Here is a 65660-nt window from a genome sequence, read left to right on the forward strand (position 1 = left end):
AAAAAAACTCTTATATCTCTATTAAATCTTGGATGAATTGATAGGGATGGTTTGAAGCTGGTATTTTTTTGGGAATAAATGTCTTCGGACTTCCTACAATACCTTGTCTGTACTTGTAAAGAAAAACTCAAAATAGCGTGTTTGCTCTGATCAGAACCTTTCATGTGCAGACCTGTGGCCATGTGTGAAATGTGTATAAATATTAAAACATGTGTTGTGACGGTTGATTAAAAAGAAGATGATGGAGATGACGGTTGATTTGATATAAAGCTCTTTGCAGTGGTACACACGGTCCCAGCTTCCAGGTTTGGGAAGTGTTGGCGCGCCCTTAAATAAGTTAAACCCCGCCACATTCTGTAGGTGTCTGTTTCAAGTCATGAGACGGTAATGCAGTGTGTTTCGTTTGATTCTATATACTATAATATTTGTTTCTTTCTTATTTATTTTGTACATTAATGAGGCCGTTAAATTTTTCGTTTGTTTTACATTATTCATTTCGGGAAATGAAGACTATGCAGTATAACTTTTACTCATTGTTGAAGCCCGTACGGGACCTATAATTGTTAATTTATGTCTCATTTGGTCTCATTTGAAGAGTTACATGTAATTGTCTCATTTGCAATCATATAACATCTTCCTTTTTTTATATGGAATACTTTAAAAGTTTGTGTTACGTTGCATGAAAAAAAGGGGGTATAGGTACAAGTCCTATAATATAATAGATATTTACCAGAGTAAAATACACAACAACAGATAATACTATGGGAGCAGTAATAATTGTGACCAAATACAAAAGCAACGAGTAGTCTATAAAAAAAACCTGAAGAATCCGCAAATTCAATTTGAGGTCATATTTGACTGAAGATCTATATTGCTTTAATTTGATACCTCAACCAATATGATAGTTTAAAAAATAATTTTAAAGTATTGTCCTGCATGACACTTGATTTTTTAACCGAAATTAAAAATTTTCATAAGGTTAAGGTGCTTAAGGATGTTTGCTTGTCATGTTTTGGACTTTTTGTCAGATTTTCAAAATCCTCTGATTTGATCCATCTGAATGCCTTAAAAAAATTTGCCCATGAACCCCTTTTTTTCTTTTTATTAATCTTTGATATGTTTAAATGTATGTATAGCATCATAGATATGAGTAACTGTAACAAAAACATGCAGTAGAATATAAAATATACGTGTGCATCACACCAACTTCATAGCAAAAAGTGAAATCGATTGACAATTTTGCTCTCGTAGTACAAAGCAAATAATCTTTTATTGTAAATATTTGCATCAGTTTACAGATAAATATATACTGTTTCAATATTCCTACCGTATTTAAGTTGAATATTCGTATTTCTAATAAAAAATATGCTTTCCTTGAGGATCCCAAAATAAATAACTGTACGATCAGTCCAAAACTGACTGTATTCTAGAAGCGATTTCAGATGTTTTGTCTGTATGACCAGTCGTGATTTTGAAGAAAAAAACCAACAACAAATGGAAGTTTTTAACGACATTGAATGAAAAACAACGGCAATTTGAAGGTATATACGTGTCTATGTGATATTATGATTGTGTCCATGGAACTATAACGTGTAATTTCTTTCATCAGACAATATAAATAAATTTCTGACGATTTTTGTAGACGGCAAAATAATTATATTTTTGTTCCGTCGGTGTTACTAAAAATCAAATGCCTAAAAGGCAATACATGATTCGCTTGTGGACTTTGTATTAGTGTGTCGTTGCAGTTATCTGTTTAACTATTACATTTTTAAAGACTATTTACATCGTCTGCCGTTGACAAATTGGTGATAACATACATCAAGCCTGTCTCTTTTAAAATGACAAAGAAATAGATAGAGAAAGCTTTATTAAAAAAATTAGGTATTGAGGAAAGAATTAACGAAATTATACCCCGCCACTTCTATAGTCTATGTTTTGGAAAAAAAATAAACCACCAGAAAACTAAATTATAGGTGCACAAGGGCATCATTTAATAACGAATATGAGGAGTTTTATTAATATATGGTAAGTTTTTGAAAGTTGCGTATAGTAAACGGGTACCACTCAATAAGGTAGTGAAAAAGTCCTTATCATGGGAAAAGAAAACCGATGATTTTTCGAAAATTCAAAATAAGACCACTTTCGAGTTCATCCGTCACCGGAAAAAAACTCGTCAATTATACGCACCTTTGTGACGTCATTTACCAGATAGAGGGGGTCGCCTGTATCCCTGCACTATTTACGTTTATCAAGCGTCTTAGTGATCGTCATTGTGAAGGATAAACTAGAAATAATGGTTGTTCTGTAGGTACTTAGTGACAATAACCTTATGACAGCAGTGCTGGTTGTCAATTTTGAGAATTCAATTTGCCGAATAATTCGTACAATATTGAATTATAGTTTTCCAACCACTCGCTCAACATTGGAATGAAAGTGACGACGCCCCTAAACGCACAAATGACGGTGATAAAGGCGCGTATAATTGACGATTTTTTTCCGGTGACGGATAAACTCGAAAGCAATCGGAACTACTCGGCCTTTCTGGTTGCACGAGAAATTGTACTGCATAGCGAGAATGGCCGAGTAGTTACGATTGACTCGAAAGTGGTCTAATGGTTTTGGAGGTCACGGTTGGAAATACCTGATGGGTGCCCCCATATAATGCAATGTTCAAGTCCGTATCTTATATAATAAAACCCCATACAAGATTTTTAATAAAATTCGAAATACATTCCATTTTTAATATATAAATAAGGCCGTTAATTTTCTCGTTTTACATTGTCATTTCGGGGCCTTTTATAGCTGACTTTGTGGTATTGGCTTTGCTCATTGTTGAAGGCCATACGGTGATCTATATTTGTTTATGTCTGTGTCAAGATTCAAGACGGATTCAAGAAAAATGGGATCCGGCGGTTTGAAACTCTTTTTTTAATTCAATGCATTTGTATGGGGACATATATTTGGAATCCTCTTTTCTCCTGGATTGGACCCCCTCTTCATTCAAAAATGTCTGGAAACCCCAATGTATATTAAGTGGTTTATGAGGAGATGCCCTTACAAAACACGCGAAACATGTTGTTCCGGTCCAACGGACGAACTGAAAGACGGACTTCATTATCACTTTAAACCACCGCTTTACCAAGTGGTGTACAATTGAGTGTTAAAGAGACAGATCTACATTCAAAACAAAGTGAAGGAACTGTGATCAAGTATAGGCTACAGTACGGCCTCGAATGTTTGTAAATACATGCATTTTTATAAAACAATTACATCTGTGTGTTTGTACAATTTTAAGTATAAAGGAGGACATTTCTGAAACTTAAATAAACAAACAAACCTTCCTCTTATTTCAGCAACATTCAAATATCCTTATACTTAATGTAGTAAGTCGAGTACACCCTATCAAGCTAAATCATGTTTGATAAGTTTTCAGGAAGTGAATTTATTAAAATATATCTGTGTTATTTAGAAAAATGCAATCTTCTAATGTATCGTAAATAACTTTGAAATCACTACTAGAATACAGTGAAATAAAGACTGATCATACAGTTTCAAAATATACAAGCGAGACTGATCGTACAGTGAGAAATTCAAACAAGTGTAATTTTCTTATTTCTGGCTTCAAAGATCTGGCTGAAACTTTTATCACCACTTAAAATATACTTTAATTAGTGAATTAAGTCTGGTTTTTACGGTAATTTGTACAGTAAGGGTGCAAAAAGATTGTTTTCAGGTTCACCGACTGATTTACCGTAGTAATGCACTTGAAAATGTCTTGATTAAGGCAAAGATACGAATAATGAATGTGCTAATTATAAACCATTTGTGAATATCGATGTCAGCTGAATTAATCATTAAGCAATGTACAGATGAACAGCTTACCGTTTAATATAGTATATCCAACAAATTTAAAATGCGATTCAAAAAGTTCTCGCTTCGAAAATCGGGACTTCCGGATAGCGTACAGAATAGTATCTACACTGTGATAATTATATGCCATTTGTAAAAGTTTTATAAAATTTTATTTATTTTTTAATGATTTTTGATAACTGTAACTGGTCAATGATAAAGCTATGAAAAAACAAGAGAGAACATTTTCCGCCAAAATTTCAATGGCTAATATCTCGAAAATAAGCACATTGACCCCTATATTTGTTTTGCTTTTTTGATTCTCCATCTAATCCCCTATCAATATATACTAGTTTTATGAAAAGTTATTTATTTTGAAACTGAGCAGCAAACTTGATTTTTGAAGTTTTGTTTATAAAACGTCGTTTTTGGATTTTTTTTTGTAAAAAAATCTCAATAATTAAGGTTTATGTATAATAACAAACATTACTAAAGCCAAAACAGTATCATTTGTATTTAGGTAGAGTTTAGAAAAAAATCTCAAAATTGAAACCCTCCCAAATTTTCAAAGATTTTTATATATGACCTTTGACCTCAATTTGAAAAAAATGTGACCATATTAAGTCATGACGACAGGCATATTATTATAGTTCACGATTTCCTCTTTCCAATGATATATTATATAGGTGTGTGTTCGGTGGGGAGATTAAATTTTAAAAAATCTGCCTTCAGTCACCGCACTATAGCTCTCATTGGCAATCGTACCAAATATTTCTATAAACAAGTATCTCAACCGATTACTTAAAATCACCGTCATGGACTCTGTTGCTTAGTTCTCATTGCCAATCGTACCACATATTTCTATAAACAAGTTGTTGCTTAGTTCTCATTGGCAATCGTACCATATATTTTTATAAACAAGTTGTTGCTCAGCTCTCATTGGCAATCGTACCATATATTTCTATAAACAAGTTGTTGCTTAGCTCTCATTGGCAATCGTACCACATATTTCTATAAACAAGTTGTTGCTTAGCTCTCATTGGCAATCGTACCACATATTTCTTTAAACAAGTATCTCAACCGATTACTTAAATCACCGTCATGGACTCTGTTGCTTAGTTCTCATTGCCAATCGTACCACATATTTCTATAAACAAGTTGTTGCTTAGTTCTCATTGGCAATCGTACCACATATTTCAATAAACAAGTTGTTGCTTAGCTCTCATTGGCAATCGTACCATATATTTCTATAAACAAGTTGTTCCTTAGCTCTCATTGGCAATCGTACCATATATTTCTATAAACAAGTTGTTGCTTAGCTCTCATTGACAATCGTACCATATATTTCAATAAACAAGTGAAAACACAAACCTCGATCGACTGACTGTCAGCGACTATACGGCATGGATTTCGCTCATTGTTGAATCAGTGTTGTGAACTTTTTTTGCTTACATCTACAAAATGTAGGTCATTTGGACTCTGGCGGGTAGATGTCTCTTTGGCAATAATATCACATCTCTTTATATATCTTTGACCGACTCTCAATAATGTTAGAAACGAAACCAAGAATCATAACCACCGAACAAATATTGTTCGACGCTTATTTCAATCAAGGATTTGTATAGTTGTGTAACTTTACAAATCCTTGTTTCAATGTATAAGGAAATGTTAAAAAAAAAAAAAAAAAAAGAATTGGCAAAAAATTTACACAGGCAAATATTGTACACAAGCCTAATTTTATGAATTAATTTTCAAAACTATATAAGGAGAAGTTTAAAAAAAAAATAGATAATGGTATTGTAAACTAGTGGATATTGTCTCATTGGCGATCATAACTCAGCTCCCTATTTTCATATCCTACACAGAAATAAGATGGGGTATGAGTGCCAATTAGTCAATTCTCCATCCAAGTAACGTTGTGTAAAAAGTAAACCATTATAGGTCAAAGAACAACCATCAACAGTGAGTGGCTCACATTGAACAGCAAGCTATAAAAGTGCCCCAAACTGAATAGTATTAAACAGTTCAAACAGGAAAACCCGGTCTTATAATTCAATAAAAAACGAGAAATGGTCCCTTTTCAGTAAATTCACATGGCGCAACGCATATCAAAACATACCTGGTCATTTCAAAACTAATGGACATGGTTATAACAAACAATAAATTGAATTCTATTTTTTTATTTGATCAGGGAGTGACAATACCACTTTGTGAGTTCAACCTAAAATCGTTCAACCCCACATCATGAGATGAAAATATCTTCTTTGGACGAATTTTGCTCTTCTGGTGTGGTAATGAAAATGAGCATTATTCGAATTTCTTACGACACTAAAAAATGAGGAACCGCTTCTACTTATGGAATTAAAAATTTCTTCTGCAGATTTAAGTACAGTTTTACATTTCCAATAACCACAAACTCTTTTCGTCTCGACTAGACTATTCATATTATTCTCAGCTTGTGTTTTACCCATGACTGCACGGCTGTTGTCCACACTACCAACTACAATGTTTCTACCATTTTTTCTAAATTTTATGTGTCCTCCACTAACCCCTACATAATGAAGGCTACCACCACTTATGGGGTTATAGGCGAGAACAATCCAGTCCCTCCAGTAGTATTTCCCGGAAAGGAGACTAAATAGTCCAGCGGCAAATTGACTACTTGTCTGACCACTATTAGAAGCAGCGTATGCGTCGATATCCTTTCCGCATTGGGAGTGATATGCATCTGTGCACTGGTTGTCAATTTGATCGAACTTTACTTTCACTTCTTTTATCTTATTTTCCCAATCAGTCGTCATATAATTTGCATTGTATGTAAATTGTTTTACTAGAAGATAGCCCAATTCAACTTTTACAGCTTGCAAGAGAAGTTGCATTACACCGAGTAGAAATATTTGCGTCTTCGCTCGGTCATTTTCGGTATAACTCAAAACTTGAGTACCCAATTGTTTTTGGATTTTATGCTGTGCGACGATGGCTTGATATAATTTTAAGCCACTATTCTGATAATCACTATCATAATTATCAATAAATATTAGCTTCCTGTTTGGCACAGCAGCCGACGGAACAGAATAAACAATTTCTAACTGGTGCGAAACTGCCTTGATCCTTTGTTCTAGTTGCCCAAAGTTTATTTCAACAGTATTCCACTGAATCAATCGTTCGACGTCGTCAAATCGAGTATCAAATTGATCCAAACGATTGTCGATATTACTCATCATAGTTTTCATGTAAGCCAACTCATCAGACTCTGATGGAATGAACGCCATGACGACCCCTATAAATGGACCCAATGCGCCAAGGTAGGGACCAATATTTTTTGCGATCTTTGTTAAAGAATTTCTGAATTCCTTCTTTTCAAGCATTTCCGCTATCCCTTTTCCGAGTTCAAGGCCAACAGTAACTTGTTGTTTTTGATCCGGAGAAAGGCTGTGACTAGGCGAGGAAAATAACATCAATAGAGTTACCAAGAAAGACCATTTGGATACCAACTCTGAAATGATATAAGTAAAATGAATTTGATTAAATGAATAAATGATTTAGGAATTAAAAAAAACTAGAGGCTCCAAGTAGCCTGTGTCGCTCAAATGATATTTGTATTTACAATTGATGCATGAAATATGCTTTAGTTTCATAGACATCCCCCCACCCCAAGTTGGTTGGCATGTAGGGTCATCAGACATTTTTTTAATCTCGATACCCTTATTGTGACCAAGTTTGATTAAATTTGTCTCAGTTGTTTTAGAAGACTTTTGTTAAAGATAACAAAGATTTATGAAAAATTGATACATTTTGACTTTAAAAGCGCAATTACTCTTTATGGGGTCAATTGACCATTTTGGTTATTTTGGCTTATCTGTAGATCTTACTTTGCTGAACATAGAGATCAACCATCTATAATAATATTCAAGATAATAGCCAAAAACTGCAAAATTTCCGTAAAATTTCTAATTCAGGGCCAGCAACCCAACAAGGCTTGCCCGATTTGTCTGAAAATTTCAGGACGATAGATTTTTTCCTGATGTACATTTTTAACAAGTGTCTATTTTGCTTTATTTTCAAAGATATATAAGCCAAAAACTGCATTCACCCCCATGTTCTATGTTTATAGCTATGGTGGCCATGATGGTTGGCCGGCGGGGTCATCGGAGACATTTTTTATACTATCTACCCTAAAAATGATTGTGACTAAGTTCGGTTAAATTTGTCTTGGTAGTTTCAGGAGAAGATTTTTGTAAGATTACGAAAATTTGTTTAAAAATTTACTATAAAAGGATAATAAATCCTTAAAGGGGCACTAGCTGTCAAATTCATGTTCAGCGATTTATCAAATTCACATATTCTATTTATAACAATGAAAAACATTCATCCAATCTATCAAAAGTCTAAAATAAATAATTAACAGGGCACGGGCATGAAAAGACGTAGCTTCGTTTCGTGTGTAATTAATTCAAGACGCCATCTAATTTTTTATCGAGTTGACCTCTAAAATCATCCGATGGCCAAATAAGCGATGTAAACATAAACAAAGATATAAATAGATCAAGCAAACTCGTGCTGTTGGATTATTTTTTTATGTCTTTTTAATTTCATATTCTAGATGAAAAATAAATATTTATCATAGTTTTATCCGTAAAAGCATGATGGTTTACCTTTGTTTCACTTTCAATGGCGACATCCTTTTTATTTAAATAACTATACACATACAATTCATGTGTTATCCATCTCAAGCTAAGGGGTTCAGTCGGAAACCAGGTTGAAATAGAACAAAAGAATCGAAGCTCTTTATTAGAGAAGGCGATAAATGTTTACTGTATTGTTAACTTTAGTGACAAAATTTTTAAAAGTTAACAGAAACAAACAAAACTGCAATTTTCTTCTCAATAACGAGGTGTTTTATTTTAAAAACACCATTTGCATAAGTTTTCAATTTTTCTAGTACATAATTAAGCAGAACAATTAGATATCAAGTCGACGACATGGGTATCTTTCAAGTTGGATGACGAAAATGCATAATTTCCGAATTACCACGGACGGAAAACATATCAATTTATTAGTTCAGTAATTTTCGTGTCTGCCCTTCCATTATGTGACTGAAGAAAAAATTCCAAAAAATAGGTAACAAGTGTATCAAAAAGAGAAAATCGAGTGCACCTTTTTATGTTAGGGCGTGTTTGAGTTTAGTATTTTGTCTTGGTATCGTACACAGGATATTTCATGCATTGTCTCGCTTCAGATTCTATCATTTTTATATATTAAAGCTACAGGTTGACTTTATAACACAAAAAAATAACAGTACTAAAAGATGAAATATATGGGTCAAGTGAAATACCTATCTAATGAATCACAAAAACAGAGTAGGTGTGTTTGAATAGCTATTTTTTTTACTGAAAGTACTTGACGACAGTCTTACAAGTTGGATGATGGAAATGTATATCTTCGAAAAATTCTAATTTTTTGGGTGTGATAACTATGGTTTATAGTCTTCAACCACTATAAAATCAAGTCTGGAGTGCCCTTCCACGAAATATTGAATTAGATTTTTTTTTAAATGTTTATGATTTTTCGAAAATTCCACCCGACAACCGATCAGACAATAGTTTTAAGTTGAATCAATGCAGACAAGATCATTAACTGGTGCTCATTAGCTAGCTGATACATTTGTCTTTTTAAATATAACTGACATATTAGGGTCGTATTGGTGCAATGTGGATAAATTTATCGGTTTCCAAGAGCAAAATTGGTAGCGCGTCATCCCTACAATGGCTTCCATTTCTACGATTGTGAAAATGAACTGGCGTAATGGGGTAATAATTTTGACGAAGTAGGATCCTGACTGGGTTAAATTGAAGTTCACATGAATACGGATTCAATAAGGTAGAATTATTCACTTTTAAGTGAATAATTCAAAATCAATGTTTTTTTGCCTATTGACAAAATTGAACCATACTGGCTGCTAAAAGCTAAATATTATTTCACTATTTGCATTTCAATACTGATTGGGCAAATAAAAAAAGACATTAGATTTTTTATACATCTCGTAAGGGGTCAATTGACCATTTTGGTCTTTATGACTTTTGTAGAATTTACTCTGCTGAACATTATTAATGTTCACAGTTTATCTCTATCTATAATTATATTAAAGATAACCAAAAAACGGCTAAATTCCTTAAAATGGCCAATTCAGGGGCAGTAACCCACCAACGGATTGTCCGATTTGTATGAATTTCAGAACCGATTGATCGTGACCTGATAAACACGTTTACCCCATGTCAGATTTGCTCTAAATGCTCTGGTTTTAAAGATATATACAAGCCAAAATCTACATTTTACCCTACCCCTAGTTTCTATTTTTAGCCATCTTGCTTGGTTGGTTCATCGGACACACTTTTTAATCAAGATACCCCAATGATGATTCTGGTCAAGTTTGCTTAAATTTGGCATAGTAGTGTTTCAGAGAAGATGTTTTTAAAAGTTTACGACGGACGACGACGTACGCCACGACGGACGACGACGTACGCCAAGTGATTAGAAAAGCTTAATTGACCAGGTCAGTTAAAAATTAAAGAACCTTAGTGAGCACGCTCACATACCCCACGTCCCCACATTGTCATTGGAGAAATTAAATGTGAAAGAAAAGAAAAAAAAATTGTATAAGAAAAATTAATTTCCTGCCAATATGCACATCTAAATAGTATGATCTTATTATCTACAAAATTTCATGAAATTCTGTTGTGTGGTTTCAGAGGAGTTGAGATGACAAACTGTTGCAGAAGTACATTGAAGCAAATAAGTTTAAAGGGATGTAACTCCTAGAAACAAAATTGAATCGCTATTTCCCGTCGATATGCACAACTACATAGTATGTACTCATTATCTGAAAAGGTTTCATGAAATTCTGTTATGTGGTTTGAGAGGAGTTGCGATGACAAACTGTTGCAGTAGTTCATTATAGTAAATAAGTTCAAAGGGGCGTAACTCCTAGAAAAAAAATTGAATCACAATTTCCCGTCGATATGCACAACTACATAGTATGTCCTTACTATCTGAAAAGGTTTCGTGAAATTCTGTTGTGTGGTTTGAGAGGAGTTGCGATGACAAACTATTGCAGTAGTTCATTAAAGTAAATAAGTTCAAAGGGGCGTAAGCCGCGTAACTCCTAGAAAAAAAATTGAATCGCAATTTCCCGTCGATATGCACAACTACATAGTATGTCCTTATTATCTGAAAAGGTTTCGTGAAATTCTGTTGTGTGGTTTGAGAGGAGTTGCGATGACAAGAAACAGGACTGACGGACGGACGGACGGACGAACTGACGGACGGGTCAAAAACATTATACCCTCCGCAACTCGTTGCGTGGGGTATAATAAGCTTTTATCCTGCAATCAGCCAACTAATTTCAAATTAGTAGTTACTTGCAGTATATTGATGAAATGGTTATGTGCATATTTCTTTTCTTTTTGTGCGACAGTTTATAATTTGGGGTAACGCGTAGTCCGCGATAAACAGGAATATATAATCATTGATTTTACGGGGGCAATAGGTTTGCCCTTTACGACAAATATTTTACCCTGAGCGATAGCAGTTTTAAAGCCTGGCAGCCCCTCGATATATACAAATTTCATTTTGTGTTCTGATAAGATAAGAAACAACTTGTGGATTTAGCTACTAAATATTTTCTTTCCTTGCAGCGGGTGGCGAAATCAACATACGGTCTTCAACAATGAACAAATCACATACCACAGTCCGATATAGAAGGCTCCGAAATCACAAATGTTAAACAATTTAAAGGGGAAAACTAACGATATAATTGAGGTTAATGACCGGCCTCTTCTGTAGCCATGTGTATAACGAAATCTACAAAATGCAATAGTATAAGATAATAATAGAGATGGGCCTTTTTATACATACATAGCCTATTGTTTCGTAAAGCTTGATTTTTTTTCTATAAAAATCTTTATTTTATTTGCCACAAAACTCATTTCTGTTGAATACAATCACATAAGAAAAAAAAAAGGTTTGCACGAAGTTTCCTCTTGGTATAAGTATAAAATTCACAAAAGAAAAAAAAAAAGGTTTGCACGAAGTTTCCTCTTGGTATAAGTATAAAATGGTTCATCTCTATGTATTTATAAACTATCGATAGCACATGGGTTTGTTGTTATATTGGGAACATGTGTTCATGTTTACAATAATATTTAAATTAGTTTAGCATCACAATAAGGCACCTTAAGGCTTAACAAAGTTAAGAGTTTAAAGTTATTTATACTGGTCATTCGCGGTAAAAGTTTACATTGAAAATACATTTTCATAGCTTGACCATTAGAAGCAGCCTTAGTGCAGTAAAGTCCCCCCCCCCAAATGGGTGAACATGTTTTGTATAAGTTTGTTTAAAATGCATTACGTTTTTTTTCTGCAGATCTTAAAAAAATCGTCATGTATAAATATTGTTCTGTGATATGAAAAATTCTATTTCATTATTTTTCATTGTAGATATGTTTGTAAGACATGTATGCTGCAGTGTGCTGGCAATGTGATTTGAGGACAGTTGTAATAAAACTTAACTGCACTCGTCTAGGCGAGCTGTTTCCCATGAATATGCGTTTGAGTTTTTGTTTATAAATTCTTTATTTGGATTTGAGGTCACGAATAAAAAAAATACTATTCAGTATCTTCGATGTTTTGATACTATTGCAGCTTGAAAATTTTGTTATCCATATGGCTATACAGAAAGGAGAAGCAGGAGATTTTGAGTCAAATAAAATGATTTTGGTAGACAATCAAGACTTTAATACAGAGATTTTTAAAATCGATTACACACTTGTTTTATCGAAGATGTGCTAGCGCTTATTGTTTTCAAAAAGTGTTAACTACTTTTAAATTACTACTTGAAGAAACTAATATTTTAGAGGCCTCAGATATTTTCAAAATGGTTTATAGCCTAAACAGTTTCTTTAACCGTTGCGTTTTTGTTCTCACTTTTAACATGTTTATGGTTTAAGCTATAACATGTTAATTCAGGTTGATTTTATTAAACCAGTAACTAGTTTGAGCATAAAAAACAGGCCCCGAGTTTGTAAACTTGTTCCAAGGAAATTATTGCTAGCGCTGCATGTAATAATCCTCTACCTGTCAAGCACCGAATAGCCAAATATGGAGGCACAAAGGGAAAAGCAGTAGATTTTCTATAAATTTTTCATATATAACTGCTGAATATACACAATGGTACATAAATCTTAAATGTACAAAAATGAACAAAAATAAATATGGAACACAGCAACAAACGGCAACCACTAAATTACAGGCTCCTAACTTGGGACAGGCACAGTCAAACAGAATATTGCGGGTTAAACTTGTAAGCGGGATTCCAACCCTCCCCTAAACAGCTAATAACCATAGTGTAAAAGAACAATATAAGAACGAACTATTAAAATGACTTTTAAAAAGCTAAAACTATCAGATGGATACAAATAAAAGTCTATTTTAGTACTTACCCATTCTAATCTTCACCATCCTGTTTTCTGTTTGCCAAGACCACGTTAAATTTCAAACGTTCGTTGGTTCGTTTGCAAATAAAGCGTCTCTCCCGAATCAAATGATTTTCAAATGTGAGATTCAATGTTATATATATACAGAATTAAACAAAAAGAAATATTTTCCCGCGTTTAAAAATCGTGCAGCAGAAGTTTTAACTTTAAACCTGTTATACCGGTATAACAAAAGTAGGGTTTAATTCGGGACGATGGTATATGTTTTGTTAAAAGACATCATGGACCATGTGATTCATGTATTTTAAGCACGTGCACGTGTATTTGTTGATAGATATATACAGTTATCGTTTGTTGATGTGGTTCATAAGTATTTTTCGATTTTCGATTTTGTCAAAAACAGAAAAAACAAGATTAAGTTCTGATAATAGTTAACACAAACTTTGATTTAATAACACTGAGATATCAGTGTTGTAAAACTTAAATAGCACTTAACAATCATATTGAAAAATAAAAAAAACAACATGACGTTAACTGGTACTTGATTGTTCTATCTGACAACGCTTACCTTTTAAATGCACTCGAGCTCACTCCAGTTTTTGTTCATGTGTTTTATGTACTTTTAGCATCGAAATGACAAATGCAAAACAATTCAAACGAGAAAATAAACGGTATTATTTATATATGTTGTGTACAAGATGTAAGTGTACAAATTATAATTTGTACAGGGTTTTTGTACAAGTTGTAAGTTTTTTTGACACATACCTTCTTGCACCAGGTGATACAGGTTTATCTTCTAAAAGGTATCAGCTTACTGTCTTTAGTTCCAATTTATATACTTCAACCTAACATTTTAGGAATGACTATAATTTTTTTCCCTTTCTAGTGAAGAAATTACACACAAAAATTGGTGCACACTGATTAACGCGCGTATCGGGTTATTTAACAGTGTGCACCACATTATTTTTAATGTTATTTCGAATAGACAGAAAAAATATAAGTCATTTCTTATAATTTAATACTAAATTCCATTTTAAACCGTAGAAAACCATGAAAAAACGTTGATGACGTCACGGTCACATGACTAAATTATGTCTGGGTTCATAACAAAATAACGTAATCCAATGAGAAGACACGTTACATCCAAAATTAAATTATTAAGTATCATTCTCATTGTCTTCAAACTGGAATCAAGGCTACCTGAATGGTTTAAACTTTAGTTTTATTTTTCTCATGTAGTCATTGAAATATGACATAAATATGCGAAACAAAAGACTGTGTATGCATCATCCATTTTTGTTAAGCACTTCATAAAACACTGATAATTTGTACAACTTGTACACAACATATACAAAATAATGAACGGAAAACAAATGTAACACAACAAACATTCCGCATCACCACTAAATTATAAGTTCCTGATAATATTTGGCTTAATAATCAAATAATCATTAAAAAAACGGCCAAGTAATCACATAATCAAAAACCCCATGAGGGCCCTCATCAGTGGCAAAATGTATCAATAAAATACACGCAAAAACAACCACACGTGATTTGTTCATAATTTATCATCAAGATTACCGCATTACAAGCTTTTGAAACTGATTTGTGAAAACGGTTAATGTTTGCTGTAAATTTAAAAAAAATCAATTGATGCATGAAATATTGCGTAATTCTTTTGCCTTAGGTTTAGAGATAGAAATGAAAAAACTGCATTTTTCCCTCTGAGTTTTATTTTTTAGCCATGTCTGCCATATTGATTGGCAGCCAGGGTCATCTGACACATTTTTAAAACTAGACATCATAGCGTTATTGTGGCAAAGTTTGCTTTGCTTTCACAGGTATGAACCAAAAACTGCATTTTACCCTATGTACTTTTTTTTTTAGCCATGTCAAACATCTTGGTTCATGGGCAGAGTCATTGGACACATTTTTAAAACTAGATACCCCAATGACAGTGGCAAAGTTTGATTAAAATTGACCCTGTAGTTTCTGAGGAAAAGATTTTTTTAAAAGATAACTAAAATTCATTTAGAAAAATTGTTAAAAGTTGACTATAAAGGGCAATAACTCCTTAAGGTGTCAACTAACAATTTTTGTCATTTGACTTATTTGAAGATTCTACTTTGCTGAACATTATTGATGTTTACAGTTTATATCTATCTATAATAATATTCAAGATAATAACTAAAACTGCAAAATGTCCTTAAAATACCAATTTAGAGGCAGCAACCCAACAACAACTTTTCTGATTTATTTGGAAATTACAAGACGGATAGATCTTAACCTGATGAACATTTTGACCCATGTCTGATTTGCTCTAAATGCTTTAGTTTCAGAGATGTAAGCCAAAAATCTGCATTTTACCATATGTTCTATTTTCAGCCATATTGGCCATTGTGGTTGGCACCCGGGATCATTAATATATATTTTAAAACTATATACCCTAGTGATTGTTGTGACCAAGTATGGTTAAGTTTGGTTTAGTAGTTTCAGTGGAGGAGATTTTGTAAAAGATTGAAAACCAATAACAACCTCCGCAGTGCGCAGCTTTATACGACAGCAGAGGTCGAACCATGAACAGTTGGGGCAAGTATGGACACAACATTCAAGATTGATACAGCTCTGAATTTGGATTATGATTAAATAGTTGACACAGAAAAGGTTTCTGACACAGAATGAATGTGGTCTAATAAATTTAAAAAAAAATGCGCTTTCGAGCAATACACTTTGCTATTGAATATTAATCTCTCCCAAAAAAAATATTTGAAGAAAATTCTTTTTTAATTTCTGAAATCTAAAATGAGAAATATTTTACCCCCACCCCCAATTTTTTTCCACCTCCCCCTTTCCCTTATTCCCAAAATAATCTCAATTCAAATTTTTAATTGGAGATGTCAACAATAACTACTCATCACCAGCCCAGTAGTCAGCACTTCGGTTTTGACATGAATATCAATTATATGGTCATTTATTATAAATTTTCTGTAATACAGCTTTGAATTTTTCGATAAACTAAGGATTTTCCTTTCCCAGGAATAGACTACCTTAGCTGTATTTGGCACAACTTTTTGGAACTTTTGGTCCTCAGTGATCTTCAACTTTGTACTTGTTTGAGTTCACATTTATTTTGATCTGAGCGTCTCTGATGAGTCTTACAAATATATGTAGACGAAACGCGCGTCTGGCGTACTAAATTATAATCCTGATACCTTTGATAACTATTTACACCACTGGGTCGATGCCACCGTTGGTGGACGTTTCGTCCCCGAGGGTATCATCAGCCCAGTAGTCAGCACTTCGGTGTTATCAATTATATGGTCATTTTTGTAAATTTTCTGTTACACAACTTTGATTTTTTTCGAAAAACTAAGGATTTTCTTATCCCAGGATTTATAGATTACCTTAGCCGTATTTGGCACAACGTTTGAGAATTTATGGTTCTCAGTGCTCTCCAACTTTGTACTTGTTTGGCTTTACAACTATTTTGATCTGAGCGTCACTGATGAGTCTTATGTAAACGAAACACGCGTCTGGCGTTTTAAATTATAATCCTGATACCTTGTATAACTGCTAATTGAATACATCATAACATATTAAGATATAAAATGACATACAGTCATGGTTAAAATTAATATCAATTAATAGTAACCTCTAAAAATAAATTTACAGCTACACATCTCAAGACAATCAGCATTTCTCAATACATAATGAAACATATATAACAGATTATTCAAATTGTAATGGGATTACCTCCCTTAGACTGGTTTTAAATTGTCTAAATTGTCCTTTAACCAGAAAAAACCTTCTTTCCCCCTTTTTTGCCCCTAATTGCAAAAAAATTGAGCCATAACCCCCATAACCCTCATAACCATGCCTTTGTAGTATGGACACTTGCGGTATAATTTTAGAGAGATTTATAAACTTTAACACAAGTTATTGACTCAAAACTACAAAAATGCTTATGTTGGCCCTCATTCCTAAACCTGTCCCTTGGTTTTAAACAAATATATCTGGAATCGACAAACTCGGTTGACCTACGGGATGGCCTAGATCTGAGGAGTGTTGCCCTGAAAAATCTCCCAACATAATACGAAACATTGAATAAAATACATGTAATACAAAACACAATGTAAGGTAAAAGTTGCAATCTTTACCGTAAATGGGAGGGGTAGGGGTATGAGCATTTAAAAAAAGTATGTGCATACATTTGTATATAGAAAAAGTATAAAGAAAAGTATGTACGTATAAAGAAATAGTATGTGCATATAAAGACAAAGTATGTGCATATATAGAAAAATTATGTGCATATATAGAAAAAAGTATGTGCATATATAGACAAAGCATGTGTATATATAGACCAGTATGTGCATATATAGAAAAAAGTATGTGCATATATAGACAAGCATGTGTATATATAGACAAGTAAGTGCATATATAGACAAAAATATGTGCATATATAGACAAAGCATGTGTATATATAGACCAGTATGTGCATATATAGAAAAAAGTATGTGCATATATAGACAGGTATGTGTATATATAGACAAGTATGTGCATATATGGACAAGTATGTGCATATATAGAAAAAGTATGTGCATCAGAACTAAACAAATTTATTATTAATAAACCAGTTGTTGGCCTTACACGGGTTATGTTCTTCTCATATATGTTATGATGGTATGTTAATAAACCCTTCACGGGGAGGATTGTGACTGATATTCATATGATGAAGAGATAATTTTTCAATCATTTAAATTGAAGTCTGGAGCTGGCATGTCAGTTAACTGCTAGTAGTCTGATGTTATTTATGTAATATTGTCATTTTGTTTATTTTCTTTGGTTACATGTTCTGACATCAGACTCAGACTTCACTTGAACTGAATTTTAATGTGCGTATTGGTATGCCTTTACTTTTCTGCATTGGCTAGAGGTATATGGGGAGGGTTGATATCTCACAAACATGTTTAACCCCGCCGCATTTTTGCGCCTGTTCCAGGTCAGGAGCCTCTTGCCTTTGTTAGTCTTGTATTATTTTAATTTTTAGTTTCTTGTGTACAATTTGGAGTTCAGTATGGCGTTCATTATCGCTGAACTAGTATATATTTGTTTAGGGGCCAGCTGAAGGACACCTCCAGGTTTGGAAATTTCTTGTTGCATTGAAGACCTGTTGGTGACCTGCTGTTGTCTGCTCTATGGTCGGAATTTTGTCTCTTTGGCACATTCCTCATTTACATTCTCAATTTTAGAATGTATGTATAAAAAGTATGTGCATATTAAGCAAGGACGTATATTTGATGTTAGTTATACGTCCTTGATATAAAGCCAAGTATGTGCATATATATATAGAAAAAGTATGCAAAAAGTATGCATATATAGACAAGTATGTGAAATAAGTACATATAAGGCAGCAGCTATGGCGTTCCATACTAGTTCGTGTTAATTCTGTCTTGATGTCTATGTCATTATGTTTGGTGGTGTTTTACTTTTAAACGAGATTACCCGAAACATCGATGCTTATGCAAGTTGCAATGGATGAGAGGTACTTTAACATCTTCTACATCAAGGTTTCCTTTGTGTTTCTACGTTTTGTTTTTGAGTTAAGCCATTCCAGTTCATATTTTATCATGCGTGGTTCTTTCTATGTTGTGATGTTACACTATTGTTTCAAATAAGTGAGAAGGTTTGGTACTATTAAAATGTTTAATCCCACTGCAATTGTTTGCACCTGTCCCAAGATAGGAATCTGATGTTCAGTAGTTGTCGTTTGTTTTTATATAGATTGAACTGTAGGTTTTCCCGTTTAAATGTTTTACACTAGTATTTTTTGGGGGCCCTTTACAGTTGATGTTAATTGAATTGATGTGTTACATCTTTTGATTTTGCCATTTGATTAGGGACTCTCCGTTTTGAATTTTCCTTGGTGTTCATTATTTTTGTGATTTTACTTTTTGGACAAATTATATCAGAAATGCCTCTTGAAAATATAGAATTTACTGCCATTGGGTGAAATCAGATAACCGTATGACAACAATTCTATACCCTGATTAACTGTTGGTCTTCTGCAAACTGCTATTCATGTTTTAAAGCTATTACCTAAATGTTTGTTGCCAAATATATTTTTCCATTATATCAGGATGTCCAAGCGTTAATTCAAATGTTGTGCATTTTTTCACAAAATATTCAATATTAATTGAACTTTGTCAATTCTAGTTCCTTCTTTAAATATATATATTGCATGGCATGTCCATTAAGGTTCTTCTTTAAAATCCTTGACATGGTTTGTCCTTATAGTTCCTCTATAAATTTTCAACATAATCCTTCTTTGTCAAAACTAAAGGCTCTAAAGATCATGTGTCCCTCATCTTGGTCCATAGGCATATTTAAAATACAGGTTTATTAACATTGTAGACAAGAATAGAATCCATTACAAAAATCTCTGTAGATTTTGAATAGCTAATCTTTAGTTGGTTTATTTTTTTCTCTATCTCCTTTATTTTTTGCTTGAAACATAACAGGTTGATGGCAATCAGTCTTATACAGAGTGAGTCTACTAAGATCTACTAATAATACATGTATATAAGCTAAATTTGACTAAATATATCTGCCTTGCTGATCATTTGTCTATAGCTTTTTATCTATTATAACATAGGGGTAAAATGCAAGTTTTGTCTTTTATTTGAAAACAAAATTTATCATATTAGGCAAAGGTGATAAAACAATTGTCATTAAAGGGCAATAACTCCAATAAGGAGTAGTTCAGTTATTTCCTCCATATTGTCTTAATGTGTAGATCTTGGTTTGTTGATATTTTTTTCTTTTTTAAATTTGAACTATCTGCTTTAATTTTTAATATAAGGAAAAAGCACATAAAAAACGATAAAAATTGTCATCAAAGGGCAATAACTCTATCAAGGAGTCAACTGCTGATTTCGATCTTGTTTGACTTATGTGAACAACTTGTCTTGAATATTTTTGAATTTGAAGTCTTTCTCTGTCTATTATACAGCTTTTAAGATAAAAGGCAAACATGAAAAATGGTTCAATTTGTCATTAAATAAAAATAACTTCTATAAGAAGTCAGCTGAGATTTTTGTGGACAATTGGAAAAGCTAAACATTCTGAACATTCTTGTTCTATCAGATTTTCTGTTTTTATAATAGTTTTCAAATTAGAGACACAACTTGCAGTTTATCCCTATGTTCTATTTTTAGCAATGTTGGCCATCTCAGTGGTTGGCAGGTGAGATCAACAGTCACATTTTCAAAACTAGATACCTAAATTTAATGATGTTTGTGGCGAAGTTTGGTTAAATTTGGCCCAGTAGTTTTAAGATTTTCATAAAAGATAACAGAAGACAACGTCAGACGCCAAGTGATGAGGCCAGGGGAGCTAAAATGTTAATATACTTAATGAGTGAAGGATACATTTTTATATTATGCCATATCTTGGATCCGATAAGGGGGTTTTGTGTGTTTTTTTTGTTTGTTTTTTTTTTTTGGGGGGGGGGGGGGGGGGGTGCTTACATGTCTATTACAGACACATAATATAATACTTTTCTTGTAAATGTATCTAGCATTTGTCAAAATAATTATTGCCATAGAAATCTTAGGCATTGTAGATTTATAAAGATTGCTTTAATAATGACATCATTTAACATGTGATATGACTAGCTTCAATTAACAGAACAGGTATTTTGGGGGTGGGGTAGCATCTTAAAAGAGAATGGAAAAGATTTTTTTAATTTATCAGTGGCAAGTAAAATTAATATATATTGCGTTGAATAATGAATGGTTGTAGTTGATTCAACTTCAATTCAGGACAATGGGCCATAACTCCAATTTTTAAGGATGGTTTTAATAATGACTTCATTTATATTCTTAGAACAGATATTAGATTCCTGCACCTTGCAAAAGTACTGTCATTCTCTTGACAGGTGTGACATCATTTTGTGACTTGAATATCTGAGCAAATATATATATAATGGGTACATTGATAAATTACTGGAAATGTTCAAGGATAGGATACATAGAATGTTTTGATCAATGCACTTTTTTGTGTATCAAAAAGGTAGTGATAAGCCTTGGAAGATTTAAATATCAAGTCAGTAACAGAGGATTTTGGTTGCATTTCATGCAATCTTAACCCAAACATAACTGAACAGCCTTTAATTAATTAATACTATCAATGTTATCATGAAATAGTACAAATTTCTTATTCTTGAGCACAAAATATAGGTAGTTGCATACCTGCCTTCATAAAAGATATATTTCTGTCTTGAACAACAAGACATGTGTGTTTACTAATTATGATTATTTTTATTTATAAAATCATATTTTTAGTACAAATATTAGTCATTGATGACAGTTTAAAACTGCATTTTTATTGCATCATTATATTCTGGCCAGGATTTTGATATACATTTTGTAGTTTGTGTTTAACACTGTCTTGATAATAATATTATTATCTTCAAGAATTAAGAGCGCGATCTATAATCACTATAATCTACTATTATTTTGTTTGTTCCACCAAGCTTCCATCTTCTCTACCAAAATATGCTTTCTTGGCCATGTTAATAAATAATCCTGTATCTAATACACCTGAAAAATATCCAAAAATCAGCTACAAGACTAAAGTCAACAGGGCATTCATGAGGAAATTAACTAATGATAATTTACACATCATGAAACTATATTGAGGGTAGTAAAGGGTTATTTTCATGCAACATGTTTTGTCATTTCTATTTCACATGCAGCCGGGAAAAAGGTTCGTTATTCACCATGTTTCATGAAATTGATAAAAACATCAATGTGCAAGAAATTTTTATTGTTCAGTCATCATGAAATGGCAATTTATTTTCAAATTCTTCTGTGAAGATCCCCCCTTTTCAACCCTCTGGTTTGAGACATCATCTTGGAATCAGTCTGTTATGTAAAACATTTGCCAATTGCAACTGGAAAAATATAGGTACTGATATATCAGATTATCAATGGTACTAGCAATAATGGTAGCAACATGTAGGAGAGTAAGTTTTTTTTTTCGTGGGTACAATCTTTAGAGGATTGAGAAAAAAAATTATTTCAAGAATATTTTTTTTCATGGTTTTGCCTAAGTTTGCATACAAGCATGTAGATAATTCATGCCTCTTTGAACCTTTATAAAATTCATGGTCCACGTTTATCCACAAAGACCAGGAAAATTGGTATCCTTGAATAATAATTAATCCACAGTACCTTGACAGAACCAAGACTTTTGTCAGATGGGAAAATTGACAACTCAAATCAATATAAATAAAATTTTCCAAAGTAGATAAATGACGCAAATATAATTTGTTATGAAAAACTCTGATCTTCACTTATCAAACAGCATCAAGTAAATAAGAAAATCGTGAAGTTAAATAGCTGAGGAGTAGACTAGAAAGGGTTAAACCCGAAATAAAGTATCCTATAAAATCAGTTGGTTAACAATAAGTAAAACAACAAACCTGGTATTAGCACAATTTGTTGATTTATTTGATTCCAGTCCTGTGGTAATGATTGGAACTGCCAATCTATCACAAAGTTACCATTGTCTGTTACTACAGGACCCTGAAATATAACAGGTTCCAACATAATGTTAGTTTGAAACCAATTAATATGTAAAGTAAGTGATGAGCCTTGGTTCAGGGAGTTAAGTCTTTAAATCAGTTTTGCGTTTGTAAAAGTCAAGTTTTATCAATGTATTTTAAGCTTTGACCTAAAACAGATTGGAAATAAGAAGTTTAGAATATATTTTTGACAATGGTTGACACAAACGTACTGATGATTTTAAGAGTTATTTCCCTTAACCTAGGTCTACCTCGTATTTTAATTACTGCAACTAAATTAAATATACCTTTAGAAGTAATAAAATAAAAACAGTTTATTTTCTGTAAATATGAACATTAAAGTGTACTATGTAACACTACAGAGAGATAACTCTGTAAATAATCAGCTGGTTTTTTTAGTTACATTCTATTGTTAAGGAAATATTAAGCTTTTCAATGATCAAAATTAGTATTTGTCCAACTGCTATATATCCAATGAATTTTTTCCCATAAAGAGTGTGGCTCAATTCTTTTGATTTATTTATATTTTTGTCAAAAGGTCAAAGTTAAAAATACTTGAAAACTAGAGGCTCTAAAGAGCCGGTGTTGCTCACCTTGGTCTTTGTGCATATTAAACAAAGGACACATGACAAAATTGTGTTTTGGTGATGTGTTTGTAGATCTTATTTTACTGAACATTCTTGCTGCTTACAATTATCCCTAACAATAACTAATTTGGCCCAGAGGTGACAGTTGAAAATATTTTGTAAATATTTACAAAAATTTTGAAATCTTTTGAAAGTTGTTAAAAATTTACTATAAAGGGCAATAACTCCTTAAGGGGTCGATTAACCATTTTGGTCATGTGGACTTACTTAACCAAAAACTGCAAAATTTTCTTAAAATTATCAATTCAGGGGCATCAACCCAACAAATAGTTGTCCAATTGGTCTGAAAATTTAAGGGCAGATAAATCTTGACCCAATGAACAATTTAATTCACATCAGATTTGCTTTAGATGCTTTGCTTTCACAGATATGAACCAAAAACTGCATTTTACCCTATGTACTTTTTTTAGGCCATGTCAAACATCTTGGTTCATGGGCAGAGTCATTGGACACGTTTTTTAAACTAGATACCCCAATGATGACAGTGGCCAAGTTTGATTAAAATTGGCCCAGTAGTTTCAGAGGAAAAGATATTTTTAAAAGATAACTAAAATTTTAGAAAAATTGTTAAAAGTTGACTATAAAGGGCAATAACTCCTTAAGGGGTCAATTAGATACCCCAATGATGACTGTGGCCAAGTTTGATTAAAATTGGCCCAGTAGTTTCAGAGGAGAAGATTTTTTTAAAAAAGATAACTACAATTTTTGAAAATTGTTAAAAATTGACTATAAAGGGCAATAACTCCTTAAGGTGTCAACTAAAATTTTTTGTCATTTGACTTATTTGTAGATCTTACTTTGCTTAACATTATTGCTGTTTACAGTTTATCTCTATCTATAATAATATTCAAGATAACCAAAAACAGCAAAATTTCTTTAAAAATTACCAATTGGGGGGCAGCAACCCAACAACAGAATGTCTGATTTGTCTGAAAATTTGAGGGAAGATAGATCTTGACCTGATAAACACTTTAACATCATGTCAGATTTGCTCTAAATGCTTTGGTTTCAGAGATATAAGCCCAAATCTACATTTTACCCCTATGTTCTAGTTTTAGCAATGGTAGCCATCTTATTTGGTTGGCTGGGTCACCCCAAACATTTTTTAAACAAGACACCCTAATAATGATTGTGGTCAAGTTTGGTTAATTTTGGCCCAGTAAATTCAGAGAAAAAAGTTACGAAAAATTGGTAAAAATGACTATAAAGGGCAATATGTCCTTAAGGTAAATGAACAGTAAATTGGCTATGTCGCAGATTTTGCTGCAAACTTGCATACAACCTTGGCTGGTTGAACTACAACTGAAAATCGAAAAAATAATACATTTATCTCTTTTATTTGCTGAAAAGTTGCAGATTGATTTCTCTTATTATGGGTGAACATTTGTATAGAAAGCACACAAAATCGGCAAAAAACTTTCTAAAATTTGTCTTAAAATCGCCAAATCTCTAATTCTACTCCATAGATTTTTCTTAAAAAACTATCTATTGTTGACACATAAATTTCTGTTTTAATGATATGAAATAATCATAGGGTCACCGACTTCGTTTTTTATCTAATAATAAATTTGTTACCTTATTGGTAGTGAAAAACGTCAAAAATCAACGTTTTACGGCCTGCAACGTGATAACGTTACGATTATTTCCACGTTTTGTTGGATTTTTTCACAAAGAACGCAACTTTGAAGTGACCCTATCTTTATTTTGCATCATTATAAAGGAAATTTATGTATCAACAACATATAGTTTTTTAAGAAAAATCTATGGAGTAGAATTAGAGATTTGGCGATTTTAAGACAAATTTTAGAAGGGTTTTCGCCGATTTTATGTGCTTTCTATACAAATGTTCACCCATTTTGTAAGAATTCAATTAGTAATATTTCAAATGATAATTGAGATAAATGCATTATTATTTCGATTTTCAGTTGAAGTTCATCGAGCCAGAGCTGTATGCCAAATTTTACTGAAATCGAAGACATAGCCCATTTACTGTAACTTGACCTTAAGGGGTCAACTGACCATTTTGGTCATGTTGATTTATTTTTAGATCTTACTTTGCTGAACATTATTCCTGTTTACAGTTTATCTCTATGATAGTATTCAAGATAATAACAAAAACTACAATATTTCCTTAAAATTACCAATCCAGGAGTAGTTACCCACCAACCTGTTGTCTGATTTGCTCTAAATGCTTTGGTTTCAGTGTTATAAGCCAAAATCTTCATTCTACCTCTATGTTCTATTTTTAGCCATGGCAGCCATCTTGGTTGGTTAGCCTGGTCACAGGACACATTTTTTAGCTCCATAGATTTTACAACTTTATTCTGTGTTCCCCTACTTTCTAAATTAACTCAAATGGTTAACGCCGATTCCGGACGCTAAGTGATTAGAAAAGCTCACTTGGCCCTTTGGGCCAGGTGAGCTAAAAATGCATGAACTTCAAGGAAAATTCAAAACAGAAAGTTTGTAATCAAATGGAAAAATCAAAAGTTCATACACATAGAACAAACTGATAACGACTGTCAAATTCCTGACTTGGTACAGGCATTTTCTTATGTAGAAAATGGTTGATTTAACCTTTCACTTGTATGACAGTTGCATTAAACATTTTGGTATTCTATACTAATATATGTCCTTCACTCTTCTCAGAAGGCTAGTACTAAATACATACTGCTTTCTTGACTGCCATTCTAACAGAAGGCTAGTACTAAATACATACTGCTTTTTTGACTGCCATTCTATCAGAAGGCTAGTACTAAATACATACTGCTTTTTTGACTGCCATTCTATCAGAAGGCTAGTACTAAATACATACTGCTTTCTTGACTGCCATTCTATCAGAAGGCTAGTACTAAATACATACTGCTTTCTTGACTGCCATTCTATCAGAAGACTAGTACTAAATACATACTGCTTTCTTGACTGCCATTCTATCAGAAGGCCAGTACTAAATACATACTGCTTTCTTGACTGCCATTCTATCAGAAGGCTAGTACTAAATACATACTGCTTTCTTCACTGCCATTCTATCAGAAGGCTAGTACTAAATACATACTGCTTTCTTCACTGCCATTCTATCAGAAGGCCAGTACTAAATACATACTGCTTTCTTGACTACCATTCTATTAGAAGGCTAGTACTAAATACATACTGCTTTCTTGACTGCCATTCTAAGATTAGCTTGTCCTCCTAACTTTTCCTCTAGTGTTAACTGCACTGGTCTATAAGCTGATGGAATTACTTCTATTGGTATACCTTGTTTCCATGTTGTACCTAGTTCTTTTGATTGTTTACTGAAATTATATTATAAAACAAAATACACATAGGAAAATAGTGGTCTTATTTCTATCTTCCGTTCTTCAAAACAGGAATGTTATAAAATACAGATATGAAATTTTTTCACATTTTCTTCTGTAAATTCAGAAATTATTGTGTGATTATTATTGCGATTTTGTCATTTTATTTTAATTTTTGCGATATTCAGAAAAAAATAAATCCTGTTTGAGTCATATAAAAAAAATCAAAATGTGAGTTTTAATTATTGCGATCATAACCATGAAGCATTTTTAACAATAACTTCTGAATTTACAGTATTTATTTTTAGAAATGGAGGCTATATGGAATCCCTCCTTTTTTTTTTTTTACAATCATTGCTTTTGAAGTTTGACATATGGTTGGAACCCTCCCTTAATCCTGGGTTTGAACCTCCCCATTTAAAATTGGATGGATCCACCCCTGGTACATCCATCCAACGTATAACAGTATTCGGGAATTGAGTCACCACCAGATGAAAACATTGGATCTCTGCCTATCTGTTGTAGAAATGTTTGATTTTCCATAGTCAGTTGATAATCTTGTCATATCAGGCTCACTTATTTAACATCAAGATAAAGCAGCTATCAGACAACTATTACAAGAGTCCAAACAGATGTTGCTGTAAACAGCTATAGGTCACTGTTAGTCCATTGATGAAAAAAGCCCATACAGAATAGTAAAGCTAACGCAATAAAAGGCCTTGACATATTAATCTAATAATTGCCACCTATGACATTAAGCATTTTGCTTAACAGGTTCAACTGGATACTAGAAATAATCAAAGAGCTGATAGCTCTGAAGTGGAAGAAGGTGAATAAAAAGTAACTTGAATTACCATAAAAGCAGCCCCACTTACCCAGGCTGCTTTGTTCCATTATTGTTAAAATGTATTTTTTTCTTCAAACAAGAAAAGGTCATAAGTACATGGATTTCCCATCCGTACAATCATTTTCTATGTTCAGTTGACTATGAAAATTAGGTAAAATCTTTAATTTGGCAGTAAAATTAAGAAGATCATATCAAGAGGAACACATGTGTACTAAGTTTCAAGTTGATTGGATTTCAACTTCATCAAAAACTACCTCGACCATAAACTTTATAACCAGAAGCAGGACGGACGGACAGACTAGAAAACATATTGCCCATAAATGGAGCATAAAAATAGTAAGACTTGTTACATACCCGCCAACTTTTGAAAGTTCCCATATGGGTTTTTAAAGGTTACCATTTTTAGCGACATATTTTGCAAGATCTGGATTGTCTAGAAAAAGTGTCATATTTGTAAGATGAACTTACATGCCTTTTCCTTAAGTCTGTTTGCATGATTCTACTTACATATTAAATCGGTAGAAAAAATATACATGAAGCTAGGAGACCAGGGTTTATTTTCCAGATTAAGAATATTAGATGCTTGTTGAAATTTCCAATTTTGAATAATGCACAAAGATGGACCTTTAACAGGTTGGGAACAACACTCCAAATGAGGGTAACCTAACTGGAAGATCATCACAACCCACTGTAAAAAATGAGCACAAAAAAAGTCATTTATATTCATATTATTTGATGAAACTTTTCCCCAAGAACTATGCATCTTTTAAGTACTGAATGGTCAAAACATCATGTTTTTTATCGACATAAATTTTGTCGTAAATGTGACCAAATGATGTACAAATTGTGTTTTTTCTTCAAATTTCCATCAAATTGTAATGTTTATAGTTCCCTTATTGACTCTCTATTTGAATAAAATAAAATAATAAGAAGAATCTGTTTCTTGTTTTGTTTTGTTTTTTTTGATTGTTCACTGCTTGCAAATAAATCATTATATTTATATATCTTATCTGTATATATTTTTGTTCATGTCTCCATCTCCTTACCATTTGTAAATGTTTAGACAAATAAGAAAGAAATAAGCTCCACATGTATATTTGCAACATCGTAAATTAATTAAAAAAATAACACACAATAACACTAGTACTGCATGGATTTTAAGCATTATGAAAGTCATATTTGTAGAAAGCTTAAAAAGACTTAAAAGTCAATGTAAAATATCTTGCTATTTCTTAGCTTACACAATAAAATCTAATATATACTATCATTTACAAATTTAAATTTCAAGATTTTACTAGGAATTAATCTATTAATCTGACTACTAGATTTTTTTTTTATCATTAAATATGACTACTAGATCTTTTATAAGTCTAGTTGTACTTATTGTATCAACAAGAAACAAATTTATCATATAAACTTCAATGAAATCCTTGAAAGGAGGTCTAGATTGCTAAAATAATTTATAAATTTTATTTTTTTTATTTGTCCAAAATCATTTAAATTCATTTAATCAACATCATTTTATGATTATTTGATTAAAATATTAATCATTTATAGTCTTTTTACAATTTACACTTTTAAAAGCAAAATAACTGAAAACAGGCTAAAACAAAGGGAAGTAACAAAAAAGTATTTCAATATTCCCATTACACATCGTTTTGATAACACAACGGCAGTTAGCCGGAGGTAAACATCGTTGATTACCAGTATGTTTGACACCCAAGCTGTCAAGTGAAGCCATATAATTATACATCTTCTTTGATGTTCAGGTAAAATTTAACACAGGTGTCAATTACACCCGTACAGTAGTAAGAAATGATCAAATATGGCGTCTGAAAATTTTCATTCATGAAATATTTCATACACGGGAGTTTTTCTCCTAAACAGGAGGACGGGAGGAGACCCCTGAACACGGGAGTTTTGTCCTCCCGCCGGGAGGTTCACATGTATGTTACGAAGGGCATCTAATTCACATGACAAAGGAAAACCATGAATAAAGACAACACTTTATATATCCTTTTTATTTATATAAAAACAAAATCTTCTTGTCTGCAGGATTGCAAATTCGTAACTTCAAGGGCGAACTTGAGAACAGGGCGAGTTGTCCCAATACCAAATTCACGCATGCGTAATACAAATACCTACAGTTAAAACATCCTGTTACAAGTAAACAAATAACGTTCATGTGTATGAGATGAAATCTAATAATTTACATAAATAAAAGATTCATATTTACGATAGTGATTGTTTTACAATCATGATTTACAAATTAAATGATTCAGATGCCTAACCATGTGTAAAAATCGGTGTTAGGAATCTAAGTTGTTTTGAAATTGTAATACACGAAATGAATGCGGAATACAGAGACTCAATGCCAAGGGTCGGCCCCTTAAGTCTTCAGAAGACTTGACGTCTTCTTCCACTAAAAAATGATATGAGAAATGATTGCCTATGAATGCAGCTATCATGTCAATAAGACAACTATCCACCAGAATCCAAAGGACGTTATTATACAATGTACTGTGGATTCATTACTATTTGTCACATACCAATTTTCATAGATTTCTTAGATACCCGTGATTGACAAAGTTCAATTTTCAACAAATTACAAATGTTTTAAAGGTAATGTTATAATGTGTTGATTTCCAGCCTGATAATGAGGATATTAATAGCTACTTTGGAATATTCTTGGTCTATAATATACATACCAAATATCAGCTATAATATAGAATTCTTTGGCATTTGATGCTACAATTTTTTCCTGTGTTTGACAAGCCCCTCCTCCTTTTATACAATTTAAATCTTTGTCTACTTCATCTGCACCATCTATAGCTACGTCAATCTGTCAAAAAGAGATAAAGAAAAATGTCAGTAAAATCTTCACAAAATCCACCTTTGCAGTCCACTGTCATCCCATAAAATATTTCATCAACAGATTAATAAAACATTCAGAGTTTCTGTTAATAGTAATTAATAAGGAATTATTGAACCAATATCTACAAGTGACATTACAGAATGTGTTTGCTCCATTAGTTATTGAAGCATTATTCATGAGTTTGCTCCCTTAGTTGTTGAAGAATTATTCCGGAGTTTGTTCCCTTAGCTGTTGAAGAATTATTCCTGAGTTTGTTCCCTAAGTTGTTGAATCATTATGCACATGGATACTTTTTAACTGTGATTTACTTATGCAGTTTAAAAAAATGTTCCCTGAAATTGCTTTTAAGATATCTACCATTCTCTGCATATATCCATGTCATACCATTAAAAAATAGCACTCTAATCCCTACTTGTAATTTTATAGCATATAATTCAATACTTATAAGTTGTTTTTTTAAATGTTATAAAATCCTTGTTTTTATCCATAGTTATGAAAGTAAGAGCAGCCAAAGTTCAAATTATAATTAAATCTAGAAACATTATTTCCTATCAATTCCTCGCCAATTTATCCCTTTCTGCACCCATTGTATAAAAAAAAAATCAATAATGTTACATGTAGTTCCTTTCATCTCAGTTCTTCATTGGTTAAAATCCAATTATGACGTCAAATTTTCTTGCTTTCCTCACAATTTCCAATTGTGCCGGCATGAAAAAAGGTGACCATGTCTGATGACATCACATTGAACACTTTTTTTTGCACATTATTCCAAAAGAAGGAATAAGATTGCCTGGGTATTGTTTGAAAATCATTAAGAAACAGATTCCACAACCAAATCTTGTTTAATACGATATTTATCTACTCTCTATCTCACAGTTAAATTTAAAATATGTAAAACCCTTGGCAAACCCCGCATTTTAAATATGAAAAGGAGTAGGTTCAGTTAGACCCCTTTTTGGCCCCAAAATATAGCAGTTTTACAAAATTGTTTAAATGTAAACTTTCAGTTATTTTTTGGAAGGAATAATGCCTTTGCTACATAAATATGGGCTTATTTTGGCATTACAATGCACATATATCGGGTACTTGCATCATAAAGTCATGCTAAATTAATGAAATCTTCACAATTTCAGCATTTAGGTTAAATTTTAGACGGTTTCCGTCTTAAATGAAAGTGGCCCCATTCGTGTTCATTCTTGATATTGAAATGTAAGTTGTGTTTAATGATAATACATAACATATATAAAGGTCGAGGATGAACACGGATGCGGCCACTTTCATTTTTGACAAAAACCATATGAAAAGTGACAGTTTTAGGCATATTTGATAGATTTTTCATATTTACGCTTGAATCGGAGCGTTTTTAATGATTGAGTCACTTGAAATCTTTCACAAAAAATAATTGAATCAATTGAAATAGACATATAAGTGTTTCAAAAGTGTCCAAAATCTTTCGTCAGATGAACTTGAAATTTAAGGCCAAAACCGGCTCTTACCAGACCTACTCCTTTAACTGTCTCAAGTGAATAAATATTATATCACAACACAATGTACATGCAGTGGTTGAATCTGTATATATCAGGTTATATAACAGTTTTTAAAAAACCTAGTTATTTAAAAAACACATTAAACATCCTTCATTGAGAAAAAATATACCAAATTAGCTCATTGCTTTCAAAAACATACAAAGATAGATCATATAGATCCCATCAGGAAATCATAACCCTAGAACCGTCATTTACCTTTGGATTTCTATCAAGACTCCCTAATGTTAAGCCATTCTCTTGTATCAACTGTCTAGCCTATTGATAAAAAAAAGAGACAGTGATTAAGGATTTTGTATTTAGAACATGATGAAACTGAAAGGGATAACAGTGTCTTATGTAGACGAAACAACTTCTGGCGTACTAAATTATAATCCTGGTACCTTTGATAACTATGTATACCAGATAGTGTGTATGTATATAAATAAAAATAAGTTTCAAATCTCATTGTCACTGAGACAATGTGAGATAAGAACACTTTTTATAAATTTTCTTAATCTCCTGTAGTTCAGATATTTCCATCTATGCATTTAAAATACACAAAAACATGCTATATAGTTGCCTTTAGGTAAATTTGGTTGTGGTTTTTTATCAAGTATTCTAATATGATGTGCTTCTTTTGTTTTGTAAACAAACCCATGCTCGAAATCCAATAAAATTTGTTTGCACATATGTATATTGACTTCTGCAGAAAAATAAATTTTATCAAATTGTCATGCATTTAATATATTTCTTTAACTAAAAACACTTTCAAACTCTTAAATAGTGCATATGTTGTTATTAAAACACATCCAATGACCACAAAGGGTTACAATTCACAATTGACATATATATGACCTAAATACGACAAAGTTTCATGTTGGCTGTTCAAAACTTGACCTTCAAAGTTGAAGATCTTAAATTATAACTTTACTGTTATATTGTAACACGAATATTGGTCAGATGGTCAGCTGACACTTGCCAGTTGGACATGTACACCTTACAGTCCTATACATCGAACATACTAGACCTATTGCTTTTAGTATCTGAGATATGGACTTGACCACCAAAACTTAACCTTGTTCACTGATCCATGAAATGAGGTTGAGGTCATGTGAAAACTGTCTGACAAGTATGAGGACCTTGCAAGGTACACACATAAAAAATATAGTTATCCTATTACTTATAATAAGAGAGAATTTAATATTACAACCAGATGCTCCGCAGGGCGTAGCTTTATACGACCGCAGAGGTTGAACCCTGAACGGTTGGGGCAAGTATGGATACAACATTCAAGCTGGATTCAGCTCTAAATTTGGATTGTGATTTAATAGTTGACACAGCATAGGTTTCTGACACAGAATGAATGTGTTCTAATGAACTTAAATTTTTTGTTTTCTCTTAGAGCAATTCACTATGCTGTTGAATATTAATCCTCTCAAAAAAATGTTTGAAGAAAATATCTTTTTATTTATGAAATTTCAAATGAGAAAAATTGAACCCAATTTTTTAATCACATCCCCCTTTCCCTTATTCCAAAACTAATCTCAATTAAAATATTCTAATGGAGATTGCAACAATAACTACTCACTTAAATACATCATGAAATATTAAGATGTAAAAAAAACTGCTTGTTATCACTGAATGGTAAAGATTATTTAAATTTATCAGTTGGTAGTAAAAAGTGAATATACATTGTATATTGTATATAACAAAGATTTAAGTTGATTCTGGACAAAGAAAGATAACTCTAATTAAAAAAAAATCTTGCAATAAGATATTTCTTGCTTACTCTTCTGGACAAAGAAAGATAACTCTAATTAAAAAAAAATTGGCTATTTCACAATATTGTGAAATTAGATATTTCTTGCCATTGCACAATACTGTGCAATTGAACAGACTTGCTATTGCACAATACTTAATATAATAATTTTAGATCCTGATTTGGACCAACTTGAAAACTGGGCCCATAATCAAAAATCTAAGTACATGTTTAGATTCAGCATATCATTGAGGCCCAAGAATTTAATTTTTGTTAAAATCAAACTTAGTTTAATTTTGGACCCTTTGGACCTTAATGTAGGCCAATTTGAAAACGGGACCAAAAATGAAGAATCTACATACACAGTTAGATTTGGCATATCAAAGAACCCTATTTATTCAATTTTTGATGAAATCAAATAAAGTTTAATTTTGGACCCAGATTTGGACCAACTTGAAAACTGGGCCAATAATCAAGAATCTAAGTACATTTTTAGATTCAACATATCAAAGAACCCAACCGATTCATTTTTTGTCAAAATCAAACTAAGTTTAATTTTGGACCCTTTGGACCTTAATGTGGACCAATTTGAAAACATGACCAAAAGTTAAGAATCTACATACGCAGTTAGATTCGGCATATCAAAGAACCCCAATTATTCAATTTTGATGAAATCAAAAAAAGTTTAATTTTGGACCCTTTGGGCCCCTTTTTCCTAAACTGTTGGGACCAAAACTCCCAAAATCAATACCAACCTTCCTTTTATGGTCATAAACCTTGTGTTTAAATTTCATAGATTTCTATTTACTTATACTAACGTTATGGTGTGAAAACCAAGAAAAATGCTTATTTGGGTCCCTTTTTGGCCCCTTATTCCTAAACTGTTGAGACCGACACTCCCAAAATCAATACCAATCTTCCTTTTGTGGTCATAAACATTGTGTTTAAATTTCATTGATTTCTATTTACTTAAACTAAAGTTATTGTGCAAAAACCAAGAATAATGCTTATTTCGGCCCTTTTTTGGCCCCTAATTCCTAAACTGTTGAAACCAAAACTCCCAAAATCAATCCCAACCTTTCTTTTGTGGTCATAAACCTTGTGTCCAAATTTCATAGATTTCTATTTACTTAAACTAAAGTTATAGTGCGAAAACCAAGAAAATGCTTCTTTGGGCCCTTTTTGGCCCCTTATTCCTAAAATATTGGGACCAAAACTCCCAAAATCAATACCAACCTTCATTTTGTGGTCATAAACCTTGTGTTTAAATTTCAAAGATTTCTTTTCACTTTTACTAAAGTTAGAGTGCGAAAACTAAAAGTATTCGGACGACGACGACGACGACGACGACGACGACGACGACGACGACGACGACGACGACGACGCCAACGTGATAGCAATATACGACGAAATTTTTTTCAAAATTTGCGGTCGTATAAAAAATCTCAACTTTTTTTTCAATTAGTCACTCAACCAAGAAAATAAGGTCAAGGACATTGGACATGTGACTGACAGAAACTTCGTAACATGAGGCATCCACCATCCAGGTATTCCACCTTCTAAAATATAAAGCTTTTAAGAAGTGAGCTAACGCCGCCACCGCCGGATCACTATCCCTTTGTCGAATTTTCTGCGACTAAAAGTCGCAGGCTCGACAAAAACTATAGTGTTCATTCATTTTTCATTAAGGGGAACTTAAAGCATAAAAACATTTTAATCCTACTTTTCCTTTTGATTGCAATGTAGAATCCTTTAAATAGTTTAATATTTTAACAAATCTTAATTGCTGCAAGAGCTCTCTCTCAAATTGTTCCATAAAAATACAAAGATTTCAAAGGAAAAATAATATTAGTACCAGTCAAAAGCTTACAATTCTATTCTGGACCTTGTTCTTTTCTGTAATCAGTATTTAGCCAGTTTAATTTTTGCAGTTATACTTTGTATTTCAGCACTCAATTATTTAAAAAATAATTGATGCAACCTATACTTCCATGTTAGTTTTAACATGGGTATAAATAGGCATTATATTCATGATTTTTTTTTGCCAAGCGTTAGTGAGGGCTAAAATAACAACACTTGATATAATGCCTACCCATGTTAAAACTACAATAAAGTATAGCTTGCATCAATTATTTCGATTCTGATTAGGATGATGTCCCATGTGTATAAGGGTAAAATGATTGTGTAGGCTTTTCCATGAACCTCCCTTTTTTATTTGTAAAGAAACAAACAGCTGGAACTGTGATTTTTTTAGAGAGGGAGTTTGGAACAGCTAGCAGGAATGGTTGTCATATCTAGGTCAAATATGTCAATTTAGGAATGCAACACATAACAGTCATAATAAATAAATTAGTAACAACATTTGCATCATTTAAGAGTTTGGATGTATTTTAAGTTAATGAAATATACTAAATGCATGCCAATTTGATAAAATTCTTTATTCTGCAGTAGTCAATATATGCATGTGCAAAAATAAAAAAATTGCATTTACTGCAGGGGTTATATATTATTCATAAAGCGAAAGAAGCACGTCATAATAGAATCTCTATTATTTATTTTGTTTGCCCATTTTTTCTCTCTTCTTCATATTTATTGCCCATTAATCTATGTTGTGTAAACCCATCCACACGTCCAGTAATAAAAAATCATCAGATCAAAGATTTTCCTCAATTAACATAATTTGCCATTTACTATTATTCTAAACCTAGTTCTCAACTATGGTGAAAAAATGTAATACTAAAATTTAAAATACATATTGGTATTACCCCAAAAATTATCATGCTCATATAGGCCTCCAATAATTTTATTTCAACTGGCTAGTTCATACTGTGTTGTCCTAAAGTGTAAAATATTGAAGTTGATTTAAAATATTGCTCAAGTAAAAGAACATGTTAAGTTCAAAAGACAAGAAGACTGATTAAAGCTTCTCAATTCTATGATCATGGTTATATCGGTTGAAATACAATTTTTTTATTTTACCGATAATCATAATAATCACAAACCTGGAATGAGGTAGGTATACAAATAACTGATAATCCTTCTTCTTTTACTCTTTCAGCTGGAAAAAAAATTGAGACATGTACCTAATAAGAATAAATTTTTATTGTATGTTCTTAAGAACAATAATATTTATGCCAGGCAAAAAAGTATATGTGTCTTTACTGTACCCCCTACCAACCCTAATTTTTATCCCCTTCCCTAAAGTTTTTTGACAATTTTTGACCAACATGTTTAACCCTCAGCCACATTCTGCATGCATGAATGTGCCTGACCAAGGTCAAGAGCCTGAACCCTGCCACATTCTGAATGCATGAATGTGCCTGACCAAAGTCAAGAGCCTGTAATTTACGGTAGATGTTGTCCTTTGTTGCTGTGTCACATATTTGTTTTTTCCCCATTCATTTGATGGTACATTAATTAGGCCACTATTATATTTACTTGTTTGAATTGTTTTACATTTGTCATTTGAGGTCGTTTATAACTAACTATGTGGTATGGGCTATGCTCATTGTTTAAGGCTGTATGGGGCCTATAGTTGTTGATTTCTGTGTTATTTGGTCTCTTGTGCAGAGTTGTTTCATTGGCAATCATACCACATCTTTTTTTTTTATATCATAAATCATATATCAAGGTTCAACCTTCATGACCTTACCTATTCTTTGTACAGCAAATACAATGGTGGATCCACTTCCTATACCCACAACTTGAGATGTCTATAAAATATTGAAAAGATGGGTTAACACCATAACATTGTTTTATTTTTATAATAAAAAATAACAAGGTTGGATCTTACTATACAAATCCTTGTAAATACATACCTGTATGCATTCTATTTTAATGACTGTGTAGCCAATATAACAAGAATTCTGTGAGTATTGCATGTAAATAAACAGTCCCGTATACAGTTAAAAAATCGAAACGATTTTGAAACGAAATTATAACTTGACATGGCACATAGTCCAAAGTCGTCCATTGTTTATTCGAAATTGTTTCATCATTACATACGTACATGTATAGTGTCTTGAAATATGAAATTTATTTGTATGAGGCATAGAAATGGGGAAATGCGAGGTTCTATCGAGCATTTTCCTGTTTGTGCCAAATACAAATAAATTTCATATTTCAAGGCACTATAAGTATCTTTATATGGAAATCGTAAAAAAAAAAATGAAAAAATGAAAAAAAAATAGGTATTAACAAAAATTGTTAAATCTTTTTTTTGGAATTTCCCTCTTAGGGTACCATTTTGGGGTATTTCCCTATGAGCATAGTCCAGGCGGTAAGACATTGACATATTAAAAGGAATTAGAAAGGGAAAATGAACTTAATTAATAACATTTGATAAACATGACAAACATGGTATACATATAACCAATTGGAAGACATAAAAGTTTGACCATTGTTACTTTACGTTGTCATGGTCTTGACGTGATGTTGTTTGTGAAATACAGTAGTTCCAGTAAGGAGGCGGGGCTTATAGGTTAGTTGAAGTCATTGACGTATGAAGCTAAAGTTTATACGTATAGCTTTATCTGTATAGTAAAATAGCTGATTTCAGTATAAATTATAATAGTTCTTCAACTGTTCAAGTATATAAGGCAAATGGAACAATTGGTTTCCTTAAAAGAAATTTAAATATGGGATCAACTACTGTACAGTGAAGGAGAATGCCTATAAAACATTGGTACGTCCAATTGTAGAATATGCCAGTCCAGTATGGGATCCATACCTAAAGACAGAGACTGACAGACTTCAGATGGTACAAAGAAGAGGAGCTCTCTACGTATCTTACAAACATCATAACCACTCCAGGGTTAACTTGATGCTACAACATCTGAAATGGAAATCAACAATGTGGCAATGGCAAAGGAAGGTGGTCTAATACCACCAAAAAGAATGACACATAACATGTATGATAAATCCTTTCAAGTACCTGTGACTATCGAAAACACTCATTCTTCCCAAGAACCATCTGGGATTATTGGAATGCTCATCACGAGGTCGTACCATCACCGTCAGTGGAGGCCCTTAGAGACTTTATGACAAATATGAATTAAATTTAAAAATTTTGTGGGGAGGGATGGTCGAATATGCGCACCAAACCAAGGAAAGAATAATCGGTCCGTTGATTGTGGCCATTACCTGCCAGAAGCAGAAGAAGCTAATAATTATTTAGTCCAAATAATTATGACGTCTGGCAAGGCTATTTTAATTTTTTTCTGGGACGCCTTCCTACGACAGTTGTAAGGCGTCCCAGAAAAAAAATAAAAATAGCCTTGCCAAACGTCATAATTATTTGGACTAATAATTATTGAGACTGAGAGGTATCCTTTTTTGTTGTTGTTGCAAAGTTAGAAAATATTTAACCTTCACGTGATTGTCAACAGCTGCCTTTGCTGCAGCGGCTTTTCCTCTGTTTTTAGCTTCCATTTGGAATGCACTATAACGACTGACAATTAGTTTTAAACTAGTCTGCACCAAGTTGTTGAGAAAAAACTTTCGCGCAATTCTCATTCTACTGTGAATGGTAAATATCGAAGAAACCCGAATGGTAAAATTTAAACCTAAATCGGTAACGGTAAACAAAATCTGAATTTGACTATAATAATATTGTCATGATATATCATGAAAGAAAAACTTAATATAATGAAATCTGTAAACATTTATAGGTCTCATTACTGTAAATATACACTATGAATATGTAAATAACTACAACAAGTTTAAAATGTTCAAATACACAATAGACAATATACGGAATTTAAGCACTGCGGAATATCTCGGACTTTTCCAACACTGTAAGCCACACGTGGATTGTTATTGAATATCAACAGACGTTATCAGAGGAATGTCTTATAATATGTCAAACCGAAAATCTTTCCGAGTTGGTTCTAGGAAAAGTCAGGTAAGGATCTAGATATTTAAGATAGAAATCAGACTTTCATATGAATTGAGACAATAAAATGATAATTGAAAAGTAATTTTACATAACAGTAACACAGAGAAAAAATTTAAGACTCAAGACTCAGAGGTCACGATTTGTTACGTCATGGAGAATTTAATAAACTTGTTCGGTATTGACGTCTTTTAATAGGGAAATAACATTTTTTTTCATCATATGAAACACATGTGGAACAAGCAACATATATCAACACATTCTCCATTAGAGATTACTTTAAAACTATAAAAGTAAAACCGGTTGTGACCAGGATGTACATACAATGTACATGTACATGTATCAGTGTATATGCTTGTTCTTTGTTATTAAAGTGCTTTAATAGTGTTCCAAATTGAAAGACATAGTTGTTTCTGTGTTTGTTATCAGATTTAAACATACATGTACGTTGTATGTACAGTACTCCATACATGTATATGAGTGGAAACAGGACCTTTTGTGGGACGTCAGGATCAGGTGTTTTTAAGCTCAGGATTTCCAAATGACCCTATCGGGATCCCGGATTTCTTTTTTTAAATTTCAAAATGTCGAGATTTTTTGGGATTTCATGAATTGAAGCCAAAGATTTCGGGATCAGGACCCCTCCGACCCCCCTCATATGTGTGTCATGACTGAATTGTTTGTAAAATTTTATTTACATAATTTTGCTCCACATCAAGATTTTGCAGCCATTCTAAAACCTTGAAAGTCCCATTGAAAATCAACCCAAATTACTATGTTTTTTATTAAGGATTTAAAAAAAATCTATTTGAAGCCTTCTCTTTTTCAAAATCTTCAAGGGTGTCTTTAACGTGGGAGATATGGCTTTCTCTTAACACGGGTCAGATATTTATAGTCTCCTATAATTATGTCATGGAGAACAAAAAAAATTGTGAATGCGTAGAAAAAGATGTAGTTCCTAAGTTACATGTTTCACATAAATTTCTCATAAAAAGCCATTTGCCAATGAAATTAAAAGGATAACTAATAAAGAATTCAAATATTGAAAAATATTCAACTCATCCAAACATCACTGATAATTAACTCATGGGCTACACACATTTGTGAATTAATGTGTTGTTCGTTCACTCATTGAATATTTTTCTCTATTTGAATTCTTCGATTTCTTATTCTATAAATATCAATCTGAATTACATAAACCTGCAATTGTTTTGACTCTTTAAACATAATTTTCCATTATCTCCTTACTCATACTTATAGAAAAATGGGGTTTATGGAATTCTGACGAAGAGTTGTTTTCTTGGCAATCATCATAGCTTTTTAAAGTACAAAAGCTCCATCTCCATGATCACCTTTGGTTTCTAAAGTGTAATTTATAGCTCAATGCATTATTGGAAGTACAAAATAATTGCTTTTGTATCCCTTACAATTTGATATTCATGTACTGTGTACTAATTACCTTTTAACTGACCAGAAAGACACATGGCGCTTACGGGAGTTGTAAGTAGGTTGTAAAAAAGAGGTTTACAAATAAGACATTAAATTGTTTGGGATGTTTTGAAAAAGATTCCATAAGCCTTGTATAAAGTACCAAAAGTGTATAAATTACTTACTGGTACATTTATTTACATTTTGAACTAACATAAATTCAAGACTGAATCCATAAATCTGATGAAATACCTACAAATGTAACCATGGTAACATGCCTACATTTGTACTTGTATATATATGTTAAGAATTTTTTTGTGTCTTAATTGTCATGATCAAGCGCTTTTAATATCTCAATCATTTATTCAAATGAAGGTCCACATCCATCTTCTTAAAAAAAACAACATTTCAAATGTCCAAATTTACATATGTATTTACATTTGTAGCTAAAAAATGATGTTTCCTTGGTTACCAATACCATCCAATAATTTAAACAAATGTCAAAAGTAGCACACTGAAGACATTTTAAACACAGTAATTTACTCATCATCCTCATGTTCATGTATTTAATGTTTTGTAAACTAAAAAATACTAAGGCAACAGTAGAAGTATGTCACTGACATGACTGGTCTATTTTAGTAAAATAAATATCAAGAAGTTTACAAATTCCTTGTGTCGTTGGGTTACCAAGTATCATTGGCAGTTTTCAAATGTATTTTAACATGAATTTTTATATCATGTACATGTATATACCTTCATGACTTTTAACCAATTAACATTTGTAGTTAGTATTTATTTTGATTTCTTGAATCTTGATATCATTCCACATAATGACACACTCAAATGATATGTGCTCGAATCAAATCCTATCTACTATTAAATGGTGGCTAGCTATAGCTTGTCCTCTAGACAAAGACCCAGCCCAGAACTTTTCAAATTCGAAGCAAGTGTTATAGTAATTTCAGAAATAAAGATGAAAACTGGTCCCCATTTTGAGTAATTGAGACTGAGAGGGGGTATTAACATGCAAATTCATGCTTTTAGGTACTGAAAATTGAGAAATATTGTAAAGGTTTTTATAATTGCGAAAAAATGCAACAGGATTATAATCGCAATAATTTAAACTCACATTTTGAATTCTTTTATCAGAAGTAAACATAATTTTCTCAACATGCTCAATGATCATGATGATGCAAAAATAAAAATCATTTTCTAGACTAAAATGGCCAAATAACAATTATATTAAAATGCAGGCAATAATTTCTAAATTTACAGTGCTACATGGACACGATTGCTATTGGGTCCTTTTTAATTTTCTTTCCTGCAGTTTCAAAATTTGTAAATGACACACATATTGAAGAAGCCTAGAGCTGCAGGTCAATTGTATAATATTTTACAATACTTCTGTGTTTGATTGATTGTAATGTGACATGTTGTTCTTTGACTTGTAATAATTGATTGGTGTTTTATAGTCCTCTTATATATTTATGTTCATAAAGAACATTCTTGTAGTTTAAAAGAATTACTTTTTTTTTGCTATTTTTAAATGGCAACTGCTAGAAAAATACATACATGACATAATTAAATTGTATTTCATGTAAAGTTAACATTTTAACCAGTTTGTATCAAAATGTTACAGTAATCTTGTTAACATGTGTATATGATTTCCGTAGGTTTGTCATGTCTGTCATAAGACATACTAAATCTGTGAGCAGCATGTTACAATTTTAATCATCGGAGATCAGGTGGTTAAAAAGACCTTTTTTTTCTGATAAATGGCAGAGTTGCTTGGCTATTATTTACATCAGTCACTTTTTAAAAGTGTCCAACCAAATTTTTTTGTGTCATATTGTCAGAATTTGAAGTTTCGTGTAAAAAATGAACAATTACAGCAGATTCATTTTAGTGTGTAGGCAATGGTAATATGTTTGGCTGGCTTGCTTGCTAGCTGAAACATGAAGTCTTTATTAGGTTGCGTATACTACCTTCCTTTGGGAGTAGTGTAGTCTGACAGACAAAAAGATTGGTTATCTGTGAGACTGGCTGGTCTACTCTTTAAGGAGGGTAGTTTACCTTACCTAATAATGACTTCACAGTTAAGCTCGCAAGCAAGCTAACCAAATACAAATATATTACCATTGCCTACACACTCAATGTAATCAGCTGTAATATGTTTCATTTTTTCACCAAACTACTTGTAACTTCCATGTAAAACAAGGTTTCAAATCCTCCTGCAGAAGGTTGGTGGTTCTCTCTGTACAGACTCTGGCTTCCTCTACCAGTAAAAATGTCCCAGTCATTAATAATACATTCTGTACTTATGTTTTTAAAATAAAACATTTCTGTAGTTTTCTAACAATCATGACAATAGTCAAGCATGAAGGAGAATCCAGTCTCGTTAAAAGAAATTGTAGAAATAACTTCCTAGATCAGGAAAGTGACTTGGATCATTGTAGATAGAGAGTTGTCTAATTGACACTCATACCACATCTTCTTATATCTATATGTTAGACTAAAGTTTTCACACATTTCATACAGGTTAGACCATTTATAATGTTAAGTGAATGTTTGGCCATGTACATGTATCAACTCATACTGGTCATGCTGATGATATTGATGTCCACCTTGTATTAAAAATGTTTATTTATTGTCATTTCAGTTAGCCCTGATTCAGACTAACTCGGTTATAGACGCCTTGAAGAAAGTCACTCAGGATGTTGATTTTGAAATTGGTAGGTAATTTAAACATTATAATGGAAATTATACTTCTATATCCTTATTTTAAGTGATATGAAAATAAACATGATTAAAGGTAAAAGTTACAAAGAATGATTTCTGTTAGTTTCAATTTAATGGTATAATTTAAAGGAAATGTTTTGATTCTAGCAACTGAAACATTCACTGGACTGTAAACACGGATATACATACATGTGATATATATTGGTTGTTTATTTTAAGTACGTCATCAATTTACCTCAGAGGTAAAAGGTATATCATCTATTGAAAGCCTTTTAAAGACATGACTTTAACAATAGAAGATAATCTTGTATGTGAATTAAAAAGATTTCAGTTAAAAAATAGGACTCTTTCAATAGTTAACATGTCATTTAAATCTAAATATAGATCTGCAACGTGTACATTTGAATTTTGTTTATGTTACATAGAATAAAATATATTTTAGTTGTGAAAAAAATCAAAACTGAAAACAAACAACAAAATAATTCATTCACTATATATTTACTAAGAATAAGATAACACATGTATATAACTCATACATATATGACAATCAAATTATTTTGTAAAAGTTTAACAACAAATTCTGTACATGTTTGTAACTATGTAGTTTATTTCAATACATTACAGTTATATTGAATTTGCAAAAGTTCCATCTGATAAGTTTCCATTACAAAACTATGGGATGTTCTTTATAATGATAAGATTCAATGTACAGCATTGTAATATGCTTAATTTTTACTTATGCTAAATCAACTTTTCAACTTTTCATCGTGTTCATTTTTGTTGAGAAAAACAAAACAAAAACAACATGAACCATTTTAATCTGCCTGCAAAGTTAAGGAAAAATCTGAAAGTCTAACATAATGTAAGGAAGACTTATGTATCAGAATAGACCAATTGACAATAATTTAAAAAATGAAATGAACAAGGTTATTTGTTTCTATTTATGGCTACACCTATGGCAGATAAAGATTTTTTTATGACATACTTATTCGTTTGAAATGTGGTTTTATTTTAATTGTAACATTAATATGTATTTGATACTTTTTTGCACAATAAACAGGCCCGTAGCCAGGAATTTCCAAAGGGGGGTTCGTTTGACTCACGAACTCGACTTAAACAGTCACAATTCGAAAAGAACATTGACTTTAACAGTGCTTATTTGTTTTCAAGGGGGGGTTCGTCCGAACCCCCCGAACCCCCCCTGGCTACGGGTATGATAAATGTTCATATCAAATACATTGTATTATAAGGATACACTTCTTTTCATTCATTGTCATTGTTGTAACTTGTAAAGTGTACCAAATGTTTACAAGGACCATATTTACCATCAATATACATGTACATTGCACTTAGATTCAGACTTGGATTGTTAGTAAAAAACTTTTATAAAAGTTCATGCATAAATTTAACAGAAGAGTTTAGATCAAGATTAAAGAAAATCACCTGTCTTATTGGTAGACTATATATGAGACTTGTTCTTTTCAACAAAATCCTTTAGCTTGTTTTTGGAATGAATTTAAAGGTTGAATAGACATGCTATATATAGCTTATTGTCTAACATACATATAAAAAAAAAGATGTGGTATGATTGCAAATGAGACAGCTATCCACAAAAGACCAAAATGACACAGACATTAACAACTACAGGTCACCATACGGCCTTCAACAATGAGCAAAGCCCATATCGCATAGTCAGCTATAAAAGGCCCAGATAAGACAATGTAAAACAATTCAAACGAGAAAACTAACGGCCTTATTTATGTAAAAAAATAAATGTTTGTATTCCATATATCATGATGACCAATGGTCTAATTTATAAAACTCATTAGCCATCACACCACAGCTCCTTCATATTATTTACAGGTTTTGAACTAAATTGTATTTTCATATTTTTCAGTGTCCATGTCTACAACTGGTGACAAAATACTGGATATCGCCTTATCTAAGGTATAAATGTACATGTGTACATGTATATAAACATGTAATTGATTTATAACACATGTATAAGTGGTCCAGGGTTCATTATTTAAGTGTTAACAATCAGGACAATAAAGACGTAGTAGATAAAAGATTGATTAAGTAGGAAACCTCTTGAAAACCTGTTACATATAATCTTTCATTAAAATTAATACCATTGATTTTCTTTTAAAATATTTTAACATCATTGATTTGCATGGATACAAGAATTTCCTCGTTACTGAAAAAAATTAAATTGTAAGATCTGAAAATTGGAGATTTTTTTTTTGATTTTGAATATATGTAATATCATATTCAAAGTTTTATTGCTGAAGGCTGTTGTAAATTTGCAAACTTTATTTCTATGTTGACAGAATGATATAAGTTATTTAAGACTTTTGTTTATCTTCCTTGTAAACATTCAGTTATGATTTATTGATCTATTATTATTGAAAGGCAATAAAGTGCTCCAGGAATCATTCATATATGTACATTCCATGTTAAAGATACTTTTTTTTGTAAACCATCAAGAAAATTAATCAGTTTTTACATGACTATAAAATTCAATTGGTATAGATAATTACCGGGAAAAAAAACAACCATTTCTAGGCATTCTATACAAGTGATATATAAAAATAAAAAGACCAATATTCTTATAAAATTCACTGCTAAAATTGTATGTATGTTTGGAGTATTTTTAGACCTGCACATCAGGTGAATAAATTATTTAGAATAACCCATATACCATTAGAGGCTGATTCACAGGAGGGGTCCAAGGTTACCAGGCCTCCCCCTCCTGTTTTGTAGGGAAAATTTGGTTGATAATATTGGAACACCAACTCAGTGTTCCCTCTTGTGCAAATTTCTGGATCTGTCACTGGACATGTTTGATTCAAATATATGCAAAATACTGTAAACCAACTTATTTTCGCGGATAGTTTATTTCACACTTTACCCTTTCTTGACCACTTCGCGGCTATTTATTTCGCGATTTTCTGATTTATTTGATGAAGTTTAATAAGGAAAGATCTAAGATTCACAAATTCGCGAAGATTTATATTCGTTAATTTTTCTACTCGCGAAAATAAGTTGGTTTACAGTACTGGTATGTTGTTTTTTTGGTCCATTAAGTTCTGTTAGTAACGTTTCACATTTATATTTTAGATCGGAGAAAAGAATCTTTTCACTAGAGAGTTGGAAGTTGCCTTAGAAACCAAGCAAGTTGACATGGTTGTACATTCATTGAAAGACTTGCCCACAACGTTGCCTGAGGGGTTGATGATAGGAAGTGTGTGCAAGTAAGTTTGGGCAAAGTCAGTAGTAATAGAAAGTAGCATGAAGCTAATGCACACCTCTGAGTGCAGGATTTTCTGGCTGTATAAAAGACGCATTGGTGGACTTAGGCTGTTTTCTGCTGTTCTGTTTTGTCTCTTTGACACATTTCTATTCTGAATTTTTATGCATTTTTCTTAATTCTGTTATAAACAGATACATAAACTTATAAAAGAGTCATTTTGTTACATATGTAAAAAAAATATATAAGCAAGAGGTCTGAGTACCAATAGGCCAATTATTTATAGAGTTAATTGGGGTTTTGTAGGTTATTTAATTTGCATGCATTTATTTTTAATTTCTCAAAAAATCACAGTACATTTAACTGCAAAGATTAACATATGAATACAACAGTTTTCAGTTTCAAAAGAGTTTGTACAAAATAGTTACAATATATGTAAAACAAGTTATTAACAATTTAAACAAGATAGAAAATAAGATTCTTTGTAAAACATATAAATCATGTCTTATATGGGATGATTCACTTAGAACATTTATTTGGGCTGTAGGCTATGCATGGTTTTTTACTTGTTAGACATGTTAGAAGGAGTGACATGGAGAAAAACAAAAATAAAATGGAAGTTCAGAAGTCTTCATAATGTTGCCAATGATAAAAAAAAAAGTTTTGTACCTAAAGATAGCCAAAGTTTCAGTTTGAATCATTTCTCAAATATATGAACATTGCAACTACATGTAATTTGTTAAAGAAAGTTCCAAATATATATGATATCCCATAATTGCTATTGTTTTATATATAAAACTAAAAGAACAATATTAGAATGTGACAAACATCACAGGATATTTAATTACATAGCTTATTCTTTAAGGTTAAATACAAAATAAGTATCTTGATAATAGTACACTAGTATGACTAAATAGCATTCTCTTCAATTTTTACAGACGAGACAGTCCTTATGATGCTGTTGTAATGCATCCTAAACATAAAGGAAAACAAATACAAGATTTAAAAGATGGAAGGTTAGTACATATCATTTGGAAATAAAAAAAAAACATATTTAGAATTTCATAAACAAACATTCATTTAATAGGAATTGAGCATGCTCCATATCAGTAAATATAAAACTGCAAAGAATAATTGAGTTATCCCTCTTTGTATACTGGTACATATCTGGTGTGTAATGAATGAATTTCAAGTCAACCTAGCTCAGCTGACATGTGTTTAGTTTTACCTCAATTCCAAATCTAAATAAATAAAATTCAGAATGTGTATCAAGTTCTAACAAACCAAAATTTACTATTTATTCTGGTGATTTTTACATCAGCCAATGAAATTTCTACCTTCAAAATTTTGAAGGTGTGTATCATTATTGTCAAAGCAAGAGGATTATTAATTTGATAATTCTAATAATGATAATAAATTCTTTATTTAAAAAGGGTAAACACAGTTAATTCCAATAAACATATCTTCCCTGAGGTCCTCAAAAAGATCTTTAAGGTGTTGCCCAACACTTTGAATAATATTAATTTGGCTCGCTAAATTTGACAAAATGTTAACTTTGATCCTCTAAGTTTGACAAAAATATAAAAATTTCAAAAAATTTTAACCACACACTTTTTGACAAACACAAATTTTAATCATTGAGAAGCTGAATTCTTGAAACCATTCCGTGTGATTAAAATGTTTAGCTGATTTTTACAGAGTTATCTCTCTGTAGTGTTAGGTACCATCTTAAAAACAGGAAATTGAGTGTTGTCAAAACTTCGTAAGCAAAGCTTGGACACAAAATCTGAATTTAATTAGATTGGAAAATATATGGAATAATTTATTTAATCTTTTCCACATTTTTGGCATTTTTGTAAAGGATTAATTGGTAATTAATGATAGAAATAAGAGTAGCAGACATAATCAGATATTATGCAGACATTAAATTTTGTGGTAAAGAAATGATACCTTATAGAAGGAAGTAAAAGTTCAAACTGATTAAAAAACTTATTTTGAGAATGAAATGTTAAATATTAGGTAATAATTTGATTTTCTAATTTTAGTGTGATTGGAACCAGTTCATTAAGAAGACAATCACAGCTGCAGAGGAAATATCCAGGACTGACATTTGAGAGCATTGTATCCTTTATTTATCTGTGTAAAGTTTTGTAAAGAAAACATGTAGAAGGTTATAAACTTTAAGATATATTTTTTGATTGATAGGTTTAAGTAAAATTTATCTAATTTACATTTGATTTTTGGCAATGCTTTTTGTAGAGCTTGTTAAAAACATTTCTTGAATTCTTCTTCAATTTATCCCTCTCTGCGCCCATTGTTTAAAAATCATCAGAGGAACAGATTTCACCACCAAATCTTGTGTAATACGATATATATCCCCTCTCAACAGTTAAATTTTTTAAAAATATTTAACTGTCTCGAGTGGCTAAATATTGTAACACTTGATGCAGTGGTAGAATCTATATGTAGCAGTTTCCTAGCATCATCTACGTCATTATATACATAGAAGTTTTATTTTGTGATTCAGCTAATATACTACAAATGAATAATTTTGTAAACTTGCATTTCTTGTTCGAATTGTTTTACATTGTCTTATTGGGGCCTTTTATAGCTGACTATGGGGTATGGGCCTTGCTCATTGTTGAAGGCTCTACGGTGACCTATAGTTGTAAATGTTTGTGTCATTTTGGTCTTTTGTGGATAGTTGTCTCATTGGCAATCATACCACATTCTCTTTTTTATATTGATAAAAAAATGTTTAAATATACTATGTCTCCTACATAAATATTGATTGATTTTACATTTTGAAAGTTTCATAAAAGAAATGCATATTTTACTTAACTTCTGTGAAGAGAGGTAACCTGAATACCAGACTTAGAAAGTTAGATGAAGATGGAAAATATGATGCTATTATCTTAGCTGAAGCAGGACTTGTAAGGATGGGCTGGGAAGATAGAGTCTCACAGGTATTAAATGAATAATTTTAAAAGTTAAAGTAGAAAGGAATATTTGAATAAAAATGATTTATATGTTTTTCAAATTGAACTGAGTGCAAATTTAAAGTTGATAGGGTACTGCTTTTTTGTTTGTTTATTTTTGCATGGATCAAAAAGAACAATGCCTTCAAACTTAATATTTTATGAATATGTTTTGTTTTTATAACTTTATTTAAGGAAAACATACTCATTTGATTAATTTTTCTCTTGAAGGAAATATGGATAATGGTTATTGTATTTGCAAATGACATGTATTATAAAGGTCACTTTAATTTTAATTTCGTCTGTCGATAAATTCATATTCAATGGCTGTAAAAAAGTTTGCAATTTCTGGAATTATTCAATTTTGCTTGTATATTTTGAACATTTATGCGTATTGAGTTTTAGATATAGAATAACAGTCAATACACTGCATTGCCCATAAAACTGCATTTGAGACAGTCAAATCTGCATTTAATAGTGGCAATATACTATTCAGTACTTTTATCACCAAACTGTTTGGGAAGGCCAGAAATTGTCAGTAGTGACAAGTATTGATGTTTTTTTTGTGAAATAAATAGTTCCATTGATATATTATTTAAGTAAAGAAATAATAATTCAGGAATTCAAATATTGAAAAATATTCAATTCTTGACCAAACAACACTGATAATTAACTCCTGCGCAATTCTTTGATGAGTTATTCGTTTTATTACATTGGCAAATGACTTTTTTATGAAATTAATTTAGAAAATGTAATAAGGAAGTATATCTTTTTCTACGCATTCACAATTTGTTTTGATGACACGTCTTGACAATGACTTGTGTTGTATGATGTCAGAGGAGTGAAATGACAACGTTTATTTCACATGTGAAATTAGTGGTTTTTATTTCACTGGGAAATCAATGTATTTTATTTCGTTTGAAATATGGTTTTTACCGTTTGCTATTTGTAGTTATTATTTATAGATAGGAACTAGTATAACTAGTTGGGATACTGGTCTTGTAACAGTATGTACTATTTATAAGTTTGATGTTAGGTGCAGGAGGCATGAGGAAAGTTTTGGCGGTTTTTATGGGTGGGGTTTAAAGGTACTATATAAAGTTTGGGATTTTTAAGTATTAGTATCGAAGGAGCTTGCAGTTACGTCGAATTGAAGTTGGTCACATAGGTAAATGTGCAGTTGCTGCTATGTTTATTGTACGTACAGGAGTTGAAGGCATTAGCCGGGGGAAAAGAAACGATGCGAAAGAGGAACAATGTTACATGTATATGTCATGTGTTTATATATTGTTTCGATTGAAGAAATATGTACAATAAAGTAAAATAAAATATTGTATCGCAAGAAAAAATAAGATGTTACTGCGAGCAACTAATCCTTTATCTGTGTTTGTCTTGTTTATAGCCTATTGAATTTAGAGATTAAATGCTTTAAATTCGGACGAGCAGGGCGAGGGAGAATTTAAATGTAATTCATTACAACCAATGTTATAAGTTAATTTCTTTGATTACAGATTTTATCTGCTGATGTCTGTATGTATGCTGTAAGTCAAGGAGCCAAGGCTGTGGAATGTAGAGCAGACGACACAGAAACACTTAACCTACTGGCACATATACATGACCCAGATACAACCATGGCGTGCATTGCTGAAAGAGCTTTCCTAAGAACTCTGGTAAATAAATTATCAATAGAACAGTTTTTGATACAGTGTAACCTGTGTATTCCAACACATAAGGGGGCCCCAAAAAAATGTCGGATTAAGCAGGGTGTCGGAATACTTAAGTTTTTTTTGCAAGGATAGGCAAATTTTTTGACCATAAAAATGTGTCAAATAAAGAAGGATGTTTGAATACTCAGGTGTCAGATTAGTCAGGTTACACTTTTGTAACATTAGGACATTGTGCATTTATCATTTCCATGAAAGTTTTCCCTCTTGAATTGGCATTTTTTCCCCCTTACTCCATAGAAAAAATTTGAACACATTCAGCTATACACATATTCATGATATTGCTGATGCAGTATGATTGCAAATGAGACAATTTTCCACAAGAGACAAAATAACACTATAACGAACAAATATAAATCACTGTTTTGCTTTCAACAATGAGCAAAGCATCATATGTTTTCCTTCTAATTTGTGCTGTTCAGGTTGACACTTGTTATATCTGAAATAAATCAACATCATGAACATTCAATGGTATATTTAAAGTTTGTACTGAAAATTCTTCATTTGTAATATACCATTATTAAAAAAAATTAGTTAACAAGAGCATTGTTTGAAGCCTAGCAAGAGAAAACAGAAGTTTAAAGTAAATTCTCTATTACATTTCACTTGTACAAATTTTTAAGCATTGATTTTCAATGATGCAAAAAGAGAACTGATAAAAGATCAAATTATAAAAAAATGGATTCTTCAAAGATAACTCATGATAATAACAATTTGTTGAATGAAATATTTGTACTGTGATCCTATTTGTAAATACAATTGAAATGATTTTGATATGCTGTTCTCTGTTTTACAGGAAGGAGGCTGTAGTGTACCTGTAGCTGTTTGTACAGAAATAAAAGATTCAAAGGTAAAACTCTCAATAAATCATGATACATAAAGTATAACACAAATCTGTATTCCATATCTTATCCTAAAACTTAATAAACTTGTTATAGTCAGTTAAAAGAATTTTACATTTATAAACAGTTTTGATATTTAAAGTCTGGATGAGAGTAAAAAAAATAGCTTTTAGTATGCACGATGTTGAAATTAATAGGAAATTTATCAATTTGTGAATTTTTCATGAAATGCAATCATAGTCCTTATGGTACTGACTTGATATTTACAAGTGGTGTGTATATGAAGGACTGCAATTGTCTAGAAACTATTTTTTATTAAGAATTTTATAATAAATCAATGGTGTATAAATGTTTTATTAGAATAGGATAATCTACAAATGTACAATCATGGATAAAGGGAGATAACTCAATTTCAAATTTATTTTTTGCCTATCTAAATACAATTCAATAGTATACATGTTTATATTTTAAATTTCCAAAATTGTAAAATGAAAGCAAACTTTACCCTTTAGTACTCACATGCACTTTAATTTTTTAATGATTTGGAGAATGTTATCTGTATCTCAATCTTTAGAAAGTTTGTTGGTATTATATATTTGTTGTGTTGGATAGAAATTGACCTTATGCAAGCGCACTTAAACATGTAAATGTGTAAGACTTTGATTTATTTTGGAATTAAGATATAAAATAAAAATTTTTTTTAGGGTTCTTATAAAAAATTAAATTTCAAACAGTTACAGACTTTTGTAAATATATAATTTCAGGAAAGCAAACCTTGCAAATGAAGGGAATTATCTACTGAAATTGTGGCATTTATAATTTGATTTCACAATAGTTTTCCACATTAAATAAAAGTATACAGATGCAAGAGATTGTAAAGTTTTTTATAGATAAATTCGAGTTCTATTCATCAAAGTAAACGTAATGACATTTTATTTAATCTAATTGCCTTCTTTATTTATATTTCAGTTGTCTATAACAGGTGGTGTATTCAGCGTAGATGGTACACAATGTGTTCAGGACAGTGTTGAAAGAGATCTGTCTGAAATCATAGAACCTCCAAAGAAAAAGGTAGGAAACTTACCTTATGCATATACCTACTATTGGTAATTTTATCTACTCTTGGCTGAATGTAAAGTTTCATGGTAGGGTCTTAAACATGTTTTTTATTAAAGCTTATACACAAAATTTGGTGAAAAATAAATAATAGTACATTGTACTTTAATAGAAAAATGACAACTGTATGATATGTTACAACAAGTGTAATGTCAATAAATTAGTGAATAAACTACTATTATTATCTTTATGGTATTACTGCATCATTGAAGTATTTCAATCATCCATGCTTTTATTGTCAAGCCTTCGACTTTAGTCAAAAAAGCAGGACTAAGTGATCCTACATTCAGTCAGCGGCGGCGGCAGCGTCCACAAATATTCACTCTGTGGTTAAAGTTTTTGAAATTTTAATAACTTTCTAAAAGTATACTGAATTTCTACCAAGCTTGGAAAGAAGCTTGTTTATGAACATAAGATAGTATCCAGAATTAAATTTTGTAAAAATTAAATTCCATTTTTTCTGTATATTACTTATAAATGGACTTAGTTTTTCTGGGGAGAAACATTACATTTACTCTGTGGTTAAAGTTTTTAAAATTTTATATCCTGCGTTAGTACCAAACTTAGACAGAAGGTTGGTTACAATCATAAGATAGTATCCAGAAGTAAATTTTGTAAAAAAATAAATCCATTTTTTCTGTAATTTACATTTTTATACCCCACGCAACGAGTTGCGGAGGGTATAATGTTTTTGACCCGTCCGTCCGTCCGTCAGTCTGTCCGTCCGTCAGTCCTGTTTCTTGTCATCACAACTCCTCTCAAACCACACAACAGAATTTCACAAAACCTTTTCAGATAATAAGGACATACTATGTATTTGTGCATATCGACGGGAAATTGCGATTCAATTTTTTTTCTAGGAGTTACGCCCCTTTGAGCTTATTTACTTTAATGTACTACTGCAACAGTTTGTCATCGCAACTCCTCTCAAACCACACAACAGAATTTCATGAAACCTTTTCAGATAATAAGGACATACTATGCAGTTGTGCATATCGACGGGAAATTGCGATTCAATTTTTTTTCTAGGAGTTACGCCCCTTTGAACTTATTTACTTTAATGTACTACTGCAACAGTTTGTCATCGCAACTCCTCTCAAACCACACAACAGAATTTCACAAAACCTTTTCAGATAATAAGGACATACTATGTAGTTGTGCATATCGATGGGAAATTGCGATTCAATTTTTTTTCTAGGAGTTACGCCCCTTTGAACTTATTTACTTTAATGTACTACTGCAACAGTTTGTCATCGCAACTCCTCTCAAACCACACAACAGAATTTCAAGAAACCTTTTCAGATAATAAGGACATACTACGTAGATGTGCATATCGACGGGAAATTGCGATTCAATTTTTTTTTCTAGGAGTTACGCCCCTTTGAACTTATTTACTTTAATGTACTACTGCAACAGTTTGTCATCGCAACTCCTCTCAAACCACACAACAGAATTTCACGAATCCTTTTCAGATAATAAGGACATACTATGTAGTTGTGCATATTGACGGGAAATTGCGATTCAACTTTTTTTTCTAGAAGTTACGCCCCTTTGAACTTATTTACATTAATGTACTACTGCAACAGTTTTGTCATCGCAACTTCTCTCAAACCACACAAAAGAATTTCACGAAACCTTTGCAGATAATAAGGACATACTATGTAGTTGTGCAGATCGACGGGAAATTGCGATTCAATTTTTTTTCTAGGAGTTACGCCCCTTTGAACTTATTAACTTTAATGTACTACTGCAACAGTTTGTCATCGCAACTCCTCTCAAACCACACAACAGAATTTCATGAAATTTTGTAGATAATAAGGACATACTATTTAGATGTGCATATTGGCAGGAAATTTTTTTTTCTTACACTTATTTAATTTCTCCAATGACAATGTGGGGACGTGGGGTATGTGAGCGTGCTCACTAAGGTTCTTTAATTTTATATGTTTTTTTCAGATTCGTACAACAAAAGGAGTACAACAATACATATCAATAGCAGAACATACAGACATATCCCATAATGCATTAGATGCTATCATGGCAGCAGGCGTTGAATTAGCCAATAAGATCTTGACACCAGAGGGTGCTGCAATTCTTAAAAAAGCAAAGGAAGACACAGCCAAGGCAGTTTTGGAAGAGAAAAGAAAGAAAGAACTAATCAAAGCTGTTGAAAGTGGATCTTTGAAATAATAATATATTTACTATTTACTATTTACTGTTATATGTCTGGGGTCAATAGGTGGATGGTTTACATCCAGTGATGCAAATTTTCAGACATTGCTAAGAGTATGAACACTTCTGGTAATAGACTGATTGATTTGCCCAACCTGCTCGCCAACCAAGTAAAAATCTGCAGGAAGACAAGTTGTTCCACCATGACGCATTATTCTGAATCTGAGCAAGAAATATGAGTGTTAAAGTTTTACATTTCCCCCTGTCTGGGTTATATCCATGACACTCACTATTCTGAGTAAGGAGTTTAAAATATTATAGATCAATAGAGGCAATACATAGAAGTAACATTTGGTTACATAAACAATTTGATAAACGAGAATCTTGTAATATGAATGAGTTTTAATGATAGATAAAATATTATTTAATTTAATTTTTGTAGCATTGCAATATCAGTTACTTATTATATGTTTGTAAACAGTCAATTTAGTTGTACAAATGATAGTAGAGTGTGCCCTGTTTGTCTGACAGTGCATCATATAATTGCATACTGTTAACAAATTATGAGTTTAATATTGGGATATTTGTAAACTACTGTTGTATGTATTGAGAGGTGTTTATAGCCAAGGGTCTGGGAATGGTCATATTTTCTGTTCTGTGATAAATATTCATAATCTTGGTGATTTAATAGTTAAGGAGATTGGTCAATTGGTAACCTAAATGTCATGCATATTTATGAGTATGTAAATCAGTCACTACTGGATAGACATGTTGTGATTATATACACAATTATTACAAATATCCATAAGAAAAAAATCTACCTTTTCTTACAAAGTAATGTGTTAAAAAACGTATAATTCATGAAGTATCCTGACTAAAAGTTTGTTTTCATACGGGGTTAGATTACTAAGCAATTTCATAACTGTCAGACTAACATCAATATTTTACATAGTAACAAACACTTTTGAAACATTCCATATTTATTGTAACTACTTGTACATCTTTGCTTCACTACCAAGCCACTTGTAAACATAACCTTTGAACCTGAATAACACACTTTGATGAAATATCGTGTAAATACAAGTTCCAGACCCTTGATATATTACAGACTTAAGGGGATACATAACACTACAGGGAGATAACTCTGAAAAATCAGCTGAATGTTTTAATCAGGTTCTAGTGTTAAGGAAATAATAATGATCAAAATTAATGTTTATCAAACTTGCTATATATCCTACGAAATTTTTCAGATAACGTTTGTGGTTTAACTTTTATATTTTAGTCAGAGTCAAAGTTGATATTTTATTAATAATTTATGAAAATTAAACAAACCAAATTAATTATCATCAAGTTGTTTGGTTCCACCTAATAAGAGATTATAAAGGTGTAAAAATAATTATATCAATTGTATAGAGATGATTTAACAGAGTGTTAGAACTAATTGTATATTTTTTTTATCTTATTTAAATTTTATTGGTGCTGAAGACAGAGTTATATATTATGTTGTTATATGGTTTTTGATTTATGTGCATGTATTTGTTTGAAATGAAGAGTTGTATGCATTTATGAATTTGTTATAGTTCATAGTTTTGTAAATAAAAAAAACCCACAAGTTTTCCAAAATAGATCACAAGGCGTCACTGCTGACATACACAACTAAAGAGATAAATGAATAAAAGAAGAGTAAAACATATATTTTAAGGTGGTACATAACACTACAGGGAGATAACTCCGTAAAATCAGATAAACATTTTAAACACAATCTATTCCTACCTAAATATAACACTTCTCTATGATCAAAATTAGTGTTTTCCAAATGAAATTTTTCAGACAAAGTGTGCTGCTCAAATTTTTTGAAATTTTTGTTTTTTTGTCAAATGGTCAAAGTAAATATTCTTTATGAAAATTAAACATTCATTGTGTCTGACAACAGAAAATTATTTGGAACTAGATATTTATCCATTTCTCAATTTATTCACACCTTGTTTAGACTTTTAAAGGTTAATTGGATCTTGCCATCTCATGATCTGATTTATCCACCATAGAATACTGTCAGTTTACTTGTATATGTCTAGTTTTACTATGCTAACATTGTGTTGATGAGCTGCTGTCTCATTGTTATTTACTGTAAATTCAGAAATTATTGTGTGCATTCATTGTGATTTTTGAAGAATGGACAAAAGTGTGATTAATTATTGTCATACTGTTAAAAGCTGCATACTGATACTATTTCGAATTAAGATGGCTTAACTTCTACTGTTCTCAAGTCACCCATTACTGTTTGTTTTTTTAATTAGAGGACACAAAATCCCTGAGCAAACTTTAATGACAAAAACATACAGAAACAAAGTTAAAATAATTTATTTTCAAAAAAAACAAAATGTCAATAGGTTTAAATTTGAACACCGACTCATGTGCAAATTTACTAGCAGAATCTTCTATGTCCTATTGATACATACTTCTTTTATTTTCATTTTAAATGGTAGTACAATATGTTATTAGCTTACAAAGGTATATCTGTGTTATAATCTTTCATGTATTTTATTCTTATTCTTTTTAAAGTTCTTAACCGTGATGTCTTTATTGTTGTTGACAGATGTTTATAAGAGTGAAAGACAATTTAGAATATAGCAATGCAAATAATTGTAACAATTTGTGAATTTGTTCTGTCATGTTTGTTAAAAAAGAAAATTAATATTTGTTATAGATGTGCGATATTTTACATGTATAATTTTGATAGTTGTTATTTATATGTGATGTTATGCCTGTATTATAATGAAAGGTTAAATAAAGAGAGATTGCTGATCTTTTTGATCTGATCTTAGAAATTACATACTTTTTATAAAAATAAGAAGATGTGGTATGATTGCCAATAAGACAACTCCCCACCGGAGTTCAAATGTCAATATGACTTAAAAGATAACAACTATTGGTCACTGTGCAGTCTTCAACAATGAGCAATTGTAGTCTGTTTTTCACAATTCTATTTATTTTATAAATGAAAAATGTATAGAGGTCTTCTAATGAAGTATTCTGAACAAAAAATGACCAATAATGAAATGAAGCATAGAACATTATTTACCCTTTAATGTTGTTCAGTTAATTATACCTCACTTAAAAAAAGTGGGGGTAAACTATTTTACCTCCTTCTGTCTGTCCATCCATCTGTCCAATGAAAAATTTATTGTAGATCTTTCTCAGAAACTATATCATAAGGATTTCAGCAAGTTGGTTTCTGGTTTATATAAGTCAGCTTTACCATAACATGTGTTTTCAGATCCATTGCTCAACAACTTCCTGTTTACCAAACACCTACATATTTTTACACGATTTAAATTCTCCAGCTGCAGGGATATCACCAGTGAGTAGTAGCTGGCAGTTTCCCCTGGTTCAGTCTTCATGATTAGTCAAACCTCTAACACCTGACAAGATTATTGATTACCAGTTGAATTAATTAAAACATAATCTGAAGAAAGGCTGTTAACCATTTTCATTAAATGTTTTGTTTGGTTAACCTGTTTTTAGCTCACTGTGCCCAAAACATTCATTCATTCATTTTTTTATTTCCTCTGTCATCTTTAAATTTTACAAAAATCTACTCTGTAACTACTTGACTAAATTAAACCACTTGGCCAATATCATTATTGGGGTATCTAGTTAAAAAAAATAGTGTCAGAAAATTCCATATACCAACAGATGTGGCTTAAAAAAAGAACATGGGGTAAATTGCAGTTTTTGGCTTATATCTCTGAAACTAAAGCATTTAAATTTGACAGGGCAAAAATGTTCACCAGGTTGAGATCCATCTGCACTGAAATTTTCAGACGAATCAGACAATCTTTTTTTGGGTTGCTGCCCCTGAATTTGTAATTTTAAGGACATTTCAGTTTTTGTTTATTTTCTTGAATATAATATAGTAAAGTAAATAGAGATACACTGTAAATAGCAATAATCTTCCGCAAAGTAAGATCTACAAATCAGTCAACATGACCTAAATTATCAATTGCCCCCGTAAGGAGTTATTGTCCTTTAAAGTCAATTTTTAACAACTTTCCCTAAAGTTTTGTAATATTTTACAAAAATCTTCTCTGAAACTGCTGGGACAAATTTATCCAAATTTACCCACAATCATCATTAGGGTATCTTGTTTTTAAAACGTTTTCAATGACCCTGCCTGCCAACCAATATGGTCGACATGGCTAAAAATAGAAGATAGGGTCGAAATGCAGTGTATGGCTTTTATCTCTGAAACTAAAGCAAAAGTATGATGATTGTATTATTTCATGCATATCAATAAATTGAAACAAAAATATCGGATGAGCGACACATGCTCCTTGTAGCCTCTTAGTTGTCTTCCCAACACTGTTTATAGAACAAGTATTATGTATATATCATCACTGGTTAAAGATGCATTTGCACTGCATGATATCCTTCTTAGGTTTAGCTTGCGTTTTATGATGCCCCATTTTGTTCTAGTCTGTGTGTCCGTTTGTCAGTTCGTTCATTCGTCCGTCTGTCCCGCTTCAGTAAAGTTTTGGTTGAGGTAGTTTTTGATGAAGTTGAAGTCCAATCACCTTGAAACTTAGTACACATGTTCCTTATGATATGATCTTTCTAATTCTACTGCCAAATGATTAAAAACTTTGTAGATTCTTGTCTGCTCTGAAACTTTGCACTTGTTTTTTTCTGTAAAGTTGGGTATCGTATGCATTGTTTACAGTACTGCTTATATTATATCTTCTCGTTTATGCATCAAAAGCCTCAGTTTTATGTGATACTGTCAGATACCTTGAAGTTCATAGAATTAACACAGACTGACCCATTAAACTTGTACCTAACCTTGAAGTTCATAGAATTAACACAGACTATTCCATTAAACTTGTACCTAACCTTGAAGTTCATAGAATTAACATAGACTAACCCATTAAACTTGTACCTAACCTTGAAGTTCATAGAATTAACACAGACTGACCCATTAAACTTGTACCTAACCTTGAAGTTCATAGAATTAACACAGACTAACCCATTAAACTTGTACCTAACCTTGAAGTACATAGAATTAACACAGACTGACCCATTAAATTTGTACCTAACCTTGAAGTTCATAGAATTAACACAAACTAACCCATTAAACTTGTACCTAACCTTGAAGTTCATAGAATTAACACAGACTGACCCATTAAACTTGTACCTAACCTTGAAGTTCATAGAATTAACACAGACTAACCCATTAAACTTGTACCTAACCTTAAAGTTCATAGAATTAACACAGACTAACCCATTAAACTTGTACCTAACCTTGAAGTTCATAGAATTAACTCAGACTAACCCATTAAACTTGTACCTAACCTTGAAGTTCATTGAATTAACAGAGACTAACCCATTAAACTTGTACCTAACCTTGAAGTTCATTGAATTAACTCAGACTAACCCATTAAACTTGTACCTAACCTTGAAGTTCATAGAATTAACACAGACTAACCCATTAAACTTGTACCTAACCTTGAAGTTCATAGAATTAACACAGACTGACCCATTAAACTTGTACCTAACCTTGAAGTTCATAGAATTAACACAGACTGACCCATTAAACTTGTACCTAACCTTGAAGTGTATAGAATTAACACAGACTGACCCATTAAACTTGTACCTAACCTTGAAGTTAATAGAATTAACACAGACTAACCCATTAAACTTGTACCTAACCTTGAAGTTAATAGAATTAACACAGACTGACCCATTAAACTTGTACCTAACCTTGAAGTTCATAGAATTAACACAGACTAACCCATTAAACTTGTACCTAACCTTGAAGTGTATAGAATTAACACAGACTGACCCATTAAACTTGTACCTAACCTTGAAGTTAATAGAATTAACACAGACTAACCCATTAAACTTGTTCCTAACCTTGAAGTTCATAGAATTAACACAGACTGACCCATTAAGGGCATACGATACAGTTTTGATTCTGTATTTACAAGTTCATGAAAATTTGCATATAGCCTATTTTTTACCTGATTAAATCAAATATGTAATAAAAAATATACCTTCATGTGCTACTTTTTGAGTAAAATGAGGCCGAAATTTGGTATATTTGCTCAAAATTCAAATTTGTGACCGTAATTTCTTTTTCGAAAGAAAGACATAACTTTTTTGTTATAAAAGATAAACACAAATTGTTTTTTGTTAGATAATCGGTAATTTCAGTCTTTTATAAGTATCATAAAAAATATGCAATTTTTTATTCAGAAATAACTCATATTTATCAGATGTTCATGAATTGAGGAAAAAACGTCATTTTTTACTGCATGTTTATCAAAATTAAAAAAAATCCTCTATTTACAGATTTTGTTGAGCCTGCAACTTTTCAAGTTTTGTTGCAGAAAGCTCGACATAGGGATAGTGATCCGGCGGCGGCGGCGGCGGTGTTAGCTCACTTCTTAAAAGGTTTATATTTTAGAAGGTGAAAGACCTGGATGCTTCATACTTTGTATATAGATGCCTCATGTTACGAAGTTTCCGTCAGTCACATGTCCAATGTCCTTGACCTCATTTTCATGGTTCAGTGACCACTTGAAAAAAAAGTTCAGAATTTTTGTAATGTTGAATTCTCTCTTATTATAAGTAATAGGATAACTATATTTGGTATGTGCGTACCTTGCAAGGTCCTCATGCCTGTCAGACAGTTTTCACTTGACCTTGACCTCATTTCATGGATCAGTGAACTAGGTTAAGTTTTGGTGGTCAAGTCCATATCTCAGATACTATAAGCAATAGGGCTAGGATATTTGGTGTATGGAAGGACTGTATGGTGTACATGTCCAACTGGCAGGTGTCACCTGACCTTGACCTCATTTTCATGGTTCAGTGGTTATAGTTAAGTTTTTGTGTTTTGGTCTGTTTTTCTCATACTTTATGCAATAGGTCTACTATATTTGTTGTATGGAATGATTGTAAGGTGTACATGTCTAGCAGGTAGATGTCATCTGACCTTGACCTCATTTTCATGGTTCAGTGGTCAAAAGTTAATTTTTGAAGTTTTGGTCTTTTTATCTAATACTATATGCCAAAAGTCAACTATATTTGGTGTACTGAAATATATTATGATCTTAATGTCAATCCCGCAGGTTTTATTTGACCATGACCTCAATTTCACGGTTCATTGCACAGTGTTAAGTTTCTGTGTTTTGGTCTATTTTTCTTAAACTTTAAGTAATAGGTCAACTATATTTGTTGTATGGAAGCTTTGTTAGCTGTACATGTCTGCCTGGCATGGTTCATCTGACCTTGACCTTATTTGCATGGTTCATTGGTCTTTCTTTAGCTATCTTGGTTAATGTTAAGTTTATGTGACAGTTGTAATAAAGCTTTATATTTAGGACTATCAACATGATATCAATGATTAGTAAAGAAGGCGAGACATTTCAGTGTGTGCACTCTTGTATAAAATTTGGGTCACATAATCTCCCTGCAAAATGAAACAAATTGCCGTTTTGAAAAATAGGGGTCCATGAACTCGTTTTCAAATTAAATCAGTTTGAATGACTAAAATCAATCGAAAAATGCATCTTTTCCCGACATGTTACAGTTTGACGTCGCGAAAATAACATTTTACGTTAGCAACGTCATTACCTCCACTGTAACTGTATCGTATGCCCTTAAACTTGTACCTAACCTTGAACTTCATAGAATTTAACACAGACTACCCTATTAAACTTGTACCTAACCTTGAAGTTCATAGAATTAACACAGACTGACCCATTAAACTTGTACCTAACCTTGAAGTTCATAGAATTAACAGAGACTAACCCATTAAACTTGTACCTAACCTTGAAGTTCATAGAATTAACACAGACTGACCCATTAAACTTGTACCTAACCTTGAAGTCCAATTCTGCATCTTTGTAAGCAATTACCATTAAATAAGATTAAAACTCTTGTGATTTAAAAAAAATAATATATATATATATATATATATAGCACGTTTGAAAACTGGTGACATTTAAATTGTCTTGGGCATACAATGCTTCGGTAATCTTACTGAAATAAAAAGCGGCATGGTACGAAATGAATTAATGTGTGCCGGAATGCATGAATTAAGTTCCGATTTTATTCCACATACTTGGCACTACATTTGCTTCAGTGTCATGTAGAGATAATCTTCAATATCTTTGTTCATCTATATACGATCAAATAATTTGTAAAACTCAAAGTTCAATGAAATATATGTTAAAAGTAATGGTTTCGAACTGATTAAAATAATGACAAGAAGATTTATGTCTTACAAGTTCAAAAACAACTACATGAAAATAAAACAATACGTACGTACCATATGTTGATGGTTACATGAAAAAGTAGAATCAACTCTATTTGCATATATGCAAAGTCTAAAACATATTTAATAATTTAACGTATATTCATTTATAATATTATAGGGTTATTGCATGAATATTGGGGAATATTGTCCCGAGTAGAATTTTATATTGCACGAGTTTGCTATAAAATACTATGAGGCATATTTAGAGATATATACTGACTGAACATATGATCCAGATTTTTAAGTCTATCTTCCGTATCAATAATCTTAATTTCCATAGAACCTACGACATATTTTAAATCTAATCTAGATGATGGCAGTGTTAAATAAATAAAAATGGGGAACTATCATTTGACAACACAGGCATGTGGGGAAAAAAATGATATTGGGCAAAGACACTAAGAAGATACAAATAGACCAATGCAACACAGTAAAGATAAACCGAAAACAATTGCCAAGTTTGTATAAAAGCCGGACATCGTAAAATGTACAATTGGATTAGGTTCTCAAAGTATTATAAGGCTTTTTTTAGTTAACACGAAGGTTAATAATTAAAATCGAAACACTTTTGGCTTGGTAATGTAAAGGCTGGTCCAAGTAAGGTAAGCATTAGTCTATTAGTCCACATCTTGGTTTGTATAATTGACGAACCTTTTTAAGCATGGGGTCACCGAAAAAAGAGAATGAACTTACCAAAGGAATATTCAAACTCATTAGTTGTTTACAAATTGATAACGTCATATAAAAAAACCTCATGCCTCAGTCATTCCCTATATAAGCAACAATAGTTTTATCACGAAAGGGCCCCGTGTAACCTAGCCCCCCCCCCCCCCTCCACCCACCCAGGATCCTCCAATGGGAAGTAGTCTTGTACATTGAAAAGATGGTAGTTGAGGTTTTGGACATGGTTTAGTGAATTGAGAGTAGATTACCGTGAAGAGGAACACTGTGGGGATTATGAAATTAGTTTAATGTTAAAGGAAAATATTCACTGAATCGATTCATATAATGTAGGGATTTTTAGCATTAAGTTGAAAGATAGAAAAGCGTTCCAAGCGGAGACTGTCGTGACCTATAAAAAAAATCGTTAGCCACCTTCTTCTATTTATATGGATAGTCGACCTTCGTATGGATAAAAACAAGTGCCTGTGGTCGTATACATGAATATGTGTTTCGCTGTCAAATGTCAAGACAACTCAAATAACGCATGTCATTTTTCCGTAGATGTTACTTATAGGCATGTTTCATTACCTCTTTTTAATATTTAGTGATCCTCAAAATTTCTTTTATTTCTATATATTATACTTCTCCCACACTTC

At 31.9% G+C, this 65660-nt stretch overlaps 3 protein-coding genes across 3 annotated transcripts; 1 reads left to right on the forward strand and 2 right to left on the reverse strand.

Annotated features, from left to right (window-relative positions):
* Positions 1–6016: 6016 nt before the first annotated feature.
* LOC134720940 (uncharacterized) lies at positions 6017–13579 on the reverse strand. Its single transcript, XM_063583542.1, has 2 exons — positions 13350–13579; positions 6017–7348 (listed from the first exon to the last, which is right to left on the reverse strand). The coding sequence occupies exons 1-2, from the start codon at positions 13366–13368 to the stop codon at positions 6084–6086; spliced, it is 1284 nt and encodes a 427-aa protein (XP_063439612.1). The 5' UTR covers positions 13369–13579; the 3' UTR covers positions 6017–6083.
* Positions 13580–21637: 8058 nt separating this feature from the next.
* Positions 21638–39437, reverse strand: LOC134720942 (ribose-5-phosphate isomerase-like). Its single transcript, XM_063583544.1, has 8 exons — positions 39247–39437; positions 37532–37592; positions 36882–36937; positions 32337–32396; positions 30428–30561; positions 26728–26869; positions 22828–22930; positions 21638–21943 (listed from the first exon to the last, which is right to left on the reverse strand). Exons 1-8 carry the CDS (start codon positions 39391–39393, stop codon positions 21855–21857), a joined length of 792 nt encoding a protein of 263 aa, XP_063439614.1. The 5' UTR covers positions 39394–39437; the 3' UTR covers positions 21638–21854.
* Positions 39438–39540: 103 nt separating this feature from the next.
* Positions 39541–58840, forward strand: LOC134720941 (porphobilinogen deaminase-like). The gene is made up of 11 exons (XM_063583543.1): positions 39541–39781; positions 43860–43932; positions 45837–45886; positions 47060–47193; positions 48128–48205; positions 49235–49310; positions 50042–50155; positions 51679–51837; positions 52688–52741; positions 53703–53804; positions 55806–58840. Exons 1-11 carry the CDS (start codon positions 39725–39727, stop codon positions 56037–56039), a joined length of 1131 nt encoding a protein of 376 aa, XP_063439613.1. The 5' UTR covers positions 39541–39724; the 3' UTR covers positions 56040–58840.
* The last annotated feature ends 6820 nt before the right edge of the window (positions 58841–65660 follow it).

Source organism: Mytilus trossulus, chromosome 6, assembly GCF_036588685.1.
Source record: "Mytilus trossulus isolate FHL-02 chromosome 6, PNRI_Mtr1.1.1.hap1, whole genome shotgun sequence".
Taxonomy (NCBI): Eukaryota; Metazoa; Mollusca; class Bivalvia; order Mytilida; family Mytilidae; genus Mytilus; species Mytilus trossulus.

Bases quoted from the DNA above. Each gene is read 5' to 3' on its own strand.
- LOC134720941 (XM_063583543.1), top strand. From the start codon at position 39,725: ATGTCTTATAATATGTCAAACCGAAAATCTTTCCGAGTTGGTTCTAGG. The intron at 49,311-50,041 runs GTATCCTTTATT...ACTTCTGTGAAG, and splicing joins GACTGACATTTGAGAGCATT to AGAGGTAACCTGAATACCAG. The intron at 52,742-53,702 runs GTAAAACTCTCA...TTTATATTTCAG, and splicing joins CAGAAATAAAAGATTCAAAG to TTGTCTATAACAGGTGGTGT.
- LOC134720942 (XM_063583544.1), bottom strand. From the start codon at position 39,393: ATGAGAATTGCGCGAAAGTTTTTTCTCAACAACTTGGTGCAGACTAGT. The intron at 36,938-37,531 runs GTAAGGTCATGA...TTTTTTTTCCAG, and splicing joins ATTTGCTGTACAAAGAATAG to CTGAAAGAGTAAAAGAAGAA. The intron at 26,870-30,427 runs GTATGTATATTA...ATATAATTTCAG, and splicing joins TATATTATAGCTGATATTTG to TAAACAATCAAAAGAACTAG.